Source organism: Anolis sagrei, chromosome 1, assembly GCF_037176765.1.
Source record: "Anolis sagrei isolate rAnoSag1 chromosome 1, rAnoSag1.mat, whole genome shotgun sequence".
Lineage (NCBI taxonomy): Eukaryota > Metazoa > Chordata > Lepidosauria > Squamata > Dactyloidae > Anolis > Anolis sagrei.
The window spans coordinates 78,534,953-78,592,480 of NC_090021.1; the positions used below are offsets into that span (position 1 = coordinate 78,534,953).

General features: G+C 40.9%; 2 protein-coding genes across 2 annotated transcripts in view; one reads left to right on the forward strand and one right to left on the reverse strand.

Moving 5' to 3' along the window:
• Positions 1-4,905, forward strand: part of TXLNB (taxilin beta) — a 43,287-nt gene extending 38,382 nt beyond the window's left edge. The window contains exons 9-10 of the mRNA XM_060753469.2: positions 26-121; positions 2,330-4,905. Of these exons, the coding sequence (XP_060609452.2) occupies positions 26-121; positions 2,330-2,878 (645 nt within the window). The 3' untranslated portion in view covers positions 2,879-4,905. The remainder of the gene's footprint in view (positions 1-25; positions 122-2,329) is intronic.
• Positions 4,906-17,542: 12,637 nt separating this feature from the next.
• HECA (hdc homolog, cell cycle regulator) lies at positions 17,543-56,620 on the reverse strand. Its single transcript, XM_060753468.2, has 4 exons — positions 55,914-56,620; positions 27,876-28,916; positions 25,995-26,149; positions 17,543-22,423 (listed from the first exon to the last, which is right to left on the reverse strand). Exons 1-4 carry the CDS (start codon positions 56,203-56,205, stop codon positions 22,259-22,261), a joined length of 1,653 nt encoding a protein of 550 aa, XP_060609451.2. The 5' UTR covers positions 56,206-56,620; the 3' UTR covers positions 17,543-22,258.
• Positions 56,621-57,528: the final 908 nt, after the last annotated feature.

Consider the following 57,528-nt stretch of genomic DNA (forward strand, 5'->3'; position numbering starts at 1 on the left):
TGGGACATTTCCTTTGCTTCTAAAGATGACAAAGAAAATGAAAAAGTTGGAAAAGGACACAGCTACCTGGAAATCAAGGTTTGAGAACTGCAATAAAGCTTTGCTGGATATGATAGAAGAGGTGAGAAACCTGAACAATGTTCTCATTTATTAAATTTGAAACATATAGTTCCATAAATGTAGTTTTAAATGTGTTTACTAACAGATATTTGGTGAAACCATTGTTATGGGGGATTTCAGACAGAAGGTATAAAAGTTACTTTTGGGACTTTAGGTTCCATATTCTGTCCTCCATTCATAAATATGTATATGTCATGCTTTCTCTACTTTTCTATCCACCCATTTAGGGTAATTTTAAGAATGGCAAAATGAAGGTCACCTTCCATTCATAAAAAATATGTTGGAGAACCACATCAGTTAGGCAATTTTGGCACTTGTCCAAAACAGTAACTCTCTCAGCCACATGGTTAACTCTAAGGCCCCTTCTACACTGCCATATAATCCAGATTATCAGATTATCAAAGCAGATAATCCACATTATCTATTTTGAACTGGATTATAAGAGTCTACACTGCTATATTCAATTCAAAGCTGATGATTTAGATTTTATATGGCAGCCTAAGTCTTAAAATAGCATAACCACAAATAGAAATAGTATTTGCTTAAAATATTTTTCAGACACCAAGATGTGATGATTGAGTGCAAACCAAGAAGATGACCTTTCATATGTAGTGATGATTTTGTGTATAGTTGTTTGGTTTTTAAAAAAAGAGTTGGAAACAGATTTAGACACTTCCATCTTTACTGGAAGCCAGGCAGGATTATTTACTGACTTATTTACTTCATTTCTATCTTTCTTTTCCCCATAGAGACTCAAGGCAGACAACAACAACATGACACAAGTCAATAAAAAATATAAAGGAAAATACAAAAATTAAAAAAACCCAAATACTTATATCATAAGATACAAAAGTTAAAATACCATAAAATACAATTAAAATTACATTTTAAAACTATCTCCAAAAAATCTCACCCACAACCTCCCCAGCAACCTGTCTATCATCATCCACAAAATGCCTGATGGCAAACATATGTCTTTAGGTGCCTATGAAAAGCAAGCAGGGATGGGGCCACCCTGGTCTCTCTAGAGTCTTGGAACAGAAACCAAAAAGGGTGGTGAGACAGAATGATTGTAGAATTCTAGGAGGTTCATAGAGAGAGATACTGTCCTTCGAATGACCTGGACCCAAGCTATATAGGGTTAGCCCTGACTAAAACCTCAATGAAAGAGCACCAGCGAATACCAGCTGCTTTAGGTTATATTTCAGAGAAGGGAACTGGCAAAACCATCTTTGAATATTTATTGCCTAAGAAAACCCTATACAATTCATAGGCTCACCATACATCAACAAGATACTTGAATGCACATGCACACAATTTCTCTACCCTCCCCCCCCCCTCCCATGGCAGCCCTCTAAGCCCTAAAATTCCTACACAGAGGGTAGATATTTATATTACAACCTACCCATAAAATTTTCATTGAGAAAGAAGGGAATTATCGTTTGTAACTAAAGACGATAAATGTAATCCTTCTTATTAAACATTGCTAGCTTCACATGTATCTGGCAGTGTATGCTGCATGTTATGACATGTTCATTTGCTTCCCTGTAAACATACTATCTTGCATGACATAAACAAATGCTGGTTTAAATCCATTTACTAGTTCCTTCTAAAACAGATCAATTGAGTCAACAACAGAATGGTAAACCAACACTTATGTAAACCCATTGATTAAATGAGCCTGTTCTAACTGGGGCTAACAATAGGAATTAAGCAACAGTATAATGTGGCTATCTACATATATGTATGGTTGCAAATAAAGACCCATAGCATCACAAGCTCAAGGACCCGTTTACATTACAAAATTATAGCAGTATTATTCCACTAACTACCATGATTCCATCATATTGAATCCTGGGATTCTGCAATGTAGAGAAGTGACATTTAACATTTTCAACCAGAGGTTCCCTTTAATGCCTCTACCAAACTACAAACTCCAATGTTCCATAGGATGGAACCATGGCAGTTAAAGTGGAATAACAGTGTTGTGACTATGCAATGTGAATGGGGCCTGGGTACCTGTAAAATCTCTAATACTTGGCAGAGTGACCAAACCAGTGACAATCTTTTGGGGCCACCTTTCAAAGAATGCTCTTAACAAAAACCAAAAAATAAATAAATTAAAAGATAATGTGGCCCCTCAGATTATTCTGTGCTATTTATCTTGTTGACCTTCAAGCAATTAGCTTTTTTCTCTCCTTTCCCACAGAAAGCAATGCGAGCCAAGGAATATGAGTGCTTTGTAGTGAAAATTCAAAGGTTAGAGAATCTCTGCAGAGCGTTGCAGGATGAAAGGAATGTACTGTATAAAAAAATAAAAGATGCACAATTTCCTGAAGAAAAAAAGGAGGAAGATGAGGAAGAGGAAGAGGAAGGAGAAGAACAGAGTGGAGCAGAACCTAGCTTGGAAAAGGAGGCTACCACAAGCTCCTCTGTAACAAGTGAGGTGGTTGCTGAGCTATCTGCCACTAATGAGAATATCCTGAAAAATCTGGCCACTGCCTTCATGGTCACGCATCATATGGAAATACCCATGGCAACTTCTGACAAAGAAATAGCTGAAGAACCACAAGACCTACAAACATGCAATCCTCTTTGTCCCTCGGAGCCAACTGTCCCTTCTCCTGTGGCTCAAGACGCAGGGAGTTCTTCCATGCAGCCTAAAGCAGAAGAGCATGAAAGGGACACAGCAGAGCAGCAGGATCAAGATCAGACAGTGTTGAAGTTACTAGATGCTGACATGGAAGGAGTTGATTAGTGAATGGTGCTGTGAACTGATGGCATGTTTCTACCAAAATGGCATTTTCTCCTAATTTTTAAGGAGCATATAATGTGATTTGAACAGTTTTCAAGGATTTGCTCTGTAGGATCACAAAGTCCATCTCCGCAACATTTAAGATAGGATTTCAGCTTACCATTTGGTTCTTCATCTCATTAAAGCCAAATATTTTCCTAACGTGTAGAGAAGAAGCAGGACCCCTATGTGCCCTTAAAAGTATATTCAAAATAATTCATAGGTCCTACTTTTCAAAGTTTTTAATTCAGCACACTCCCAGAAGCACAAGCTGTTCATGCTAGTTTAACAACAAATCATTTTAAATACAAAATAAAATATTTTAGGACAACTGGACCCAATATCCTTTACACAACAGAAGTTGCAAAGCTATGAAAGTAAGTTTCAAATTTAATAAAAGTAAAGAACAAGGTGGAAAATAAAGCACAGTATGACAAAACCAGGCATCTCAAATGCTCTTTATGTGTGTAATGTGAAATTCTATCAGCATTATCATTTCTGTGTCTGATATTTAAGTCACCTCTTTCAGACATGTTCACCCACTTTCAAACATTGGCGTGTATATCCCTGAAATGCTGCTTCTTTTGTTTCTGCTTATCAATTCAATCCTATCTTTATCACAAAAAAGATTTGTGGCTTCACCCTCAATGCCGACCTAACAGAAGGCAGTCACTGCAATCGAAGGAAGTCTGTTGCTCTGGAAGCTAGTGGCAACCATTTCCACCCCTTCTCATAATGATTGCCACTGCAATGAGCAGAAATTCCTCTTAATTCCAGAGGTGCCACACACATGTGGAGGGTGGAACAGCAGTGAGCTGCTTCCTAATTGGCAGTGGAACAGACCTCCATCAATCACAGCAGCTGCTTTCTAGTAAATGAAGATTGGGATAATTTCATGGTTCTTACATAGCCCATATTCTAGAGACTATGTAGGAGTTGTGAATACACCAAAGTCATGAATTGTAACTACATGTTACACACTTGTAACTGCCATACAGGTGTCCAGACTATATTATTGGTTTTTTTCTTTATGCAAAAGTTCATATAACCCAGCGATTTAGCCAGCAAATTGAAAAGTTCACTTTTTTATTTTACTATCCAAGTTGCTAAGTATGGAAGCAGACACACTTTAAATATATTTGAATTGAAATCAAGGGGGTGCCTTTTCTCCTAACTTTTAAGGTTTGAAGAGTTAGTCACTTCAAACAGGATCCTATTCCTAACATCTTTAGTATTTCAGAGGACACATTGACCTGACAGGAGCTACAGTGTGTGATTTTCCTGGTAGTTCCTTGCAGTCATATTTGGAAAATACCCACAACTATCTGAAACAAATCATTTCAGTCATCTCAGTTTTACACATGAAAGTAGTTTTAGGGACGAGAAACACTTTCAAAGAAATGATACTGACCCAAGAGCATGGGTACTGCACTTCTTTTGAGAGTTTGCTCTTAAGATCAGACCAGAAGCCCCCCCCCCCCAAAAAAAACACAATGTGTAAATTATCAAAAGTAAAAATGATTGGACTCCCTAAAGGTCTAGGGTATAAAACAAAATATGGAAATCAGCAATCCTCATAATGGCTGTACTATTTTATCTTTTGCTTTGCAGTATAATGGATATTTCTTTTCAAAATGCACTGTAATTGCTGTGTCATTATCCAATCCTTTTTGCAAAAACTGAATATCTATGCTTGCATTCCCTACCTTCATATTCCAATGTTGTGCTACTAAATAGTCATTTTTCAGGCATGCGTGCTACTCACTGATGTGCCTTCTTTTCAATACTTATACTCTAATTATTTAAACATTTGCAGTCCAACACATTATTTTGTCATTAAGTTCTACTGAATCAAACTTGTAATGGGATGCTGGGTGGGCGTAACTGTATTGGTATTTATTGAAATTTTATTTAGAATTGAATGAATTCAGTTATAGCCTGAATTTGGATTATTAACAGTTTGTACTGAGTTAATACACTTTCGATGATTACTTTGTTTTACTGGTTCTTTCTTTTGCGTGGTCAGAGGTGAATCCCTTCCATTTTGCAAACTACACCACCACACAAAACTTTGAATGGATAAAGGCCACAATTTTATTGGTTACAAATGTAAATAGGGTTGTCCAAAGTATGTGAATACCAGTTTCAGGCATCAAGCAAATTGCTTGTTGATCAATGAGCCCATTACCCCAGCCTGCTGCTAGAATCCACGAAATGAGAGAAAAGATGTAGTCCTCCTCCACAAGCAGGGAGTGCTGGGAAAAATCCTCTTTTGCTACACATACCTTGAGACCCATTAAAGAAGCCCCATACATTAAGAATGCTTAAGGGACAATGGTAATCAATGTCCCAGATCCATATCTATGCCAACCCTTTCCAAAAGTTGTGACAATAGCAAAGCAAACATAAGGATAGACTTCAAAGTTACACAATAACCATAATAAAGGGTGGATGGGATGAAACTTGGAAGATAATTCTTGACTAAGTACACAAGCTGAGCTATATATTTTCCCCCACCTGATTGGAGTATAGCCTGTGATTCTAGCCACTCTCGTTGAGCTAACTAGTCAATGAGCTTGAAGTTCAAACTCATAGGAAGGGGCGACTGAACCATTAGGTGAATCAAGCATTTGCTTAGGGCGCCACAGGCACTGCTCTGCCAGCCAGGCACCAGAGTCACCTCGGCCCCTGAGGAATGAGGCAGGGGAAGACAGGTGGAGATCCCTTCTCTCTCTCTCTCTCTCTCTCTCTCTCACTCACTCACTCACTCTCTCAATCTCAATCTTTCTCTTTCTGTGCCTTTGCCCAGCTGAGCGGCCAGGAGCAGGGAGACCGCACTTCAAGAGGGTGGGCAGAGAGACACACAGAAAGAGAGAAAGGTAGCTAGGTGCCCAGGTAGGTAACTGTGTGCTCAGCCTTGGCGTGGAAAAAGAAATGAGCCCTCTTCAGACTCCCCTTGATCGAGCCTGTAGTGGCTTGACTCTGCTCCTGGCCTCGCCAGCCGGCCCTTTCTCCCCTCTACCTCCAGTCTACATCCCCACTGTATACTCAATGCAGTTTGACACTGCATGGACTACCAGGGCTGAATGCTGTGAGATTGGGCAGTTTGGTGAAATGGCACCAGTTTTCTTGGGCAGAGAAGGGGAAAGATCTTCCACCATTCCATACCACCCAGAGCCCTTCCACACAGCCCTATTTCCCAGAATATCAAGACAGAAAATCCCACATTAGCTGAGTGTGGACACAGTTCCAAGCAGATTTTGTGTATTATCCGCCTTGATATTCTGGATTATATGGCTGTGTCGAAGGACCCTCAGTCCCCATCTATTCTGCCATATAAAATCCAAATAATTTGCTTTGAGCTGGAATTTGTGACAGTGTAGACACATATAATCCAGTTCCAAGCAGATTTTGTGTATTATCTGCCTTGATATTCTGGGTTATATGGCTGTGTGGAAGGGCCCTCAGTCCCCATCTATTCTGCCATATAAATTTATTTTATTTATTTATTTATGCGCTTGTATACCGCTAATATCTCAGCCTAAGTCGGCGACTCATTGCGGTTTACAACAACTAAAAAGTTAAAAACAATTAAAAACAGTATTCAATTTAAAACATGAAACACATATACAATACAAATTATTGGGCCACCAATAATAATCCCATGCATCTCGTAACTAAAATCACAATCCAAAATTCGTCGTCCATGATTACCAGCCTTTAGTCATCAAAATTCGTTGCAACGGATTAACCGAATGCTTGTTTAAACATCCATGTCTTCAGTCTCTTCCGAAACACCATCAGCAAGGAGGCTGATCGTACCTCTATAGGGAGGGTGTTCCAAAGCCGAGGGGCCACCACAGAGAAGGCCCTGTCTCTCGTTCCCGCCAGCCGCACTTGTGAAGCCGGCGGGATAGAGAGCAGGGATTCTCCAGAAGATCTTAGGGTCCTGGTGGGCTGATAGGCTGAGATACGTTCGGATAGATAAGTTGGGTCAGAACCGTTTAGGGCTTTAAAGGCCAACGCCAGCACTTTGAATTGAGCCCGGTGGCATATCGGCAGCCAGTGGAGCTGGTGCAGCAGAGGAGTTGTGTGCTCCCTGCGCCCCGCTCCTGTTAGTATCATGGCTGCCGCCCGTTGGACTAATTGGAGCTTCCGGGCTGTCTTCAAAGGCAACCCCACGTAGAGAGCGTTGCAGTAGTCAAGGCGGGATGTAACCAAAGCGTGGACTACCGTGGCTAAGTCAGACTTCCCAAGGTACGGTCGCAGTTGGCGCACAAGTTTTAACTGTGCGAATGCTCCCCTGGTCACCGCCGAAACCTGGGGTTCCAGGCTCAGCGATGAGTCCAGGATCACACCCAAACTGCGAACCTGCGTCTTCAGAGGGAGTGCGACCCCGTCTAACACAGGCTGTAACCCTATACCCTGTTCGGCCTTGCGACTAACCAGGAGTACCTCTGTCTTGTCTGGATTCAATTTCAATTTGTTCGCCCCCATCCAGACCGTCACAGCGGCCAAGCACCGGTTCAGGACCTCGACAGCCTCCTTAGTAGCAGGTGGAAAGGAGTGACAGAGTTGAACATCATCTGCGTACAGATGACATCGCAATCCGAAACTCCGGATGATCTCGCCCAGCGGCTTCATGTAGATGTTAAACAACATGGGAGACAGTATTGAACCCTGAGGAACCCCACAAGACAAAGGTTGTGGGGTTGAACAGGAGTCTCCCAGTAACACCTTCTGAGACCGACCCTCGAGGAATGAGCGAAGCCACTGCAGAACAGTACCTCCAAGACCCATCCCCGCGAGGTGTCCCAGAAGGATACCATGGTCGACGGTATCGAAGGCCGCTGAGAGGTCGAGCAGCACCAACAGGGACACACTCCCCCTGTCGAGCTCCCGACGCAGATCATCCACTAAGGCGACCAAAGCTGTCTCAGTACCATGCCCCTGCCTAAAGCCAGACTGTGCCGGATCCAGATAATCCGTGTCTACCAAGAATGCCTGGAGTTGTGAGGCCACCACACGTTCCATGACTTTGCCCAAAAAGGGGAGATTGGAAACAGGCCAATAGTTGACGAATTGAGTGGGGTCCAGTGATGGTTTCTTCAACAGCGGTTTTATCACAGCTTGCTTTAAGCTGGCTGGAATTTTGCCCTCCCGAAGGGAGGCATTAACCACCACCTTCACCCACTCGGCCAATCCCCCTCTGGCCTCCTTTAGAAGCCAGGATGGGCAGGGGTCTAGGATGCATGTGGTAGCTCTCATTTCTCCAAGCACCTTGTCCACATCCTCGGATTGAACCAAATAATTTGCTTTGAGCTGGAATTTGTGACAATGTGGACACATATAATCCACTTCAAAGCAGATAAATCCAGATTTTATATGACAGTGTCACTGAGGTCCCAGGTCTCCCAGGTCCCTTCTACACTGCCACTTAATCCAGATAATTAAATCAAATGACCTACATTATCTCATTTGAACCGGATTATGTGGGTCTGCACTGCCATATAATCCGGTTCAATGCAGACCATCAGTATTTGATATGGCAGTGTGGTAGAAGTGACCTCAATCCACACTGAGCATTATATGCACTTCAAAACCAGGCAACAAAATTTCCACAAAAGCAAGTCCTTCATGAGCATCGGTGCTCTGCTGTTTGTGTAAAACCCATCCCAGCTTCAAGCTGGTTTTCCTATGTAACTATCTGCACACACAGTGAAACCGCTTTGAAACTGCATGAAATGATCAGTGTTGCCGTTTTCCTCCCTGGCTCCAGACCAATGCCCTAAAGCGAAAGCTAAAGCCTTCAGAGACACAAATATCTGCCGGGTTAGATCCCAATGTGTGTGTGTGTGCACGCACGCACATTCCCTGCTCCAAATTGGATGGCAGTTCTACAATTCCAAATCTAGTGGGAAAGAGTTATTTGTAGTATTTACAACTCCCAGAAGAGCCCAATCCGATGCAGCGAGGATGAAGTGCATTAAATTGAGGGGCAACTGAAGCAATAGGCAAAGTACACATTTGCATAAAGCGCAAAATCCCCAAGGGGTGCTCTTGAGGTGCCCCCACTTACACTTAAAAATTTCCTTGGGCCGGCCCTGCTCGTAGGCTAGATGTACCTAGCTCCAGCTATGCCTCTGCCAGGCTGTGCAGACCTCCAGGAGAAGAATGTCACCACCATTGATCTGATCAGCTACACCATGCTGCCCAGATGTAAGTATCCCCACTTTGAACTCAGCTTCCTCTCTGATCCACAATCTCTCTGCATGGTAAGATGTTCTGCTCCCTTGTTAGATAACTGTTCCGAGGAAAACATTGTTACTTCAGCAAGGTTTTAATGAGAGTTCCAAATAAAAATTACCTTTATGGATGAAAAAAACAGCTTCAATGAACGTTTTTAGAAGCCACACATCAGTAATGAGGACACCCAACCAATAAAATAGTTTGAGGTTATTTTTCTACTCAATGGTACAAAAATGGCTTGCCCAAGGCCATCTGCTTAGGTCACTGATGAAAGGGGATTTGAACCAGTAACAACTTCAGGCCATAGTTCTCATTATATCTTGTAAATGATATCTGCTTTCCTTGATTAATTTTTTGCATCACTGAATGTGTTCTCCTTTGGATTTATCTGGGAGAAATCCTGGCAGTTGAACCAGTTTGAGGACATGTCTATTTCATAGGCATAAACGGGAGTAGACTTGCCTTCAGTATTAAGCAATGGGCAATTAATCTGAAACCCTCAAAACAAACATATACTGATTTATGGCAGAGAACGTTATAGGGTGTGGGACAGTTGGTGGTTTCTGAGAATAGTTTACAAAATGGAAATGTGCTGTACAATAACTCAAATGAACTCTTCCAGTCTTGTTCTTTTCTTCATAATCCTTCCCACCACAGAACCCAACTAGAGTACCCATGACAAGCCAAATGAATGATTGATGGACTGCAGGTCCATACCAGATGTTTGTGATTCAGCAGACACACCTGAAATGCAGAAATGAAAAGACGACCACCGTTTGCAAATATGCAGTCATGCTGGAAACACATCCACATAAAAAGGGTTTGAGAACTGGGTACTGGTCCAGAAAAATAGATCCTACTGCCCAGAGCTGCCAGCAAAAAGCGAGACCTCGGATAACTTGGTGGCTCGCTGTGAAGCATTTGCTCGATTCTTCGCAAATAAAATTGAGCGGATTCGGTCGGGTTTGCAGTCTCTGGGGATGTAACGAGAGCATCTGCTTGTCCAGTTTTGTTGGATTCTTTTCAATTGGTTCAGCTTGAGGATGTGGACAGGATCCTTGGAGAGGTGCGACCCACCACATGCATCCTAGACCCCTGCCCTTCCTGGCTGATCAAGGAAGCCAGAGGGGGTTTGGCAGGGTGGGTGAAGGTGATGGTTAATACCTCCTTACAGAAAGGAGAGTTTCCAGCGAGCTTAAAACAAGCTATTATAAAACCGCTGTTGAAGAAACCATCACTGGATCCCACCCAATTCAACAACTATCGGCCAGTTTCCAATCTCCCCTATTTGGGCAAAGTCATGGAACATGTGGTGGCAACACAACTCCAGGGGTTTCTGGTAGACACTGATTATCTAGATCTGGCACAGTCTGGCTTTAGGCCGGGACATGGAACTGAGACAGCCTTGGTCGCCTTGGTAGATGATCTGCGCAGGGAACTAGACAAGGGGAGTGTGTCCCTGTTAGTTCTGCTGGACCTCTCAGCGGCTTTCGATACCGTCGATCACGGTATCCTTCTGGGACGCCTCATGGACATGGGGCTCGGGGGCACTGCTCTGCGGTGGCTCCGATCCTTCCTTGAGGGTCGGTCCCAGAAGGTGTTATTGGGTGACACCTGTTCGGCCCCACAACCGTTGTTGTGTGGAGTCCCACAGGGTTCAATTCTGTCCCCGATGTTATTCAACATCTACATGAAGCCGCTGGGGGAGATCATCTGGAGTTTCGGAATGAGATGTTATCTCTACGCAGATGATGTCCAAATCTGTCACTCCTTCCCACCTGTCACCAAGGAGGCTGTCCAGACCTTGAATCGGTGCTTGGCTGCTGTGTCGGACTGGATGAGAGCTAACAAATTGAAATTGAATCCAGACAAGACAGAGGTCCTACTGGTCAATCGTAAGGCCGAACAGGGTATAGGGTTACAGCCTGTGTTAGACGGGATTACACTCCCCCTGAAGACGCAGGTTCGCAGCTTGGGAGTGATCCTGGACTCATCGCTGAGCCTGGAGCCCCAGGTCTCAGCGGTGGCCGGGAAAGCTTTTGCACAATTAAAACTTGTGCACCAGCTGCACCCGTACCTTGGGAAGTCGGATCTGGCCACAGTGGTCCATGCTCTTGTCACATCCCGACTGGATTACTGCAACGCACTCTACGTGGGGTTGCCTTTGAAGACTGCTCGGAAACTCCAACTAGTCCAGTGGGAGGCAGCCAGATTGCTCACCGGAGTGGCATACAGGGAGCATACCACCCCCCTGTTATGCCAGCTCCACTGGCTGCCGATCCAATTCCGAGCACAATTCAAGGTGCTGGTTTTGACCTACAAAACCCTATACGGTTCCGGCCCAGTGTATCTGTCCGAACGGATCTCCCTCTACATCCCACCTCGGCGTCTAAGATCTTCTGGGGAGGCCCTGCTCTCGACCCTGCCTTTATCACAAGTGAGACTGGCGGGGACGAGGAGCAGGGCCTTCTCGGTAGTGGCCCCCCACCTGTGGAACTCACTCCCCGGGGAGATCAGATCAGCGACTTCCCTTCTCTCATTCAGGAAAAAGCTGAAAACTTGGATGTGGGACCAGGCTTTTGGAAACTCTGGCAGCTAAAAAGAAAGACCATAATGATGGGCAAATAATGACGAAACCTATTGGACCTATGGAACTCGAAACACTGACCATGAGACTGTTTATTGTTGTGCTATTGTGTTATATATTGATGTTTTTAATCTGTTAATTGCTTAATTATTGTAATTGTTTTATATATGTATGTATTTGGATAAGGGCATCGAATTGTGCCTTCTTTTTGTAAGCCGCCCTGAGTCCCCCCTCGGGGGTGAGAAGGGCGGGGTATAAGTAGCAGAAATAAATAAATAAATAAATAAATAAAATCCATTGGGGATTCTGCTGGCACCAGAATGCCAATGTTCTGAAGGATTCTTGTGATATTGGTCTGATTTGTCTCCATAACTGGACAAGAAGGATGTCTTATGCTTAAACCTATACAGGTATTTACTTACGTGTTCATTTTAAATATTACATTACTTATGAAAATATTTTATATGGAGGGAGCAATGAATATGTAGCTACAAACCTTTACTACAGAGCTGTCTTCTTTGTCCAGTTCCATCATCACCCCTCCTTCTATTTAAGCAATAAAACCTTAAATTTCTTAAACATCATGTAGACTCCATATGCAGTTATTGAAAAGAGAATGCCCTTCACACATACACGTTGTCTTTCTCTGTACATGTGCAGACTGCATTCCTGCTTCAGTTATGCTTTACTATGCCCTGCCTTGGATTGCCTTGTGAATGAAGAAATGAATGATGGAAATGGAATGGGACATATATATTCCAATTTTGTGCCCACCCTCTCTCCCTACTTCAAATAATGTTCCTCCCTTGTATTTATCCAATCCAAAGGCCTTTTCTTCTGTGTCTCTGCTGCTGTCATGATCGGGTATTAACAACTATAAATCTACAGGCATGAGAACACCACTAGAAATTGAAAGAACATCAGATTTAACAGTTTCCCAAATGCACCATGCACTGTTGGATAATGGATTGTAGGGAGAGGAGTAGGACTATAAAATTGGACATATAAAACATTTCCACTGATATATACAACACAGAGAGAGATTGCAATGTTGAAAGTTATACAATTAAAGAAGGGAGAAAATTCGAGAACACGTTTGTGTATATGTAAATGTGCAGGATATTTTTTGTTGTATGTCTTTGATACTAATAGATAATTCTCAGGCCATATCTACATAAATATGTCTATTCCCATGGGAATAACAACTGGGAATTGTATGGTGACCAGAGTGCTGCTAAAGTCTCCTGTAGAGCCCCAAACACTATCTTGACAGGGAAAAGATAATGGTAATTCCATCAGTTTTGGAACTGGTGTCAGAGCTCCAACACTATTCTTGTTCTATGTCAGCATTTACCATCACATTTTGAAAAGGAAAGGTTACATGCAATTTTGAATGCAAAAAAAAGCAAGCAGCACCATGTGCCAGCATTAATGATGTTGAAACAAGAGTGCTATCTTTATTTAATACCAATTTGTATATCGTTTTGAATCTTCCTAGCCTGGTAACAAAACCAGCTTGCTTTTAAAATACCTGTGACCAGGTGATAGCACTACAAATGCACAGCTTCTGCCCTTTGCCATTAAATAGCTTACCTTGTTTAAAGTAGGAAATATCAACAGAAATTTGTCTTATATCTTGATCTCTGCAGTCAAGTGATTCATGCTCTTGATCTCTGAAACCTGTTATTTTCTCAACTTCAACAGAAGGGCGTAACATAATTGGTGTTAGCAGATGCTATTGTTGGGAGTTAGACAGGAAAGCATTACGAATGCCCTCAATAAGTACAACCCTTTATGTCATACAAAATGGAATTCAATGGCCAAGCCATCTACAAAAGTGAAAAGCAATGTGTGCTGACTGTAGAATGTCAAAAACAGCGAGCTTATTTCTCTTACAACTAAAGTTTTCAAACATTTTGATAACAATAGTAATATTTTATCATTTCGTGCACTTCCTGTTTTCAAAGACTGACCTCCTAATCCCCTCTCCATAAACCAAAATTCATACACTGTGGCTTAAATGAGAACTCATTCTTTATGCCATTACTAACTGAACTGGAAGTCACGCAAGTGAGAATTGAATGCAGTCATGCAAATCTTTGTATTCTTAGTCAATATACAAATGTGTTATTAATATCAATATTTGTCTCTCTTGGCCCACAGTTTAATTGTCTGCTCCTCCATCTCTTCTTCACAATGCCCTTGTTAGAGACACTGGCTCAGTGCTTGCAAAAATAGCTTTCTTTTTTCTGTCCCAGATCAACTGCATGCAACAAAATAAAATTGCCTCACCTAATCTACATGCCCTTTTGCACAATGTAAAGCTTTATGCCCTTGGGGGGAGGGCACTAGGAAACCCAGAAAGCGAATTGCAAAGTTGCTAACAGATGTACATTGGGACTTCCCAGTGTTTACCAGAACCCACTTGTTGATTTCTGTTGTGCATTTGTCCCTTTGTGTAGCAATGAAGCAGTCTCTTTGCATAGTTACAAAGCAGTAGCCCTATACTGAATACAAATACATGCTGCTCTAACAAATTTCCAGCTGTATTTTGTAATTTCATGCTCTCATTGCCCTTTGGCACCTTGTTAAAGTATAAAGTTGGCAAAATCAAAGTTGACACTGTGCTTCTTTCTCTTCTTTAACCATCCCCAGTCCAACTCCACTGGAAATGGTGCAATGAACGCCTAAATGCCTATTTGGATGTATAGAAATATAGAGTGGTAGAGCTGAAGAGACCACAAGGGTACCCAGTCTAACCTCCTACCGTGCAAGATTCTATTTAAAACAGCCCAGAATCCTTAGTCAACATACAAAAATGTAATGACAACTTGCTTTTTTATCGTGTTGCACCCCATTCTTTTTAACCAAGAATATGTGAAAGCTCTCTGTACAAAGATTATCCAATGTAATCCTGTGTGATTATTACGTACAATGTAGCACAATATCTATATTCCTTCATTGTTAATTACAGCCAACCTCTAGTTAATTCCAGCCAACCCCTACACACTGCTAAGAAGCCACTGAGATCAATGGCAGAAAAAGGACCCCCGATGTACATCCACCTTATGCTGGAGATTGTTCACACACATGGGAATGTCAGGCAGATGCATCATAACTGACAGGGGAATATAAGCCTGTCAATTTCAGTGGCTATTTACTGGTAAGGGGGGAGTTAGGAGATATTGTGAATACACAGTTAGGGATATTGTGAATACACAGCAGTCATAAATGTGTATAATTTGTAACTGCCCAATAGGATTCTAGCCAGCATCTTAATTCACAGGATGTGTCTTCACAGATGCACCTTTAGACCATTGTCATTAGGTGGTCAAAAGTAGTCTTCAGATGTTTCTTCAACAGTTAACCAAAGGAACACCTAGCTCCCTTTATTACTCTGCTCTGCAGTTATTTACTTGAAGTGAAAAGAAGGATGTCCAGAGAGAAGTTTTATATTCAACTTGACTTGAAAGTATATGTCAACATTATGGCTAATATCTTATTGGGGACTTATGCCTTCCTAAGTGGTTTTATGTCTCAGAGAATTAGAATTGGGCAGTTCCACAGCATCCATATCCAGGAAGGGACTGCAGTTGTGTTAATACATATTGGAGCTTCCACTGTGCATCAGTGGAACACTCTTGATGGTGTTATACTAAACATCTTCCCAGGCCTTTGATCTTTGATATTGTTGTTTTTAAATTGTTTTAAAATTGTTTTAAATTGTTTAGAATTGTGTTAGTTTTTAGCCTGTTCTTGTAAGCCACTCCGAGCCCCAGGGGAGTGGCAGCATATAAGTTTGAATAATAAATAAATAAATAAATAAATTTACTAACATTTTTTTTTTAGCTCCCATGCTATGTCACAAAGCAGACATAAACTTACATAACACAGTCAATGGTAGAGGATTCTGGTCAATAATTATCACCACCACCCTGATTCAGGCTCAATTCAGGATCACATGACTACGAACTTTATTTTTGTGGGATTCTGGAATCCCACATCACATTCTGTTTGACCCTTATTAAGATAATTATGCAGATCCCCGGACAGAAAGCTTTCATAACAGATGACTGCACAACCAGAGGCTTCACAGTATAATATTAGCAAACATGTTAATTTGTTCAAGAGAGAGGAGTGTTGCATGAAAAAGAAGGCAATAAAATCAAGGAGAACAGAAACTCGTGTCAAAAAAGTAGTTAATATGAAGGGTAAAGTGGGAAACATGAGAACCTCCTGGAGTTGAACACAAATTCCAGCAGCTCTACCAATATAGCCAATGTTGAGGAATCCTGAAAATTATAGTTCAACATCTGCTGGGTCACATAACCCTCATCCCAGTGCAAGGTAACAAGTATTTTTGTATATGGTGTGAGTTTATGATTTTTTTTTTCATGTCAGGAGCAACTTGAGAAACTGCAAGTAGCTTCTGGTGTGAGAGAACTGGCTGTCTGCAAGGCCGTTGCCCAGGGGACACCTGGATGTTTTACCATCCTGTGGGAGGCTTCTTTCTTGTCCCCAAATGACAAGCTGGAGCTAACAGATGGGAGCTCAGCTTACTCCCCAGATTTGAATCGCTGACCTTTCGGTCAGCAGTCCTGACAGCACAAGGGTTTAACCCAGTTTTTAATATGGTACTGCATCAATGGATATCAGCCAAAGTTCAGGGACTCATATACAGATAAGTATAGAAATTATTTTTTTCTTCTGATATCAATAAAAGCTACCAGCGAGTGTGATACCACCTATGTGATAATACTAGGTTACCTTTTACAATCCTTTACCTGTGACATTGTGCTGCTCCAATGGCATCTGAACTGCCTTGTGACTACAGCAGTTTTTTTCTGAATTAGACTGCTTATATATAACATGAATATATATGTAACACCCCCCCCCCCCACATAAAAACGCACTCTCTCACAAACATTATTGAGTGCAAGTGTTGGTGGGGATGGGAGGTGATTACAAAGGGACAACAGTTGACTTTTGATTTCATCACTTGCACCTTTTATGAATACTAATAGAGATAAAAGAATGTGTCACACTTTAAAAGGAACATCAGTGCAGAGTCTCAGCCACTGTTTTTATAATATTCTGACATCTTCAGAAATGTTGAGAATCAAGTTCTGTACTATCCGTATAAAATCTGGTATGGAGAATCAACAGAAGAAAAATGTCGTGGTTTTATGAAAAGTTGAACTGTAAGCAATCACAATATGCAACACTGTTAGACATCTTTAGCCTCGACATGACATAAAATGCAGGCAGGTTAACCATTTGCATGTTTTTTGTCCTTGCGTAGATCTCTACATAATTTTCACAGTCCCTACTCTGAGTTTTCTTTTGTTCTTCCTTAAAGCCAACTCTTTCATTCCTAGACGCTACATTCATCTCTATCAACTCTTTAACTATCTTTGCAACCTCTTTAGAGTCAACCATTTGTGATATAAAGAGACATAGGTGTTTCAGGCCACTTTGGTCAAAGTTGCAATAATGGTTCTGCGATTCCTATTGGATTGCTTGGGTAATCAAATGTTCTCTGCAGTGCAACTCCCTGGGAGGTCTTGAGCCAGTAACAAGGTCTCACTCAGGAGGACTTTTGCAAAAATAGGATGATAAAACACATGTATCCCTCCCTGATTTGTTCAGAGGAAGAGTGGAAACAACTGTGAATACTGTAATAAAGTACCATAAATAAGCAGAGACTGTGAGATTCAGCTGTACAATGTACTACATAATGGTATTGTTCAACATCGTAACGTCTTGTTTACTCCAGGTCAAAAGAAACACAATCACAATGCAATGCAATTTATTATTTTAATACAGATAAATCACAACCAAAAAACACCACACAAAAATGTCATCATAACCAATTATTTTCGATTTCATCAACATTCATTTACTATGTACATCTTCTTTCCTCTGCAAAAGTGCAATCCAAAACTGGTTGGGATATTTTTCCATTTGAAAAAAAAGGCTGCTTGTCTGACATAGTAGGGCTGGCTTATAGCCTCGCAACACTTTGCCCCAAATACCTCGTACAATAAAATAAGAAATGAAAATAAACTCACTACATGTCTTCCTATCTAGAGAACACACTGACAGAATCACATGTTGCCTCAAACTTTGTTCTTGCTCTCCCCATTCAACTAACTTTATATCCCAAAGAATGGCAAAGGCATAACCTGACACAGGCTTCACAGTAACTCTTAGTTCCTGATGGAAGAAAACTTTTTAGGTAGAGTGCTGTGACAGCTCCCTCAGATGCTGCTTTTCACCTGGTTGGCACTGCTTCCCACTTCCACCTGCAAAGGAAGTGAGTTAGCCAGAGGTAGCAGCTCAAGAGCCTTTGCTTGGCAGGCATTCCTTCCAACAGAAAATGACAGCAGGAGTTGCATTAAGAGATAGGCAAGGAGCAATATCATGCTTTTGTCTTCTCCACTATGTGGTATGAGGGGTTATAGATTATAGGACTGAGCTATCCCTATTTGTAAGCAATGTGTAGTTCAAACTCCTATGAGTTTGTATATAATGAGAATTGTTGTCATTGCATTACTTTACAAAGCCCATCAATAGCCTCTGGTAACACTACGGTTCTGGGACTTAACATATGTGACATATCTGGGTGCTTCTGTGGCAGTAGCTATCACATAACCCTTGCTGTAAAAAGATTTTAAATTTTTCCACCTGTAATTTTTTTTTAAAGGTGGGGAAGTGGCACAATGGGAGCACAGAGCTATGCCGCCCACATGGAAATGTGGCTTAAAACAGCCAAGGCACTGTAATTACATGATGCCAGTGGCTGTGCAAAGCTGCCTATCACAATGACAGTACGTTGTCACTATCATAAGTCATAAGACCAATGCACACAGGAACATCCATAATTGTATATAATTTATCAGTAATTCTGTGTCCATTTTCTTTAATGAAGAAAGAAGTGCTCTTCTGTGCAAGACTTTGTTCCTGTTTACTGTACATGAAGCCCAATGATACTTTCTGCCCATATCATTTCATTTTTTTTCTGTACAACTCACTTGGTTTAGTCTGTAACTCTTAATCTATTTAAACTTTTATCCTTTAAGAGATGTCAAAATTCTGCCAGTATACACACAACATACACACCCCTCAGAAATCTACACAAAGGATCCCGCAGGTGGTATGTGCACATAATCATCAACCCTTTCATAGTACATACTTATGCACTGATTTCACTTTAACTGACATACCTGCATTCTAGGGAATCCTGGTGTTTGCAATTGGTGAGGCAACTGAGTTTTTTGGCTGAGAATGCTGAACACTTCTTCCTAAATTACAAATCCCAAAATTCCACAGGATGGAACCATGATACAACCCAAGACCATGATACCCAAAAGACTATGGCATTGGTAGTCCACAGTGGAGGGGAAGGAGGAATGATTCGGCCTCTCCTCCAAGCTTCTACATTGGCATCCTTCTTCAAAACTAGCTACAAGCAATGTTATGCATACAAAATGATGGGGCTATTTGTAGTTTGGAGAGTTGAAGCATGCCTACTAAGCATGCATATCAATGAGACCAGAGTTTCTATGATTAATTAATTTGTTTTGAAGCAAAGATGCAAGCTCAAAAGGACCTTCAGGCCATAACAAGTTAAATATATGATTACAGAACTGCCAGCATTCTTTTCTCGGTATGCAAAAATATCAGTGCAACATGATTGGAAATCCATGCAAAATTTAGAACTGTAGGCAGGATGCAAAGTGGAATATAAATAACACCTGAAATGGCTTTCACATAAATAGGAAGATTAGCAGAAAACAAGGAAACCCTTTAATTGCAGTTGACCTATTTGAAGTAATTCAAAACATTTTAAAAATAGTTTTGGAAATTAAGAGTTCAAATCTTCTATTTTAATTCAAAGAAATAGTATTATGTCAGCTATGCAAGCATTAATGTGCTTGCAGAGATGGGATACTTGAAAATCAAGCTGGAATTCTAATTTACCTGGCAGTACATTGTGTATTATTATAATTTTACTTTTTTGCATTCTTTGAAGGATTCAGATCTGCCATGAATAATGTTTCCTCTTAATAAACTGTACTTCTCCAAGCTGCACAATCTTCTATTATCTAATGTAGTTTCAGATGATTAGATAACAACACTTAAGGGTATGTAATCATCCAATGAGTTAGGGCCAAAGACTTGAAAACAAGCTAGACTCACTAGACCACTCTGATTGGGTCTTCTCATTGAGATTTGGATTGGGGCTCACCTCCACCTCAAACTTCCACCTCTCTAAAGAATGTTATTAGCTCAACAGAATAAATGGGTATCTAGTTAGCACCTACATGTTTGCCATATATAGCAATATGAATTCTACAAGAGGAATCTGGAAAAGGGTGGGGTGACTTGATCCCTCTCCCACACTGAAGTTCAATCCAAAGAAAATCCTATGTTTTGTCTTTCCCTTACTGATAATTTATAGATAATGATTTTACTTATACCTTTTTAGAAATAATATTACCACATTGCCATCCTGTATCCCATGAAAATCATTCATTTCTGCTAATCGAATGAAGAGCTTTGTACTAGAAACAAAAAATTTAGACTGCCAAGTTTTCAAACAAATTAATTTTCCTTTCTTTAAAAAATATGCAAAATGCTACTAATAAAACTCTGGAAGTGTTATTTAATCTCACTGATTTGTTTCTGTACTTTTTGTGTCTTTTAAGCCCTCAAACTAATGCCATATTTATACAGTTTAACAAATTATTAAATACCATTTCAAAATGGGTATCAAAGAGTAGGACTCAACTGTTTTAAATTAGTTGTATCCCCATATTTTATCCCTACGTAATTTATGGGCAGGATCCAGAAAACACAAAACTAATTCCACTAAGGGTAGTTTAGACTTCTTGTTGCTCTTATTTTGTTTCATTTTTTAAATAACATGCTTCTGAAGCAGAAGGGAATTTCAAAAGCTGTTTGTGATGCAACACAGAAGCTTGTTGTTCAGAGAATGAGTGAAGCCCCTTTCTGATCGCTAAGGAGTTTTTGGGATCACCTACTACCATATGTACTCTTTCTGTTGAGTCCATCATACTCCTTTATATATGAGTACACAAATACACACAACCTTACAGTAAGCGTCCGCCAATAGCTGAACCAACTGGGTTGTGTCCAGTGAAGAATTCTTTTATTTTTAAAAAAACAACAACAATATTTAATTTAGGATGCTCCAATCATGGTAAAGGAATAGCCTCCTGATTTTTCAATTACACATTTATTTATTCACAGGTATGGAGCAAAGTGAACCACCTGCAACAACATAATCCATTTAGTCTGGACTTGATTTACTGCAACTGTGGAATGAATGAAAACCAAAATGAAAAGAACTACAAGGACTGTGGTGCATGCACTCTCTTAACAACAGGTTTGCACAGAGCTAATCATCTTTTTTAGTACGACAGGAAAGAAGTAAAATGCTTGCAAAGGAGCTGAAGTAACTCAGCTTAGATATGCTATTTGTTTTGGTAGAAGCAACTTCCCTGACTGCTAGAATTACAATGTTAGTGGAAACAGTATGATCTGTCAGTGAAAGTAGTTGTGATTATCAAATATATACTCCAGGAAGACACTATGCAAAAATAAGATAATTTTTTAAACAGTGCATTTTCTGACATAGCATTACATTCATTTGTCAATGTTTAGGTTTACCTCATCAAACAGGACCTCTAAGTATACTAGCTAGCACTACTTATGCTATCAAGACCTGATCTTGCTCCCAGGAATTAGAATAGCAAATCCAGCAGGGAACAAAAACAAGTTTATCATATGAGCGAGAAATATACACAGGGACAATCTCATAGATGTGCTGTCTCTACAACCATACTTGTACGATCACCTGCCTGGACCAGGCAAAGCAAATGCACAGAGGATCTGAGCATTAAATGTGAGGTCTGTGGATTAAGCAATGGTGAGACTATGACAACATGAGATCCTACAATGTACTTCCTCCTCATTATATTAGACTGTGGAGTAGGGTAGACACAATCATGGAATACCACTTGACCTGGAACCAGTTTTGTAGGTATTCCACTGAGCTGGACAAATCCCTTTCCATTACATCAAGTTGTTTATGAGGTTTTCCTCTTCTCTCCCCAAATTTACCCAGCAAAAGACATTAAGAACCAGGTACTGGTCTTCCATAACATCTCCACATCTTCAGGTAACATTGCCCTAGTTTTTAAAAGGGAGAGAGAAACGTGGAATTTCCCTCCCAGCTTGGATGAATGTAAAGGAGAGACAGGGTGCTGCCTCATCACCAACTTTCACTGAAATCATGGCAAGAGAACATATATCTACATAGGAACACATGTACACAATCACACAAAGCTGCTGCTCTTTCTTTCTCTTAGAAAAAAAACACATTAGGTCCCCCTTCCCCTCACAGAACAGATCTTATAAAAGATATGTAAAATAAAAGGAACAATACTCATAAAATAGCTATTACTATGGCAAAGCTTTTGTCAATAAGCCTCCAGAACTTTAAAAGAAGAAAATGGCTTCACAAAATGGTAGTCCAAGTTGCCACAATGTGGACACTGCTGAACGTTGCTGTATTCTGAGAAATATTGCATTCCAATACGTACATCTATAACAGGTTTCCCACAATGTTTACAGTTCAGTCGAGCCTGTAAAAAAATGGGGGGGGGGGATAGAAAAGATTTTTTAAAAAACAGCATTTGCTACCATTGTTTATCAAACCACCTTGTTTAGTTATTTGTTGATAATATGGCATGAAAAATATCCATGGATTGTTGAATGCTTTCATGGCCGGAATCACTGGGTTGCTGTACGTTTTTCAGGCTGTATGACCATGTTCCAGAAGCATTCTCTCCTGACGTTTCACCTGCATCTAAGGCAGGCATCCTCAGAGGTTGTGAAGTCTAAGGACCTCACAACCTCTGACGTTTTGTCTGAGATGCAGACAAAACATCAGGAGAGAATGCTTCTGGAACATGGCCATACAGCCTGAAAAACTTACAGCAACCCAATATCCTTGGAGCTTCATGTTTTGCAATTGAGAATGCATAACTGAGTGAATGTGTTAATAGCATGTGTGAATAGCATATTTGTGTTGACTTCAAGATTGACAGATTTCTCATTTGTTCATTCATACATTCCAAAGATTCGAAGCAACAAACTGGAAAGGACTGTTTGAGGTGTTTTCATGTTCTGCCATCACTCTCTCTTTTAAACTATTGGTTTTCACAAGTTACTTGCTGTTTTATATAAAGAGACTTCTGTATGACATTAGGAGGACCTTTGGACCAGAAAAATAGCCCCCAAAGGACCACATGTGGCCTGTGGGCTGTACTTTGCCCACCCAGTCTAGTCCTTTAATGACCGAGTCCTAGGCATTTTTAAGTCTCCTTCTCTTGTGAAGGTTGCCATGCATATGTTCGCTAAAATGTGCATTGGTGCATACCTTCAGGTGAAAAAATCTAAAATAAGGACGACCCCTGCTGGCACAGTCCCTTCCCTAGGTGCATTTATGTCAGCAGAAACTGAAGGAGTAAAGATATTTGTAGTCATTAATAACGGGTAAGAATAAACTGACCCTTACTCCTGGTCCTCCACAACTCTGAAAGCAACATCATCAATGACAACAGCTGGTCAAGTGGAAGAGCAAATTATATCAGCCAGTGTTATTTATTATTTGACTTAGAGCCATAAATTACTGTCCGATACTAGCCTTAAAAAGATGGTCAGGAGTTATAAACTGCTCATTCTAAAGAAGTGGTTTACAAAAGGATTTAATATTACATCCCTTCCATTCAAATTCTGTGTGGCTCACAATATCCCCAAATCTGACAGGCGACTTCGAAAATGCTCCCATTCTCTCAGATTACGGGGTCAAAGACCTCTTGATTCCAGTTATGAGCCTAATCCAGTTTCATGAGCCTGTTTAGGATTTAGGATAAGATATATTTTGACTTACCCTTTTCTATTAGCTAGTAAGCAGCCTTGGTGGACACACCAAGATATATACAGTAGCAATATTTCTCAACAGCTAAGAGACCGCAAAACATGCCAGAAAAATACTGTTGGGCAATTTCAATTGCCCAATATCCCTGTATATTGTTATTTAAAATATTTTCTGCTACACACAATAACTTTAGCCATGCTGGTTCTTTTAAAAGAACATAAAGCTCTGTTTTTATTTATAAATTATTTAAGGTATTTGTATCCTTTTTCATAAAAAAAACATATAAAGTTGTTTGGAAGAAAATGCAATAAAATAAACTGTTAAAACCTGGCAAGAAAATAATCAAACAATGATGTAGCAGTCAAATATTCCATTAAATCATACGGGGACCTGGTAAGTACCCAGGATAGTAACAAGCAATTATGAGGGATATGAGTGTAAGCACAATGAATGATCTAAACGGGGAGATAATTCCACATTGTGGATGCTATGCCTGTTGTAATGTGACTACCATAAAGTTCAGTTGGCTGCAGTTCAATAGTCAGGCTTCCTGCTCTATGTTATATATGTAAGAGAAAGTAGTATCTCCAATAACTCAGTTAATTAACGATTACAATCTTGGGCACTGGTGCTAGATGGTGCTGGATGTATACATTCAGATATTCTTGGATGAGGCGATTCACTATGGTTTCAGGTTTTCTAGGGGATAAGAAGATAGAAAGCATATTTCGTGAGGGAGGGTCTTTCAGAAGTTGCTGGATTTTAACACCTTCAAAAAAGATGTTTTGAGAGAGGAGGTTGGAAACTCAAGTCAGAAACACAATACTATTTAATAACAATACAAATTTAGATGTCTGATAGCACACCTGAATATCTGACATGCAAATCCTTCAATAATATTATTATTATTATTATTTATTTATTTATTTCTAGACTGCCCTCTCTCCCTGAAGGGCAGTTTGCACATAGAAAAAGGCAAGTATTCAATGCCTCAGGAGAGTACGAACATATCAAAATAATACACAATAAAGCAACAGTAATAACAGTGAGCATATGACAAAGAATTAAGCATTATGATGAAAAATAAAACAAAACAATCCAGTAAGACAGTTAACTAAAACATAAGTAAACATTACAACAATTACCCTTAAAGCAATTTAAAATACAGTTACATTAAAATGGCTACGTAGAGAAATCCTTCCATTTTCCCACCTAGCATGTATATTCTCCCTATTTGGGGAAGGGAATAATTGCCAGAAATAAACATGCACAACACGGTTTTTCACTTCCTTACAGTTTTACCACAGAGCATAAGTGGTATATTCAAAACCAAATATTGTACTCACTTCTGCTGGAATCTTTATCCTAATTTTCCCTAAAACCTGATTCTGACAATGAAATAGTTCATCTTTCTTCTTACTCCACTAAGATTTAGTTTACAGTGCACAATGTCCAGTTTCATGTGTACACTACCATCTATTCCAGGCATGGGCAAACTTTGGCCCTCCGGGTGTTTTGGATGTCAACTCCCACAATTCCTAATAGCCTACTGACTGTTAAGAATTATGGGATTTGAAGTTCAAAACACAGAGATCTGAAGTTTGCCCTTACCTGACCAGTGCATCAGACAGAGGGCTTTCCTATCCCTGATGTCCTCCAGCTACAAGTGTCAAGGACTGAACTCCAGATGTAGGAGTTGGGCATAGACCCCCTCCATCAATTCCACCTCTCCAAGAACATTCAAGCTACTGGACTAACAACTGACAGCTCTTGAGATTAAAACAGGACTGGCAGTGTTTTCAACTTCAGGTTTTTTTTTCAGATTTTGAAATATCTGCATTTGCATAATGTACATAATAAGATGTCCTGAAAATGTGACCCAAGCCTGAACATAAAATTAATTTATGTTCCATACAAACCTTATATGCATACCCTGAATGTAAATTAACAAACTATATTTTTAACAATTTTTTGCATGAAACAAGTTTTAAACTGAACCGTGAAAAAGCAAAGGTGTCACTCTCTCAGCCATCTCATTTTGCATTTTAGACTATTTCAAATTTGAAATGTTCAGACTCTATATATCTTTAGTGTCAGCTTTGATCCCTAGGTTTTTTTCAAAATGCATACAATGCCAAGTCTCTACCATGAAGCCCCTCAAAAGCAAACATGACATCCAAAATTGTTTCCTTTAGCCAACTTCTGAATTGAGTCTATAAGTCACAGTAATTGAAACTAATTTGGCAAGCTCTGGCATCTTTCATAATACTAACCTGACAACATGGAGATGCTGCTAGAATGTCATATGTGTACATAGTTCCCAGTTGATGCCAGCTTCCATCCCATCGAGATTTGCATTTTATACAGATAATTTTGTGAACCCCTTCTAAACAGTCTACACAAACAGCATAGAGATGCATAAGCCTTCCTGTGGAGAATAAAATAAAAAGAATTATAAGGAAAAAAAAGATGGCACCTGTACTTATATTAAGTTATAAACAGAACACTGTTACACCTCAGCACATTTACATATTTGGTTAGGAAAAAAACAAGAAAGAAAGTATATATTCAGCATGCATAATATTTACAGCCATTTCCTATCAAAAGCCCGGGCAATTCAGTTTTTTCAGGCTTACTCTTCTGGCTCATCCTTTTTCCCAAACTGCAGGCAGCCTGAAACTCCCACAGCCAAATGTTCAGACATATTTTTGCCATGGTTTGCTCAGCCTTTTTTTAGATGCATCCTTATTGTTCCAGATTCTGAGATGGAAGTAAAACCGGCCTGTTTTCAAGAAATTTGGTTTTGACAAACTTTTGGTATACCAAATCAGATCTGTGCTATAAAAGTGCCATAACAATTTCTGTAAATGAGATCTAAGAGAAAGACAAAAAGGTGACCATCCCACCTTTTTGTTTCTGAATTCACAGATCACCTGGTTCAACGCCATCCACTGTCAGTGGCTCCCAACAAACTGCCCCTGACAGCATATGGCCCATAACAGACTGAAGTCTGCTCATCCCTGTTTAGTGTAATGTCCACACTCTAAACTAAAACTGATCTTAATGTTAGTAGAAACAAGCTAGCTTCATCAACTATGGTCTGGTGTGGTCTTGTTTACTAATAACATTTAATATAACTAGCTTGCCAGGTGCAAATGGCACAACTCCAGTTGCCCAATGATTGCTTTAAACTTGTTTAGGTATATTAATAGTTTTTTAATGGTTTTAATCATTTTAGCTGTTTGTTTTTAATAATTTTGATGTGTAATCCTATTTTAGTGTTTGTATTTTTTTATTTTCAAATTGTATATTGTATTGTTTTTAATGTTGTTGGCTGCTTTTGGTTTCTTTAAAGAGATAAAGCAAGATATAAATACATACATTAATTGTTCTTGTCATAACGTATTATGGTATAGCATTATATCCAAACTAGTCCATTATTGTATCTTATCTGCTCTTTGAAAACTAAGTAATATAATCTTAACCTTTAAAAACTAGTTCTGGATGTAGGTATTTGTGTGTGTGCATACCTTCTAAGTTCACTGTCAGCTTATGGTGACCCCATGAAGTTCATAGGACTTAAAATACCCTAAGGCATCAGAACCTGTCTGGTCTTGAAAGTTATGACAGACTCAGCCATGGAGAGTACTTACATGGGAGTTCTGGACAGCAGATCAATAATGCAGAAATGCTACTGAATTTTCTACTGAAATAAGATATAAATGTATCATTATTATTTCTGCAAAATCTTAAGACTTTCATGTTATTCTACTTGCAACTACATTCTTATATAGTCACAAACACAAAATCTTAAAGGATTTACAGAAGTCATAATGATATATTCACAAACACTATTTTATTTAAACTACATATAATTTATTTATCATATACAGTAGACGATCCTCACATATGCACACAGCCTGTGAAACCTTTTCTGGTTATTGACTTTATTTCCTCTTTATTTTACCTGAAGTTTTCTTTCCCTAAATCCTCAGACTAGGTGTAGGTATGGTCTTATGAAACAATCATATGATAAGATCAACAGAAAATATGCATGACACTGTTTTCCTGCATAAAATTGGCCTAGTAACAGGAGCCTTAAAATATAGCCTGATCATCTGAAAAATAAAACAGGACTGATAAGAACCCAGTACCTTGAAGATGACATGGAACATCATATTCAATTTCATCATGTCTTGATGGACTAAGAAACAGGGTTCCATCCACCAATGGAAACTGTTCAAATACTGGCAGTGCTCTGTGGCATAATGCACAGTTGACAACATTTCGGTGACTAGCACTGAGTGCCGCAAGAATGAATTTCCGAAGGTCTTCTCCTTGACCCACTTGGGCATCATCTTCCATCCGAACGTGAAAAGTGTTCAGTTTATGCCGGGGTATGTGAGTAAGGAGTTCAGACAGATCAAGCCTTCTCAAAAATTGTACAGGGGCATCAAAATGTCCTGATCTATGTGCTTGTAGTCCAGCTGTTCCATAATCAAAGTGAGCATTTCTGAACATGCCACTATTGGCCATGTTTTTCCTGTGAGGTTCTAGGTGAATGGCATTCTTCAAAAATTCTCCTAAGTATCGCGAAGAGCGGGGCCCACTGAAATGTGTGGGGGCAAGGACAGAGTAACCTGCTGGAGGGGACTGACCAGGAGAGCCACAGGGAGAACGGACTGCATAGCTACTGCTGGCACTGCTTTTCTCTTGAGAGTTCTGCCTATCCATCGAATGCCGCCGTTGGATATCATGATTCAAACCTTTCTGTGGTTTGTTGGCAGGCCGACACTTTTTAACATCTTCTGAGGACTCTGACGTTGATCTTCCACTGCTCTTTTCAGAAACAGATTTTTTCTTCTTTTCATCTTGCATTCGTTTTACCTGGTACCAATCTGTGTCTTTCTTCAAGTGGCCTTGCCCACATCGGCAAGAACAGAAACGAAAAGCAAGATCATATCCCTTCTTGGTCCACATATTTTGCCGACATTGTTTCTCATTCCAGCTCCTTGCTCTCCCAATGCAGTTAAACTGGGCCAAAATACTGCTCTCCCATTCATAAAAACACTGAAGGTGCATCCAAGTGCTGTAGGGACAATGTTCATTGTTGCATACCACTTTCTGGTAATCATCTTTTTCTAAGTCAACAGGCCGTCCAAAGCTACATATCAGTGGTGTAGCACAAGGTGCTTCTGTGGAGCACAAAACAGAGAAACAGGTCAGTAACATGATATGCAACTAAATATTTGCAAATTTTTATTTTACTAAAGAAATGGTTTGGTCAGACCAGTTAATACTAAACACATGCAGGTCCTGTTCCCAGTCTATGAACTGCAATGAGAAAACAAGAGTATGCATATACAGTATTTCACTTCATGGAAGTCTATAGCAAGACATTCATGCATGGAACTATAACTGAAATACTGTTGGGAATTTGCAACATCATAAACCAACCTACAATTGTGCAGTTTAGAACTGCAGGGCTGCACTCTGTTTTTATTCCCAGAAGAAGAATATTGCCACAAAGTTGTACGAGGGTCACTCCAAAAGTCATACACGACATTTCTTTTTCTAAATCCAAATTTCGTTCTACAGCAACTCTGGAATTCCCTACCCAGAGAAGCCAGAATGGCCCCCTCCCTGCTGTCCTTCCAGCAGAAGGCTAAAACCTTTTTATTCAGACAGGCTTTTAAAGAAGAAGGTTTTTAAGATCATGTCAGGGGTTGCTGTGGCTTTGTATGTTTTTGTGGATTTCATCTGAATTGTTTTTAATACTAGTGATGTTTGATACTGTTTCAATATTTGTCTATTTTAAATTGTATTGTAATGCTTTTAATGTTAGCCACTTTGAGTCTCCTTAAGGAGAGAAAAAGTGGGATATAAATTAACAAAATAATAAATAATAAATAATCTTTGCTATTTGCTGAAGGCACAGAAGAAACCTTCCTGCTTCTATTCAAATTTAATTCAATCCACTCCCGCATATAATAATAATAATAATAATAATTATTATTATTATTATTATTATTATTATTGTACCCCCACCTCCATCTCCCTGAAGGGACTTGGGGCAGCTTACATATGTGACTAAAACAACCCATATACTAAACACACAATACAATACAAGATAAAGCCAATAGCATATTAAAAAGTTTAAGCTCAAAACAGTGCCCAATAACCTATGATAAGAACTGTCGTAAAAAATACCCAACTGAAAACAGGAGAAGGGAATAGGATAATGCAAATTGTAGCTAATAAACTAGGACATGGGACAAAAGTGCACTGCTGTGGCATTCTCCTAGCACTACTCCAAGATGGCTGCTGTTCTTGATATCCATCAGAAGCAACACAATGTAATTGAGTTCCTGGTTTGTGAGAATGAACATCTACAAGAGACTGAAGAAGGTATATGGAGATGACACTGCCAATCGCAGTACTGTTAGTCATTGGGCACAGAGGTTATCTGGTTAAAAAGGGCATGCCAATATTCAGGATGCTCAATGAAGTGACAGACCACACACTGCGCAACTGACAATGTGGAGTGCATGAACAACATGGTTATGGCTGATAGACGTGTAACTATTGAAGAAATGTGACTCCAACAGAGCATTGTGGAATCAAGTATGTACAGAATACTTAAAGCTGCAGTTGAAGAAGGTCTATGTAAAGTGGGTCACAAGGAAGTTGACAGATGCACACAAGAAAACCCAAAAATTCATATGCAGCAATCTTTTGGCCCAGTATGAGAACAATGGAAACAAATTTGTTTCAAGAATCATGATGGGAGATAAAACATGGTTACAACATTCTGAACTAGAGACACTGCATCTGGAATTTTTGTTGCATTAAATTTGAATACAAGCAGGAAGGATTCATCTGTGCCATTGCAAATAGCAAAGATGTAGAATAAAATTTGGATTTTCAAAAACATGTTGTGCATTATTTTTTTTGAGTAACCCTCATACCATTGGGATCTTGGCACAAACAACCTGGCTATTTCACAACAGTCACAATATGTAGAAATGGGTGCCTTGTGCAATAGCAGTGCAATAAGAAGACGGCAATGGCTCCCAACAGACCCACACAGAGGGCACTGATAATCCAGAATGAAGGATTATCATGGAAAATCATGGGTACCCTGAGCCAAGATTCAAAAATGTTCTTACCTTTTGCAGTACCCTGTTGTTTGGTGGAAGCCCATGTTGCACAACAGGAAATTTTGTACAGTGACCAACTGAATATCATTGCAATTCTCTACAGTAGTTGCATATTCAAGTCACTGATATCTTATAAGGTGACAGTACTGGGAATTTAACCAACCAGCCTCCCTTTGACTGTCAACTTTCACAACCACCCATATAGCGTCTGCCGCAAATAGATCATCGGAGCTGTTTCGGGTTGTCGAAGAACTCCTTCACCCACCTGTGGTGGAGGAGACCTCTGACGACCCAGCAGCTCGGTGTCGCGATTTCGCACACCATTTTGCAGGTAAAGTTGCTCAGATACGCCTTGAGCTCGATTCCAATTTCATCGCAGCACCAGAAGAGGTGACGGAGGTATCTGCTTGTCTAATCTTGTGGGATTCTTTTAGGCTTGTTCTTCCTGAAACTGTAGAAGAGGTCCTTGGGGCTGTGAGGGCGACTACCTCGTCTCTAGACCCTTGCCATCTTGGCTCATTAAATCGGCCAAGCTTACATATCGGCCAAGCTTACAAGGAGGGGTTGGTTGATTGGTTTGTGTTGATCATTAACGCATTGTTGGAGCAAGGGATTTTTCCATCTAATCTGAAACAGGCTGTGGTTCGCCCACTCCTCAAAAAGGCTTCCCTTGACTCCACGGTGCTGAGCAATTACAGGCCAATCTCCAACCTCCCTTTTTTTGGGTAAGGTGCTGGAGCGGGTGGTCGCCTCCCAGCTCCAGGGCTTTTTGGATGATATCAACTACCTAGATCAGTCACAGTCTGGCTTCAGGAATGGTCACAGCACCGAGACAGCCTTGGTCACCTTGGTGGATGACCTCCGCAGAGAGCTGGACAGGGGGAGTGTGACTCTGTTGGTTCTCTTGGACATCTCAGCGGCTTTCGATACCATCGATCATGGTATCCTTCTGGGTCGTCTCTCTGGGATGGGCCTTGGGGGCACGGTTCTGTCGTGGCTCCAGTCCTTCCTGGAGGGACGAACCCAGATGGTGAAGCTGGGAGACGCCTGCTCGGATCCCTGGCCTTTGACCTGAGGGGTCCCGCAAGGCTCTATTTTGTCTCCCATGCTCTTTAACATCTACATGAAACCGCTGGGAGAGGTCATCCGGAGTTTTGGAGTTGGGTGCCACCTCTACGCAGATGACGCACAACTCTACTACTCCTTTCCATCTAACTCCAAGGAGGCCTCTCGGGTGTTGGACGAGTGCCTGGCCGCTGTGTCTATCTGGATGAGGAGGAACAAGCTGAAGATCAATCCTGACAAGACAGAGGTCCTCCTGGTCGATCGCAAACTGGATCGGGGTATAGGGTGGCTACCTGTGTTGGACGGGGTTACACTCCCCCTGAAGCCACAGGTCCGCAGTTTGGGAGTCCTCTTGGATTCATCGCTCACGCTTGAGGCTCAGGCGTCGGCGGTGTCCGGGAGGGCCTTTGCACAACTGAGACTTGTGCGCCAGCTGCGAATGTACCTCGCGAAGGCTGATCTGGCCGGGGTGGTCCATGCCTTGGTCACCTCTAGATTGGATTACTGCAATGCGCTCTACGTAGGGCTGCCCTTGAAAACGGCTCAGAAATTCCAACTGGTCCAACGGGCAGCAGCCAGGATGCTAACTGGGGCTCATTACAGAGAGAGGTCAACCCCTCGGTTTAAGGAGCTCCACTGGCTGCCATTTATTTCCCGAGCCCAATTTAAGGTGCAGGTGCTTACCTACAAAGCCCTGAACGGTTTGGGACCACCCTACCTGCATGACCGCATCTCCATCTATGAACCCACATGCTCACTTCAGTCATCTGGAGAGGCCCTGCTCGTGATCCCACCCGCGTCGCAAGCGCGCTTGGTGGGGATGCGAGACAGAGCCTTTTCTGTGGCGGCCCCCCGACTTTGGAACGCCCTCCCAAAAGATCTTAGACAGGCCCCTACATTGGCAGTCTTCAGAAAGAATTTAAAAACTTGGCTGTTCTGATGTGCCTTCTCAGATTAGGAACCCCATCACCAAGTCCTAGAAGCACTTTAGTAGAATTAAGATCGCTGCACACCGCACATCGCACTTACTTTATAATCCTACATTCCTCCTGCCACTTCAGCACTTTTAATCCTGTACCCACTGCTCTGGCCAGCCAGTTTTAAAGTGTCCCGATGTATTGTTATTGTTGTTGTTTAATTTGCTTAACCGTTTTGATTTGCTTCTGGTATTGTTGTTGTATTATGTTTGTTGTATTGTGTTTTGAGGCTTCGGCCTATGCGAGCCGCATCGAGTCCTACGGGAGATGCTAGCGGGGTACAAATAAAGTTAATAAATAATAATAATAATAATAATAATAATAACTTACTACTGCAACCGGGCTCAGCTTGGATTGCGGCCACTAGCTTCTCTGCTGATGCTCTACTTTCGACTCTGTTCCTCCTGCACTTTAGTGGAGACTTTTGCTTTGTTTTTGTTTAATTTTTCAGAGGTTTTTATGAAAACTTCTCTTAATTTTCTTGCTGACTCATGTTTATGTGATGTGTTTGTTTATTTGTATTTGTAATGTGGCATTGAATTTTGCTGCAATTTTGCTGCAGCCACTCTGAGTCCCCTTTGGTGTGAGAAGAACGGGGTATAAATATATTGGAAAAAAATAAATAATTTTGTGTCAGCGACATTGTTTTGTTGTTGTAAAATTAACCATTGCAACCTGTGGTGTGGGATCTGGGACTTTGTTTTATCTTTTATATGGCCAAGGTCTGTGTGGACAACATTAGGGAGTCAGACCTATCATAAATTGCAACAACATCAAAAATGAACAATTAAGAAAAACTAAAACTAGAAATGACTGTTACACCTACTTACAAGGGTTTTTTCTTGGGCGGAGGAGGCTGGGAGGGTCAAGGAATATTTTGTACAAACCACCTTTCTCCAGAAATGGCAAATGAACTTTTCTGAGAAAAAGGATTACAGGCAGATGTGGGGAGGCTCAGAAAGATGCCGGATGAGCTGAAGAACTGAACAAATGTCCTTGAAGGCCACATATAGCCTGTGGAGTGCACTTTTTTCATCCCTAGCTCATGTTCAAAGTTCCAGAAGACATACAGGTATATGTTTTCAGTATGTTTTCATGAAGACATCAAGACTATGTTTAACTTTGCCTTCCTCTTTACAATTCTAGCTCCTTGCAATTAGCTAGATATAGAAGCCAAGCACCTACACCAGGAGGTGTAATATAACACTCCACCCATGCAATTCTGTGTCCTTCTTTGCTCTAGCAACACTCAAGCCCTGGGTGGGGCAGCTGCTACTGTTTGCCAGTTGGGGGAAAAGGAAGAACCCGCTAATCTTGGTTCAGAGGGAAGTGTGCTCACAGACTGAATACACCCACCTTTTCCTTCCACTCACAGCCTTGCACCCGACACATTGTTCTTCTCTCTAGAGTCTCATCTCCCCACACACACAGAGATGCAGCCCCTAGCTTGTCAGATGCTGTATGAAAATTTTGGGTGGAGTGCAAAGACCAGAGAATTCAGTCTGTGAGCACACTTCCCCCTGCACCCCATCCAAAAAGAGACATGTGTGTGTATACGCCACACTTAATTGCATGTTTGCATGTCACCCAAGATCTGCTTTTCACACAAAAGCTTTTCAAAGGCTCTGTTCACATAATATGCACCTGACCTGTTAGCATGGTCTGCCCCAGTGGTTCTCAACCTGTGGCTCCTCAGATGTTTTGGCCTTCAACTCCCAGAAATCCTAACAGCTGGTAAACTGTCTGGGATTTCTGAGAGTTGTAGGCCAAAACACCTGGGGACCCACAGGTGAGAACCACTGGTCTGCCCTGTTTACCAGAATGCCTTCGATATTGAAAGGGAATGAGAGACTACTGTGGAAAGAGGGGGAATTGATGTCTTTCACCCTAATTAAAAAGAATCCATATCTCAATATCAACATTAATATATTATACGTTAAAAGATTGTTTTATTTCATCCAGTCATACCAACATAACGACTTCCAAGAGTGTTACCATCATCCCTACCAACATGGATGGGGATGACAGTAATTGAGGCCAACTCATGCAGAGAATGCCAGAGTGGGGAAGGAACTTCTAACCATAAAAATTAATTGAACACGTTTTACATAAACTGCTTTTAAGATGTCATGAATTCTCTAACCTGATCCTTTTAGGCCCCTTCTACACTATATCCCAGGATCTGATCCCCGATAATCTGGGACATAGGCGCAGTGTGGAAAAGGCCTTGGTTAGTCCCAACTGGAACAAACAAACCCACTCAATCAACTGTTGAAAGATGAATCAATATGTAAGTACATCCCATTGAATGGGTCAACTGTAGTTACAATTAACAACAGAATTCTGTATATCTTAAAAGAAAAAAACCCTATAACACATTTTTAAAACACATCTTAGAAAAACTACTTTTTAATACTAAAACTCCTGGAAGCTCCCAAATGGTATGCTTAGTGACCATGATGACTGAGCAATTCTGAAAGTCATTACTGTCTAAGAAATAATGACTCCCGACTTAGAAGAAGCAGTCCGTAAGCTAAACATTTTTATTGAAAAACCCAAATTAAGTAGGGCATAATCAAACTCATATTAATATGGTCTACCAACTGAATATGCACTGAAGAAGCTATTAAATTAAGTCAAGTCATATGGATCAAATCCAACTACACAGAACATTAATCTGTGTGCAGATGCAGCTAAGGAAAGCCAGGCCAGCGTGTGAAGATCTTTCCAAGTTTTCCATTTTAAAAATGCTTTGCATTCCTATGTTTGAAATTTCCCATGGCCTTTAACACACTTGAAGAACTTCAATCGGCTAACCCCTTTGACGCAAAAACATGTATTCTAATTAGCATTGATTCACAACATTAAAAACCTCAGCAAACTTTCAGAAACTCAGCTTCCTGATATGAAGAAAGTGGTACCTTTACAAAACTAATAGATAGGAGGAAATAAATTGGGTTGAACATCTAGAATAAGAACACTATGTGACCTAACTCCCAATCCCACATCAGAAGAAAATAAAATCTACGCATGCCCAAGGAAAATAACTGTTCAGGGAGGAAATTTCCTTTCACAAATTTCCAAAATGAATAGGCGCAAGAGCTTTAACCAGTTCAATCAGGCATGGGCAAACCTGGGTCCTCCAGGTGTTTTGGCCTTCAACTTCCACAATTCCTAACAGCCTCAGGCCCCTTCCTTTTCCCCCTCAGCTGCTTAAGCGGCTGAGGGGGGAAAGGAAAGAGCCTGAGGTTGTTAGGAATTGTGGGAGTTGAAGTCAAAACACCTGGAGGACCCAAGTTTGCCCATGCCTGAATGAAATATATTAGATTTACAGCCAGCTTAATTTTACAGAGAATTTTTCGGAAGGAAAACACAATTTTATCTTTTCACTATGCAGGGATCATAGCAAGCATACATACAGAAAAATATTGTATGTAACCAGTTTTAAAACACATCAGTCTTATTGTCAACATGCTACAATCATATGGTTGAGAAATTCATTGTTGGCCCTGATGTTTTGTTTCGTATATTGTTTAATGTTGTTGTTTTTTATTCTGTTATAATGCTTCTGTTATTATTTTGTTGATGTGATTTTAATGTGTTATTTTTTAACTGTATTATTGAGCTTGGTCCCATGTAAGCCGCTCTGAGTCCCTTTGGGGAGGTGGAGACAGGGAATAAAAACAGTAGTAGTAGTAGTAGTAGTAGTAGTTGTTGTTGTTGTTGTTGTTGTTGGAAAAGACCTTCAACATATCACATAGCTGTTCTAGTCTCTATTTGAAATCGTTTTAGCACAGACTTCTTAGGGCCCTTCAAAATATTTGTCCTCCTTGTTTCCCCTTCCTTTCCTACTTGTCATCGTTGCCAACTGCATCCCAGCCTCTTTGCCTTGTGCTTGCCATTTCACTGTCTAAAGTTTAGATTGTAAATTCACTGGAAAAACAATTGTATTTTTCTTATCTTATTCCATGAGACATTATATGAATAAACAAAGGATATCAATCTTCAAGGTGAAACTTGGGTAGTTTTGTAAGAAAAAACTCAGGAAAATACTAGACAGGAAAAAACTGAAAATGTTAAGGTATTATTGTTTTTGTATTTCAAATACAGCAGAAATTCAGCTTTTCAAAACAATCTTATTTTAGGTATGATCTAAATTTACTATGGACATATTAAAGGAAAATGTCCACACAAAATGAATGCATGGCCCTATAACGAAGAAAACATAGCAACAAAGACCAATTCTTTATGTAACAAACAAGCATGTGAACTGTATCTAGTTTTGGAGATCAAATATTTCAAGAAATCATTGTTATATTCCTACAACCTTGACATAGGATCAGAAGTGAACAATTGTTCATAGACATGAGGATCCCTTCTTCAATTCCAGAAAACAGCTATATTTTACTAGGTAAAACATTGAAGGTTTATGTATCTCCTGTATTCCCTGTATTTTTATATCAATTGTCCATGTAAACTGAGCAATTCTAAGATTAATGTAAATGGCTACTTACCTAACAAATAATATCAGTGTTTATCCCCCATTTCATGGGGTCGGAAGACCTACCTAGAAAAAGTTGTCCTCCTACCATCAAAAGTATTAGGTACTTGGTTTAGGAATAACATTATTTCCTTCACAGTGGAACCCTCATATCCATGGGGAATACATTCTTCTAGTTACCGCGGAAAGAGAAAACAATGGATCAATGTGAACGCTATTGAAATCAAGTCCACCAGAAGTTACCATAGAGACACCATGGAGGACCTAAAAATTCCTAGAGATGAAACTTCACTAGAAATGTCCTAGGTCTTCCAGGTGTCTCCATGATAACTTCTACCAAAAGCTTGACACAAAATCGTCTGGAGAACCTAGAACATTTCTAGAGGCCATATTACGAGTAGAATCATAGAATCACAGATTTGGATGAGACCACATGGGCCATCTAGTCCAACCCCCTGCCATACAGTAAAAGCACAATCAAAGTCTCCCCCCCCCCCTCAACAAGTAGCCATCCAGCCTCTGTTTAAAAGCCTCCAAGGAAGGAGCTTCCACCACACTCCGAGGCATAGAGTTCTAGTCAGGAAGTTCTTCCTAATGTCCAGGTGGAATCTGAACAATAGGAATATGTCAGGTGAAGGCAGGTGAATTGGAACCATTTATCTTTCAGGAAGAAATAAGAAAAGTAATAAGAAAATTTATTTACTATGTACGTAATAACTATGTATTACACTGTGAATGTACCAGTTTGATAGTGAATTGTATCACCCCATTTGGAATCCACACTGATTCCTTGTACATAATATAATGTTTAATGATATTTAACATCTTTGTATCATTCTTGTAGTGGATGCTTGTCCTTAGAATCATGTGTGCAAGTATCACACTACACCTTCTCCCAATGCCAAATGGTGGTTCCCATGTGAGTGAGACAACAAATCCAGTGTTAATCTGAATTTAAAAGGAACTAACCAAAGTGTTTTTATAGTGCTTTGAAGCATGCACTAAAATCAGGACTGGCTTCATCACCCCACTGACATAGAAGCCACCACTGGTCATTTTCAGTTAAGTGTATACACACACACACATCCACCACATATACACTATGGGGTGTATGTCTAACATACAGAAATCAATGGTCAATCCAGTATAAAAATGTCTATCAAGAATTATGGTAATATCTAATCACAATCCCAACCTAAGCATCACAAATTGTAAGCAAAGAGTCAGTATTCAAATTGCTGTCATTTGCCTTTAGTAATGTTAGAGCTGCATTATTAACATCCAGTCAAACTGTTACAGTGCCCAAATTATGCCGCAGGACAAGTACCTGATAAGAGCATGCTAAAGTCTAGCCACTACTTCTAGATGCCTGGAAATTATCTAGAGGTAATAACTAGAGTTAAGCCTTCATTTTTCTTCAATATGCATCAGAATCAAAATAAGCCTTTCCTTTGGAAATTTTTTTGTAACCAAAGGAACAGCCAAAATGTTGCTTCTGTGACTGTGACCTGGATAAGAAAGCCAGATCCCAAACTGACATACTGGTACAAATAACCAAATCTCACTGGCTACATGCAAGGTGAAATTATAATATCCAATAATTTGATTAATAAAGGAGGAATAAAAAGTGGAAAGTGAAAGGGAGCAAACAATAGAACAAATGTTGAAAGAAAATATAAGAGATTTTCCTGTACATTATCATCCAAATCACCATTTTTGAATTAAAAATGTAATAATTTCAGCTCATAGGCATACCCCAGCTAACAAAGCCTCTGATAAAGAATTTCTTTTACCCAAAATGTTTTATTGTTGCTCATCCTCCACTTTCCCCCCTTGTTCTCTATGCAGCTAGGGTTTTTAAGCAGTATCAAGACTGGGAGGATGTTGAAGGAAGGCTAGGGGAGCACAAATGTTTACTGTTAGATTACAGCAGTGTGTCTACAGTAAAGCAATATAATAAAACTTGAGAAGGGGGAAGTCTGTGCTTCTACCCTAGTTGTGTATGTGGCAGAATGAAAAGCATGCGTGGTTCATGTCTTTACCAATCCACACACTGTCTTGCTAGAGAAAAGATATGCCCCACAGATGATCAGTAAAGAATAAGGTGTTTACTCTTTGTTATGCAGAGCAACATATATACAGTCATGTGAATAGTTGCATTCACACAAAGTCCTTTGAGAGAGATTCAAATGTACCTTAGCTGTCCATGTGAAAGATCTCCTTTCAGCAGCCCAGAAGCAGAAGTACAAACTGTCTTAGTAAGCCCCTGCACAGAAAATCTAAACATGTAACTGTTGCCAAAGCTCCCAGGCTCAGCTAGCTTCTCGAGCATAGCCGAACCAATCCGCTTTATGCTTTGCATTTTTCAATTAACACGCTCACCAACTGATTTTTACATGCTCCAACAGTGTATTGTGTGTCTGCTACAATAGACAAAGTAAACACAGATACCTTCAGAATCTTTTACTGAGCACACATGAACAGCAAAACAGAAACAAAAAGGCAAAGCAGATAACCCTACTTTACTAGATAACCCAAATATATTAAGCAGCATAGATATACAATTGGACTCCAAAATGGAAAACATAGGAAAAGTGTAAGTTGGTGAAAGAAAAACGATCATCTTAAGAATCACTGTATTTATGTAAGGCTCACCTGACCTGCGTGTTTTATTTGACATAGGCATATTGTCAGTTTTGATTTTAAAAATTTGCTGAAACATTACAAACTGCTCCTATTATCTTCTTTTTTCTGGTTTGTAGAAACATATCCCTATTCTTTGCAAGTTATTTCTGCCTCTGGTACCAAGTTTTCCGTTAAATAAGCAATGCTGAGAAAACGTATCTACTTCGTTAACTGAGCTATACTTGTATCTCTATTCTAGTATCTACAAAAACTGTCGAATACATGTTTAACACCATACAATGAACTTCAGGCCTGGTTCAGACAACATGACAAAACAGGAAACCTCAGGAAGAACCTCACCTTGCTGTGTAGATACAACATGCACATTGCTCAGTTGCTTCTGTGTGCAACTGGAAGTGACCAAACAAATAACAGAGCTTTTCTCAACTTGTCCAAACACAGAAATCTGGCAGGTTTCCTGAAGATCAACAAGATTGCTTGTGTCTCCACATCCTAGTGTATTATGCATCTGTGGCCATAGCACGCACACAAGGTCACAAAACAGCCATAAACTAAATTAAGGATAGTCAAAATATACAAATCTAAATAGATAAGGCACAATTTTATAATATGCAACAATAGAGCTTTTAGTGACTACAATCGACACAAAGAATACTTGACAGTGTTAATATTAGACAAACTCATTTCAATTGGAATTGCTCCAAGAGATCATGATAGATCTAACTGGCTTGTTATTTGTAATTTACTTCGTGTGGATATGTGTATACACATCATCTAGTCACCTCTTGACTTATGGTGACCCCACTGAGCCCCCAATCCAAACCAGGGCATAGCTAGAGTAGGACCTTTTTAAAAAAAATGTGTTGCTGCTATTGATTCAATGCATATGTGTGAATACACACCTACCCCAAAGACAGCCAGTTATCTTTACTGTTGCAGTTTATTAAAATATAAACCTCTGCTCTTATGTTTCTCAAACACAAAGGAGCAACTAAATGTAAATATTTCCATTCTGCCCTGTATCTAAAAAAAAACACAGGATGTCATACAGGTAAAATCAATACTAAAAATACTAAAGCAGTTGAAAAAATACAAATAATTTAATAATGCTTTAAATTGACAACTTAAATAGATTTTTAAAAACCTGTGCAAAGTATTAAAATAAACCAGTGAGGCTCAGAAGAGTTAATGGACTGAGAATAGCCATGTTTCTACTTGGAATCAAAATGAAATCACTGTCAGTACTAGTTGGGCCTCCAAGGTGAAGGCATTCCACAGTTGGGGTACCACAGCTGAGAAGGCCTCCCTATGACCTCAGACAATATACTGACCTCATCGATGAAAGAGCCCCCAGCAGAAACATATAGGGACAGAAGCGCCTTAAAGTATTTAGGTCTTAGTTATCAGAAGCACCATGAATTCAGACTAGAGGTGCATTGACAGCCAGTGCAAGAGTTGGCATTATATGATATCTATATGGTATTCTATACACCCAGCCTTCTGTTTGCAGACAGTGAAGTGCTTTGAGTGCTGGATTGGGATGCCAGGAGACCAGAGTTCAAACTGCTACACAGCCATGAGAACTCACCAGGTGACTTTGAGAAAGTTACTATCTCTCAGCCTTATCCTCTGAACAAATTGTGCCAAGAAAACCACAAAATAGGTTCACCTTAGGGTTGGCATATGCCAGAAATAACTTGGAAGGCACTCAACAGGAAGAACAACATTCTAGTCATCAACTGAGCTGCGGCATTTTCCACTAGCTTCAGTTGCTGAGTCAGCTTCAAGGACAGGCCCTCACAGCAGTCTATAGTACACTACTCGAACTAAAAGTGTCACCATGCTTTCCCCCCAACATTTCTTAGGGAGTTCAGAAACTATTCTGCTCCCTAAAATGGCAAACACCACCCTCCCATGCCCCTGATGTGCTACTGACTGCATTTCAAGGACTTTCAGACAGCCTTATCACTTTTTGTAGCCTCACCAACATTGTGAAATAGGCTTATTTTGGATGTCAACTCTAAAACACAGGGTTCATCCAGACTAGTGATTTGTGCTATCAATTCTCAACATTTCTTGATATTTCTCCATCCAGAAATTCCTGCATTTAAAAAAAAGCCCCAACAAAAAGGTGGCACATTTTGATTCATTTGCAGACCTCTTGCTTCTGACATGGATTGTGATGTAAGAAATGTACATTGGGGTAATCTTGTTTCAAGAAAGCAAATATAAGAATAGCACGATTACTTTTTCCAACACATCCTGAAACTAGGGAGTGATAAAGACTTGGATTGCTTACTTACTTAGTTCCTCATGATTCATATGGCAGTCAAATCTACTGGTTAAAAGAAACTCTCAACATTGAGGTAGCAACAAAATACTTCTGCATACAGGTATACCTCACTTGACAAAGCCTCTGGCAATGAAGTTCCTCTTTGCAAAGGCTTTTTATAGCTGCCCAGCTCCCAAATTTTCCTCCTCATACATTATTTTGCTGGACTTTTATTAGCAATATGGGTTTTGGGAGAATGATGGAAAGCTAGAGAAACACAGACATTCAGAGCCAGATTGTAACAGCGTGTCTGTAATAAAGAAAGTAATACAGTCTGAGCTTGGAAAGAATAGGTTCCCATATTAGACCATACATATCTATGTAGCTATGAGTGCTTACCTACAATAAGCAAGGTAAACAGCAGCTGCTTCCAGGGTCTTTTACTGTGCACATATGGACATCAAATGCCCACAGACAACTCGGCCTTACCAGGTGCACTCAACATGATAAAAAGACATACATCTATAGCTATGATAATCAAAACTGAAATTTAAAAAGTGGAGCACGTAATTCCTGGAAGAAGAGGTCAAATGGTCTCTTAAAGTTCAAAATACTTTTGCTTACTTATGCAAGGCTCACTTGACCTTGTTTCATTTCATGGATGCATAATGAATAAAAAGTTTTCTGAAACATGTTGAACTGTTTTTACTTTTGGTAGTGTAGGAATCTATACCTATATCTGCCTCTGGTATATTATTTCTGCCTCTGGTATTAAGTTTTCTATTGAAGAAGTGATACCATGAAACAACATTTACCTTGTTAAAGGCAATAGGTCAGGCCTCTGGAAAAGGAAAAAAGACATAGAATGAAACACTCTGTGATTGGGAGGAAAGTCCTTTGTAACTTTTATTTTAAATCAGAACATAAGAAAAAAGTATCATCATCTCACAGCACATTTGCTCCATATGCAGATCTAATGACTACTATAGTTAAGGACTCAAACCATGGTTGATCTTTCAAACCAACAAATGGGAAGACCATGGTTCGAATCCAATTATGCTTTTATTTTCTGCCATTTCAGCTTTCAGCTTCAAAATATCACTTGTATTTGAACTGTTGCCTATAGAAGCAGTTACAGACATACCTTGAACATAACATTTTAAAGTTACTGTATCATGTTCTCTCATCCTAAAAAATAAAAATGGGAAGGAAAGAAAATACTTTCACATCCAAAAATTCAGTCATGTTTGGCTCTCTGAACATCATTTATTTGTATTAAGTTTTGCCTAATTTCCACATCATGAAATCAGCACTAAGAGCTGTCCTGCTGAGGCATAACAGAGTCAACGGATTTCCTAAAGGAGATACATGGGCCTAAATACAATTGATAGTCCTATCTTATCTAGAGTAAGCCCGTGAAATTTAATAAGATTTATATAAGTGCTGGCTTACTGTTTGGTAACAGATTCAATGGTCTACTTTAGTTAGCACCAGCAAGTGGATTTGATTTATGCAACTGAAGTCCCCAAGTAAGAAATCCATTGCAGGCATGGTAAAATTCACATAGTTGTAAAGTAATTTCTGACCTATGTAAGGCAAACCTTTCAAATTGAGGTTTGTTTTTCTGGCAGACTTGACATGTGTGGGATATGTAACATTTTGCAAGGTCAATTTATGTTAAATACAATCTTTACTTTCTATGCAACATCTATGAAATGCTACAAAATGAACGCATCTGTATATGTGCTTGAGTCCAATCTAACATGTGGGTACAATTCTCTTAGGCAGGGTTACCATACATCCTCTCTTTCCTTGACACCCATGTCAGTCATCACCTCAAAGCAGTCAATTGGTAGATATGTCCTCTTTTTTCTTTTCAAAACATGATCTTAGCATTTCATGCCATTTCAGAATAAAATCAATGTGGATATCTAGTCAACATGCTAGCTCTCCATATGCTTGGAGCTTAATAAATTAGAGACAATGTCAATATTCAGTACCTTCCTACTCTGAGATACTGCAAGTATTGTGCCACAAACTTGTGACAGTATAAAATAAGTATTAACAAATAAAACATAGGAAAAGTCTCTTCAGATAAAAGGATACAAATCACACTACAGTTTTGTTCTATCTAGAATCATAGATATACAAGAGACCACATTCAGTCTAACCTAGGCACAGGCAAACTTTGGTCCTCCAGGTGTTTCAACTCCCACAATTCCTAACAGCCGGAGTTGAAGTCCAAAACACCTGGAGGGCTGAAGTTTGCCCATGCTTGGTCTAACCCCATTCTGCCAGGCAGGAACATACAATCAAATCACTTCCAACAGAGGGCCATCCAGTCTCTCTGTTTAAAAACTTCCAGTGAAGGAGACTGAGCTTCACTGTAGAATAGCTCCTACCATCAGAAGGTTTAATATTTAGGTAGAATCTCTTTTCTGTATATATTCTGTAGAATATATACAGAAAAGTGTATATATTTTAAAGGCACCCAACATACTTTTAAAGAAAATCCAACACTACCTAAAATATTCATAATTTTAACAAGGTTTATTTAATGGTTATATTAAATATAACTTATATTTTTTCCTTTAGTGTATGTATATATGTATATGTGTATATATGCATATATGTGTGTACCTGTGTGTGTGTGTATTACATCTTTTCCTGTTTTCCCTCTACTCAACCCAAGGTAATGTACACATGGCTCTTCCTTCAACTCATCCTTATAAAAATCCATGAAGCATCTCAAGCTGAGAGTGTAAAGCTGGTGAGGAGCTAAGAGCCTGGGTCTCTTAAGTCCCAGTGTACCACAGGCATAAATGATTATGTTCCGTTAAAATTTAAATGCATGGAACAGCAAGAGTGGCAGGACACAGAAACTCACTTCTCAACTTGCAGCTGTCCTCCATATCACACTGTCATCAGAACAAATCTGATATTGAAAACTAAGCAAGGATGGATTTGGTTGGTACATTTATGGGTTACTACCAAGTAAAAAGGGTCTAAATACCCTGAAGGCATCAGATCCTGCCTGGTCTTGGAGGTTAAGCAGGGTCAGCCCTGGTTAGTATCTAGATGGGATAGCACCAATGAATATCAGGTGCTGTAGGCCATATTTTAGAAGAAAGAAGTGGGAAAACCATATGAAATTAATGGTGTTTCTGTAAGTTGATAGGTACGTTAAAAACACAGATGCGCTAAGTAATACAAGGGGTCTCCAGGTAGAGTTAGAAAACAATGCTGTCTAAAACTCTAGAGAACTACCACCACTGAGAAATGACAACACTGGACTGGGCAGACTAACAACTTCACTGAATATAAGGCAACTTTTATGTTCTTTCAATTTAAACAGGATGACCCTTGTCCATAAAAGAAAATAACCAGAAACTATAATCTTCTAGCTGTTCCTAACGTGCCATTTTTGTCAATTACAACACAGTCTTACATCACAAAGAGGCTACAGTAACCTTCTGCAACATAGTACTCAAAAGATGTATTGAACTACAAGCATCTCCAGCTTTGTGGAGAGTCAAGAGTTGTAGATCAACAATTATGGATAATACTGGTTTAAGAAAGGGAGAGCTGTAGTTATAGTAACACTGCCTATGTCACTGTAACCATGTTGTTGAAAAGGCCCCTGAGGAACACACAGGACCAGTTTGTTCTTAATCAGTATCTTGAGGTAACTTTAGACATGCTGCAGCTTTCAACATGAAGTGATAACTTGCAGAGGTGACTAAGCCTCAAAGACTCTGCACAATAGGGGAGGGGAATCCTACACTTCACAAATATATTTTCTTGTAACACTATTAGTGAATGAGTGGATGTGGTTAGCAATTCATTGGTAAATGTGTGTGGGTAAATTATTTGCTAGCCTCATTAACATCTCAGTTCTTTATGTAAACAACTGGGAATAATACATATACTGGAAGTCCCTGACTTACAAACATCTGCCTTACAAACAACTCATAGTTAAGAACGGGGGTGAGACAACAGGAAGTGAGAAAAATCTATCCCTAGGAAGGGAAATTCACTCTTGAAAGAGTTATCATGGAGAAAAAGTGTCTCCCAGGAAGTTTTCTCAGCAATCCTGTTTCCACAACAAGCCAACTTTTTCAAAATCCAATTATCACAGGGAAAGAAAGTGAGCTGAAATCATTTGAACAGGGGCAGACAGTAAAACAAACACCACAGGGATGTTCACCCTTACCTATGCTAACCAAAGCTTTAAAATAGGTATTTTTGACTGGAGTTAACACTTTAAAATTTTACCTGTTCCAACTTACATTCAACTTAAGAACAAACCTACAGAACCTTGCTTGTTCGTAATTTGGAGACTGTCTGTATATGTTTTGAAAAAAATAGTATTTAAAAAATTAAGGTGAATGTATATGACATGATGTTTGTACAAAGAGAGACCATGTCTGTCATGAGAGGCCAAGGTTAACAGCATGTTTGATCTCATGAGTCAATTCAAAAGGGCTGTCATCAATTTTCATATTACCTATAATATATATATATATTTGTAAACATGGCACTGACCCAAAAGTATATGCATCACTATGTATCATTCTTCTCTAGCATTTTCAATCATTCTATGAAAATGAAATTAAAGCCTAGAAAAGTTGAGGTTTGTAACCAAATAATGGCAATGTTGTTATTCATCATAGGAACTCCTAATATCCCATAACTTTAAAAAAATCTTCTGCAGGAATATATTAAGTACTATCTAGGAGACCCTGGTGGTGCAGAGTTAAATCGCTGAACTGCTGAACTTGCTGACTGAAAGGTTGGTGATTCGAATCCGGGGAGTGGGGTGAGTTCCTGCTGTTAGCCCCAACTTCTGCCAGCCTAGAAGTTTGAAGACATGCAAATGTGAGTAGATCAATAGATACCATTCCGACAGGAAGGTAACAGTGTTCCATGCAGTCATGCCAGCCACATCACCTTGGAGGTGACTACGGCTCTTCAGCTTAGAAATGGAGATGAGCACCACCTCCCAGAGTCGCACATAACTAGACTTAATATCAAAGGGAAACTGTTACCTTTTATGATCTCCATACAGAAAAAGTCCAGAGAACTAATTGTTTGCGGCCTCTTTTTATATCTCTTTTTCTATTTGTCTTTTTTTTCCTTAGCCTCGTTTTACTTGGATGACACATCCAAATTTCTCTGATATTTTAAAGCCTTGCAGCCTCTTAGAATGTGGAATCTGTGTCTCCCTCAGTGTGAAAGAAGTGGTCCCTGATAGCTGGATACAGTGAGTCAGTTTAGTAAAATTTCAGTACATCAGCTTCTAGAGGTCCATACATTTCTTACCTGTCTTAGAATATGCAAATGGGAAATGTCAATATTCCAGCAAGTGCCCGTGTGAATTACACAATTGCTGTGATGACTCCCTGGTATTCTCTAGAACAGGAATGGGGAAAGTACAAATGATGGGTCACATGCAGTACCTAGACCGCACTTTTTGACATTTCTAAACCTCCAACTTCCCTCCATTAACATTTTCATGCAGATTTTTGGTTCATTTCTGCATAAAAGGTGAAGAACCATTTTCAGATATTCTTAATCTAGTGTGAGCTACACAGTTATTTTCCAAAACAAGGAAGGACACTACAGTCACTTCTAACTTTTGTAAAATGATCTGAGTTGTTTAAAAGTGGAGGGCCCTCAAATAGTATTTAATTAAATAGAATGGCTCAGTCAGAGATTTAGTTTCCATGGTAAATACTAAACTTTGGTGTTTTTTTTGTAATAGAGCGATACAGAATCTCACGGGCCACACAATTTCAAATGCTTCTCTGCATCACATCTACCCCTATCTTGAGTCAGACCACTAAACCATTAACTATCCAACAAATGACAGCAGTTCTCCAATTTGTCTGAATTATATCAGGTCCACCTATAGGTAATTTTCCTATAAACATATAGAAAATTAGAGGGGTGAAAGAGTCCTGATAACAGGAGAGGGGGCACTGTATCATAGGATAAAGATTGGGGGTGGGGGAGCATATTTTCAAATGACCACAGATACCATAGGTAAAGTAAAGGTTTCCCCTGACATTAAGTCTAGTTGTGTCAAACTCTGGGGGGTGGTTCTCATCTCATTTCTAAGCCGAAGAGCCAGCATTGTCTGCAGCAACCTCCTAGGTCATGTGGCTGACATGACTGCATGGAGCGCCATTACCTTCCCACAGAAGCGGTACTTATTGATCTATTTACATTTGCATGTTTTCAAACTGTTAGGTTGGCAGAAGCTGAGGCTAACAGAGGGAGCTCACCCCGCTCTCCGGATTCAAACCACCATCCTTTTGGTCAGCAGCTCAGCAGTTTAACCCACTTCTCCACCAGGGGGTTTACAGATAGTATGGACACCTCTAATTTTAAGTTACAAAAGAGGAGAAAAAACCTCCTGCTGCACCCTTTCCTTCCCTCCTGCCACGATTTTTTGGGCCATCCCAATCTGTAGAAGAGGAATCAGTGCCCGGGGAACATATGCTTGCAGCGATGCAAAAATAGTCATCCTTACAGACTTGCAGCATCAGACCTCATCTAAATGTGCTGAACATCAGAACACACATCCTAAATTTAGTACAAACTATCAGATTGCTTTATTTCGTCAGTAGTGGGCAATTTGCCGAAAGTTATTCCTGGTGACTAGAATTTAAAATTCTTGCTCTTACTTTAAAAGAAATGCATTCGTAAATGAAAGACAAGTATTTCTGAATGGCTCAACTGTACTTCACAGAAGTAGGCAGTAAAAGAATATGAATTCTCCCCATTTCCTGAAAACGATTACAATTTAATCCAAGTATTTTAACTATGCTAGTCAACAAGAAACAGAAGAAACATTTACAGGTTTTTGTTGTTGTTGTGGTTTTGCTTTTTTCGTGTCAGGAGCAACTTGAGAAATATTTACTGGTGAAAAAAACTTACACCAAATAATTCCTAAACATTATTTAGGGCTAACATATTTCTTTATACTGAATTATTTTCATACAGATTCAGACAGCTGTCACTGAAACAACCTATATATATATATATATATATATATATATATATAGTCATTTCTGGTGTGAGAAAATTTGCTGTCTGCAGAGACGTTGCCCAGGAGATGTCCGGATGTGTTACCATCCTGTGGGAGGCTTCTCTCATGTCCCTGAATGAGAAGCTTGAGCTGACAGATGGGAGCTCACACCATCTCACGGATTCGAACTGCCAAGGTTCAGATCAGCAGTTCAGCAACTTGAAGGAACGCAACAGCAGTCCTAATTTACTTGACTATCTCATTAGTCAAAAGCAGACTCCACTGAAATACTGGTACATTAATGTTGGTTAAAATTGTTCTTCATTTTAAATATTGGATTGTGGGGGGGGGGGGTTGCACTACAAATAAGATATGTGCAGTGTGCATAGGAATTCATTAATGGTTTTTTAATACAGTCCACCTCTCTAACAGCCTGAGAGAGCGTGAACCGACCCTTTGCTTAAAAAGTTTGAGGATCCCTACCATAGATAATAATAAAGCCTATACATTGAGTATACTCAGACCAAAAGCAAACCATAGAACTGCATTGTAAGACTTAGAGAAGCCTACCAATATTTCTGGTGGAACATGGATAGTTTTTGAAGCATAGTAAAGTGAAACAAGGATATCAAACCTATGAATAGAAGGGTTATACTATATTATCCAAATTGATCTTTTAAAACTCACTGTTATTGTATTATTGTACACTGATCTGGCACTATGTTTATAAATGGTCTCCACATTATTTTAAAAAATTAAAGTATCACCTGCTACAATTATAATAATCATTTATATCCTACTATCATCCTAATCCAGGACTAAAGACAGCTTACAAAAGTTAAAACAGGTACAGTTTAACATTTAAAATCATACAAAAGTTTAAAATATAATTAACCTAATTACATAATTTAAAGTTATGGTGATTTAAAGGGGGGAGAAATACACAGTACATCACATTCTAAAACAGGCATGGGCAAACTTTGGCCCTCCCTCCAAGTGTTTTGAACTTCAACTTCCATAATTCCTAACAGGAAAGGGCCTGAGGCTGTTAGGAATTGTGGGAGGGCTGAAGTTGGCCCATGTCTGTTCTAAAAGGCCTTTTCATTTGAAGAAGGACCCTTCAAAGACCTTCTGAAACACAAAGACCTTCCTCTGCCTTGGAATGGATGCCAACATCTGTGGATGCTCAACAGATGCAGAGAAGTGACCAGTCTTCCAAACCTGGCAGAAGCACCACACAAACTGTCTCCTGTGTTCCCAACAGAGGGATCTGAAAGTGATAGAACAGAGAGAAGGGCCTCTCCAGAAACATCTCAGAACGCTGCTGGGCTCATAAGTAGAGATACAACAACCCAGAGATACAGTTCTTCAACAACAACAAAATCCCAGAACTTTATAGGTAATGACCACCACTTTGAATTGTGCCTAGAAACAGATCTGCACCTAGAAAAAATGACATACATGGTTCTGCTTTTTTTTTTTTCATGTCAGGAGCGACTTTGTGTGAGAGAATTGGCCATCTGCAAAGACGTTGCCCAGGGGATGCCCGGATGTTTTAGGAAATCTCCACCACCAAGTCCCATAAGCACTTTATCAGAACCAATGATTGCTGCACATCGCACATCGCACTTGCCCTGGAAGCCCTATATACACCTCCTGTCACACCAGCACTTTTAATCTTGTACCTATTCCTCTGGCCCGGCCCAGTTTTATTGTTTACTGTATTGTGTCTGTTGTTTATTTTGCTTTATTCTGTTTTTAATTGTTTGATTTGCTTAGATTGTATTGTTGTGTTGTGTGTTGAGGCCTCGGCCTGTGTAAGCCGCATCGAATCCTTCGGGAGATGCTAGCGGGGTACAAATAAAGTTTAATAATAATAATAATAATAATAATAATAATCCTTTGGGAAGTATCTCTCATGCCCCCACATGGGGAGCTAGAGCTGGCAAATGGGAGCTTACCCCACTCCCTGTATTCAAACTGCTGACCTTTCGGTCAGCAATTCAGCTGGCATAAGTGTTTAACCCATTGTGCCACCGGAGGTTCCATAATTCTGCTACACGAATTAGAATCACTGGCACTCCAGCAAAATGCATTTCAAAGTACATGACTACATGCATGCTCACTACTCAATATGTGGTGATGAGGTGGACAAGCTCCTTTCAGAAGCTATCCTACCTTGTGTAACACCATAATCTGTCCAACAAATGACAGTAGGTCTCCAAGGCATCTGGACTATCTGATCAACTTTTCATTCAAATACAATGTTTTGGCAGCTACGAGCCCTACTACCACAGAGAACAGTGATAAACATTTCTATGTATTACATTGCAAAGGGACATTGTAGCACTTTTGGGAGTAAGTCAGAGAAATAAGATTGTAGCATAAGCTTTCATAGATAGGAGTCTGCTTCCTCGACACCTCTGTTGGTCTCAAAGGTGCCACAATATCCTTTTTGCATGCTGATCCAGACTAACACAGCTATGGCTTTGAATTATATATTATAGTCAGCCCTCTGTATTCATGGATTCTGCATCCAGAGCTTGAAAAAAATTAATTCCAAAAGCAAACCTTGATTTCAACATTTTATGGGATTTTTTTTCCATGTCAGGAGCAACTTGAGAAACTGCAAGTCGCTTCTGGTGTGAGAGAACTGGATGTCTGCAAAGACATTGCCCAGGGGATGCCCAGATGTTTTACCATCCTGTGGGAAGCTTCTCTAATGTCCCTGCATGAGAAGCTGGAGCTTACAGGCAGGATCTCACCCCGCTCCCCAGATTCGAACCACAAACCTTTTGGTCAGCAGTCCTGCCAACACAACGGTTTAACCTATTGGACCACCCAAGGCTCCAATGGTTAGGGACACCATTTTACAATGTCATTGTACACAATGGGACTTGAGCATCCACAGATGCTGGTATCTATGGGAGCCCTGAAAACAATACTCTGTAGATACCAGGATTCCACTATATATATTTAGTACATGTTTAGCCCACTCACTATGGCTGCAATCCTAAGCATGCATGGATTGTGTGTTTTTAGTTAGCTAATCAGCCAGTGCTTTCCAAATTACCTAATTTATTGGAGTATAAAGGTAACTAAGGGTACTTCTACACTGTCAAATGAATGCAGTCTGACACTACTTTAATTGTTAGCTTAATGCTATAAAACAGGCATGGGCAAACTTGGGCCTTCCAGGTGTTTTGGACTTCAACTCCCACCATTCGTAACAACCTCAGGCCCTTTCATTTTCCCTCTCAACCATTTAAGCGGCTGAGGGGGGAAAGGAAGGGTCCTAAGGCTGTTAGGAATGGTGGGAGTTGAAGTCCAAAACACCTGGAAAGTCCAAGTTTGTCCATACTTGCTATAGAATCACGAGAGTTGGGAGTTTAATAAGGTCTTCAGCCTTCTCTGCCAAAGAGACCTTGTGCATCACCAAACTACAGTTCCCAGGGTTCCACAGCATTGAGCTATGACAGTTAAAGTAGTGACAAAATATATTGTGGATGCACCGCTGGGCAGGGCATGCTGTCGTTCAACCACAACACTTTCAGTTCCTCATGGGCACATTACCAAGGGAGAGAGAGAGAGAGAAGAAACAAAACCTCTTTTGAAAGGCTCTGAGAACCCAGAAAGCCTTCTGTTGCCTGTGACTTTTGCCACCCCACCAACATCAAGAATTCCTGCCAATGGAACATAGTATCTAGATCTGGGCAAGTCATCACCCCACTCTATTCTACTTTGGTCAGACCTCACCTAGACTAACACTTATGTCCAGTTCTGGGCACTGAAATTCAAGAAGGGTATTGACAAGGTGGTTTGGAGAAGATATTTGGAAGCCAATTCCTATGAGGTGCAGCTTAGGGAGCTGGATCTGTTTAGTCTGCAGAAAAGAATGCAATTTTTTCATGTCAGGAGCGTCTTGAGAAACTGCAAGTCACTTCTGGTGTGAGAGAATTGGCCATCTGCAAGGACGTTGCCCAAGGGATGCCCGGATGTATCGCCATCCTGTGGGAGGCGTCTCCCATGTCTCCGAATGAGAAGCTGGAGTTGACAGACAGTAGCTCACCCTGCTCCTTGGATTCGAACTGCCAGCCTCTCAGTCAACAGTCCTACCAGCACAAGAGTTTAACCCATTGCGCCACTGCGGGCTCCAAGAGGAGAAGGGACATGAGAGCCATATTAAAACATCTGAAAGGATGTCACATTGAAGAGAGCTTAGGTTGCTGTGATTTTTTCAGGCTGTCTGGCCATGTTCCAGAAGCATTCTCTCCTGATGTTTCACCTGTATGGCAGGCATCCTCAGAGATTGAGAGGCCTGTGAGAAACTTGTATTCTGAGGCTCTGGAGACCAGGACATGGAGCAGTGGATTCAAATGACAGGCAAAGAGATGCCACTTAGGCCCTTCCAGACAAGCCCTATATATCCCAGGATCTGATCCCAGGTTTTCTGCTTCAAATCAGATTATATGAGTCCCTACTGCCAGATAGCTATATTGATTGTATCGGAAGTGAACTGAGCGTACAGTTGTAATGTATTTTAGAAACACAAAGTTTAAAAAACTTGGCATTATGCTAGATGTCCTTTGACCAGTAGTTGACCACTTGGAGTGCCTCTGGTGTTGCTATAAGAAGGTCCTCCATTGTACATGTGGCAGGGCTCAGGCTGCATTGTAATAGATGCTCTGTGGCTTGTGCTTCTCCACACTCACACGTCGTGAGCTCCACTTTGTGGCCCTATGTCTTAAGGTTGGCTCTGCATCTCGTGGTGCCAGAGCGCAGTCTGTTAAGCGCGGTGTTTCTCAACCTTCCTAATGCTGCGATCCCTTAATACAGTTCCTCATGTTGTGGTGACCCCCAACCACAACATTATTTACGTTGCTTCTTCATAACTGTCATTTTGCTTCTCTTATGTATCGTAATGTAAATTTCTGATAAGCAGGATGTATTTTCATGCACTGGACCAAATTTGGCACAAATATCCGATATGCTCAAATTTGAATACTGGTGGGGTGGGGGGATTGGTTTTGCCATTTAGGAGTTGTAGTTGCTGGGATTTATAGCTCAATCAAAGAGCATTCTGAACTCCGCCAACAATGGAACTGAACCAATCTTGGCACACAGAACACACATGACCAACAGAAAATACTGAGAGAGTTTGGTGGGCATTGACCTTGAGTTTTGGAGCTGTAGTTCACCTACATCCAGGAAGAGCACTGTGGATTCAAACAATGATGGATCTAGGACACACTTGGCACGAATACTCAATATGCCCAAATGTGAATGCTGGTGGAGTTTGGGGAAAATAGACCTTGGCATAGGGGAGTTGTAGTTGCTGGGATTTATAGTTCACCAATAATCAAAGAGCATCCCAAACCTCACCAATGATAAGAATTGGGCCAAACTTGACATACAGAACTCTCATAATCAACAGAAAATGCAGTAAGGGTTTGGTGGGCATTGACCTTGAATACCTAAAAGAATCCCAAACCTTGTATGACTGCGGAGCAGAACAGACAACTCCGCATCTGTATGCTTGTCCACTATGCCCTGCCTCATGTACAGAGGAGGAATTGTTGGAGGCTACAGACAATGCCATTGCTGTTGCCCGTTTTTGGTCAAAAGCTATTTAGCCGCCTGTGCGCCTTCTATTTTTATCAGTTTTATACTAATTTATGCAGTGCTTTTGATACAAAGTAAATAAACCTTGAATTTTGGAGTTGTAGTTCATATACATCCAGAGAGCACTGTGGACTCAAACAATGACGGATCTGGACCAAAATTGGCACAAATACTCCATATGCCCAAATGTGAACACTGGTGGAGTTTGGGGAAAAGAGACCTTGATATTTGGGAGTTGTAGTTTCTGGGAGTTATAGTTCACCTACAATCAAAGAGTATTTTGAACCCCGCAAAGGATAGAATTGGGCCAAACTTCCCACGGAGAATCCTCATGAGCAACAGAAAATACTATGTTATCTGATGGTCTTTGTTGACCCCTCTGACACCTCTCCCGACTCCCCCAGAGGTCCCGCCCCTCAGGTTGAGAGGTCCTGACCCTCAGGTTCCAAGTCGCCCAGCCTTCTGTGTGCCCTGGTATACTGTCTGATTATACTGCCAGATAATCTGGAATAAACAGACAGATCCTGGGATATAGGGCCTGTCTGGAAGGGGCCCCTAAACATCAGGAAGAAGCACCTAAAGGTGAGAGCTGTTGGGGGGCTGGAATATGCGTTGTGGAGCCTCCTTCTCTGGGGGGTTTTCAGTAAAGGCTGGGTGGCTCTCTGCAGGGAGTGCTTTGATTGCATAGGCAGGGTCTCTTCCAACTCTGTGACAGAGACAATGCCAGGGCTCGGGGCGATGGAATGACGCGGGTGGGAGTTCGGCGAGGCCCAGGGAAGGCTGAGGACCTCACGAAACGGCGATGCCCACGCTTGGCGAGCAGGGCTCCGGCTCCCGGGACCCGAGGGCCTGGGGCGGTGCAGAGGCAGCCCGTGGCTCCAGGCCTGCGCCTCTCCGCTTTGTGGGGCTCCCTTACCGTGCTTGGACTCCGCCGCCGCCGCTGCCGAGGAGCCCGGGGCCGCCAGTGCCGACACGGCCGCCGCCAAGGCCGCCCCGGAGCCTCCTCCCCCGCCGGCCGCCGAGGCCGCTGCTCCGGTGCTGGGCGCCGCCGACGAGGCCGCTACCCCGCCGCTGCCACTCCCGCCGCTGCCTCCGCCGCTGCCGCCGCCTCCTCCGCCCGCCGCGCCCAGGGCTCCATTTTCCTGCTCGTCCCCGCTGCTGTTGGCGCGCTTGTTCTTCTTGCCCTTGCTGCTCTTCTGGTTCGGCATCGCCTCCGACGGAAGAGGAGGAGGAGGAGGAAGAAGACACTGCCTTGCTGGGGACGCGGCTTTCTTTCTTTGGGAGCGGAGGGTCTTCTTATTGCGGCTCCATTGTCAGGCGGAGAAGAAGAAGAAGAAGAGAGCTGGCCCTGCTGTTGCTGCGTTCAAGCACGGGCGCGCGCCTGGCAGGCAGGCAGGCAGGCGGGGGCGCGCACGCGGTGGAAGAAGGGCGAGCCAGGCGAAAGGCGTGCCGGGCTTGTTTTGATTCCGCCGCTGCTGCTGTTGCTGCTGCTGCTGCTTTCTCCTCCTCCTCCTCTTGCTCTCGCTGCTCTCTCGCCTCCTCCTCCTCCTCCTCTCTCTTGCGCCTTGGTGACAGCAGAAGCCCAGGAAGGAAGCGGAGGAAGGCGGGGAAAGGGAGGAGGAGGAGGAGGAGGAGAGGAAGGCCAAGGCGCGGCGCAAGGGCCGGACAGCCACTGGAGCAGGCACGGGCCAACTTCAGCCCTCCCTCCAGGTCAAGCACGGGCAAACTTGGACCATCGGCTTTCCCGCCAGGTCAGACACGGGCAAACTTGATCCTCCCGCCAGGTGCTTTGGACTTCAACTCCCACCATTCCTAACCGACTCAGGCGCTTTCCTTTTCCCCCTCAACCGCATAAGCGGCTGAGGGGGAAAAGGAAGGGGCCTGAGGCGTTAGGAATGGTGGGAGTTGAAGTCCAACACATCTGGAGGGCCCAAGTTTGCCCGTGCCTACTCCAGGTGCTTTGGACTTCCACTCCCACCATTCCTAACAGCCTCAAAGCCCTTCCTTTTCCCCTGAAAGGGCCTGAGGCTTTTAGGAATGGTCGGAATTGAACTCCAAAACATCTGGAGGGCCCACGTTTGCCCGTGCTTGCTCCAGGTGTTTTGGACTTCCACTCCCACCATTCCTAATAGCCTCAGACTCCTTCCTTTTCCCTTGAAAGGGCTTGAGGCCTTTGTGGGTTTGTGGGTGTTGAAGTCCAAAACACCTGGAGGGTTGGCCGAAGTTGTCCCATGCCTGCACTAGAGGGTGAAGACTCCTCAACTACCAGGGCTCCTTGCTGTGCAATATCCAGGTCTGGAGTTTGGTGAGGTCCCAGCAGCCTTGGGCAGAGAATAGAATCATAGAGTTGGAAGAGACCTTGTGGGCCATCTCGTCCAACCTCCTGATACGAAGCAGGAAAATCACCTTAAAAGCACCCCAATAGATGGCCATCCAGCCTCTGCTTAAAAGCCTCCAAAAAGGAGCCTCCACCACACTCCAGGGCAGAGAGTTCCACTGCTGAACAGCTCTCACAGTCAGGAAGTACTTCC

What these genes read in the sequence shown, in the direction of transcription:
- HECA (XM_060753468.2), bottom strand. Translation starts at nt 56,205, where the DNA reads ATGCCGAACCAGAAGAGCAGCAAGGGCAAGAAGAACAAGCGCGCCAAC. An exon ending in GGCGGCGGAGTCCAAGCACG is followed by an intron (nt 28,917 to 55,913) that starts GTAAGGGAGCCC and finishes TGTGCTCCACAG; the next exon opens with AAGCACCTTGTGCTACACCA. An exon ending in TGTTCCATGTCATCTTCAAG is followed by an intron (nt 26,150 to 27,875) that starts GTACTGGGTTCT and finishes TATTCTCCACAG; the next exon opens with GAAGGCTTATGCATCTCTAT.